At 40.5% G+C, this 72,089-nt stretch overlaps 1 protein-coding gene across 1 annotated transcript; it reads left to right on the top strand.

The window, feature by feature from the left end:
• Positions 1 to 22,098: 22,098 nt before the first annotated feature.
• On the top strand, positions 22,099 to 71,798 carry Ace2 (angiotensin converting enzyme 2). Its single transcript, XM_052744753.1, has 18 exons — positions 22,099 to 22,381; positions 33,852 to 34,010; positions 36,868 to 36,961; positions 38,209 to 38,352; positions 41,341 to 41,453; positions 42,703 to 42,808; positions 45,386 to 45,483; positions 49,732 to 49,901; positions 52,657 to 52,883; positions 55,236 to 55,380; positions 56,586 to 56,684; positions 57,999 to 58,121; positions 58,543 to 58,715; positions 60,230 to 60,288; positions 63,924 to 64,024; positions 65,885 to 66,001; positions 68,984 to 69,178; positions 70,875 to 71,798. The coding sequence occupies exons 1-18, from the start codon at positions 22,196 to 22,198 to the stop codon at positions 70,981 to 70,983; spliced, it is 2,418 nt and encodes an 805-aa protein (XP_052600713.1). The 5' UTR covers positions 22,099 to 22,195; the 3' UTR covers positions 70,984 to 71,798.
• Positions 71,799 to 72,089: the final 291 nt, after the last annotated feature.

Raw genomic sequence — 72,089 nt, 5'->3', positions numbered from 1 at the left:
CCAGCTACATTGGCATTTGTTTAGTTTTGGACCATTTCTTCTTTCCCTTTCTACTGCTCTCATCATCCCAACCTCTGATACATACCATTCCATTTTTACATTTAGTGAATAAATTGTCTTCCCAGTCACCAATCCAATATGAAGCTTCTATCCAGTAGCTGGACAAATTGTTTTGTTATTAAGTAGTCAAGCATTGCATTAGATCAAGTGCTAATGACACTTTGACTCTTTGCATCGACTTGCTTGCCAGGTACCTGGAGATGAGTCACCTATCTTGTTTCTTCATCAATTGTACCTCCTATGAGCAAGGTTTCAAAGGTCCCGGGAAGGGCAGAGCTATAGAAGCAGAGGAGCAATTTTCACATTCACGATAAGCCTTTCGGGCTTCCCTGTGGGATAATTCCAGGTGACCCAACTTGCTCTTTTAACAACAGCTAAATAAAATTTAAACCAATGAGCAGAGGACCTAGAACCTACTGGCTCAAAAGTGGCAAAAAATGACCAATGTTAATAACTTTGACATCATTTTGAGTGACTGGGACTTTCATTTAATTCCTATCACCCATTTTGTTTGCTTGCTGGATTATCATCTATGTAGCTACAGTGGGAGAATAGCAAGGCTTGTGTAAGTACCACAATTGCATAAGGGATTGATTGGACATGAACATTCTAGTAAACCAGTCCATTAAATACTGCATAGGAAACTTTGTTGAGGAATAGAGCACAATTTTGTTTCTGCAGGGTGGAAGGAGGATTGAAGGTCTTATGAAGGGTCAAAAATCATTATATTGGCAGTTTTTCTGAGTTTTGTAATTTGTTTGCAAGCATTTGAGAAGTGAAATAGATTCCTATCTGTTTCTACCACCTTTCTGACAGATCTCTCTATATTTCCAATTGGAGACTTATCTTACCCCTAAGATTTACTCATTATGAATCTCAAATGGCCAAGAAATACTTAACATCCTTAGCCATTAGGAAAATGCTAATCAAAATGGCTCTGAGATTCCAACTTACACCTGTCAGAATGGCTAAGATCAAAAACACTGATGACAGCTTATATTGGAGAGGATGTGGAGCAAGGGGAACACTTCTACACTGTTGGTGGGAGTGAAAACTTGTATAGCCAGTTTGGAAATCAGTATGGCAGTTCCCCAGAAAACTGGAAATCAATCTACCACAAGACTCAGCTATACAGCACTTGGGCATACACCCAAAGGATGTTCAATTATATCACAAGGACACTTGCTCAACTATGTTCAGAGCAGCTTTATTTGTAATAGGCAGACCTGGAAACAATCTAGATGTCACTGAACTGAAGAATGGACAAAGAAAATGTGGTACATTTACACAATGGAGTATCATTCAGCTATTAAAAACAAGGACACAAAGAAATTTGAAGGCAAATGGATGGAACTAGAAAAAATCATCCTGAGTGAGGTAACCCAGACTGAGAAAGACAAACATGTATGGACTCACTTTTAAGTGGGTATTAGCTATAAAATAAAGGATAACTATGCTACAATCCACAGACCCAGAGAGGCTAGGTAACAAAGAGGGTTCATGAAGAACACCCAGATCTCCCTGGGAAGGGGAAATAGAAGAGATTTTGTGAGTGGACTGAGGTCGGGTGGGGATGGAAACATGAGAAATCAGGTTGGGAGGGGCATGAAGGGGAGGAGTGTTGAAGTGAACTGCTGTGGTGGGGGGCATTTCGGGGTCGGGTGGAAGCTTGTCGCAGGGGAATCTCCCAGGAGTCTATGGGGAGGGCACTAGCTTAGACTCCTAGCAATAGCAGATACATAGCCTTATCTGGCCATCTCCTGTGACCAGATTGGTGCCTAACCCAACTGTCATCAGAGAGGTGTCGTCCAGCAACTGATGGAAACAGATGCAGACCCACAGCCAAATATTAGGTGGAGTTTGGGGAATCCTGCAGAAGAGGAGGAGAAAGGATTGTAGGAGCCAGAGGGGTCAAGGACACCAAAAGAAACCTCACAGAATCAACCAGTCTGGGCTCAGAGGGGCTCACAGAGATTGAACCAACAACCAGGGAATCTGCATGGGACTGACCTAGGCCCTCTGTGTATGTGTTACAGTTGTGTAGCTTGGTCCTCTTCTGGGACTCCTAACAGTGGGAACAGGGGCTGTCTTTGACTCTTTTACTGGCTCTTAGGACCCTAATCCTCATACTGGGTCACTTTGTCCAGCCTTAACACAGGGGGAGATGCTTAGTCTTACTACAACTTGATATGCCATGTTTTGTTGATACTCATGGGAGACCTGACCTTTCCTGAACAGAAATGGAGGAGGAGTGGATGGGGGGTGGGAATGGGGTAGGGGGTGAGGGGAAGGGAATGAGAGGAAAGGAGGGAGGGGAAACTGCAGCTGGGATGTAAAATAAATAAATAAATAAATTTGAAAAACATTTACTCATTGTGGATGTGAATACTAACCTGTATCATAAAAATTTTTCTTAAATAAGCACCTCCTTGTTTTGCTTTGTGGATTCAAGTTGGGCAGTTTCCATGTCACTTTTTATAAGTCATATAAAAATGTTATCCACTGGTCTTATTGTATTCACTCAGTTTTACTGTTTTGTTGTTTGTTTTGTTTTGTTTTTTCAAGACAGGATCTCACTATGTAGCTCTGACTGTCCTGGAACTCACAATGTAGACCAGGGCCACCTTTATTGTTCTTTTTAAAATTAATAATATTTATGTATTCTTGCTGGATATGGTGGTGGATGCCTTTAACCTCAGCACTTGGGAAGCAGAGGCAGGCAGATGTCTGTAAATTTGAGGCCAGCCTGGTCTATACAGTGAGTTCCAGACTAGACAGAGCAATATAGTGAGACCTTGTTTCAAAAAATTCTTTATCGTTTGAAAATTTCACACATTTATATGATGTATTTTGATCATATTCATCCAACAGTACCTTTCTCCAACTAGTGCTCCCACCTCAACACTCTGTCAACTTCACTTTTTTTATTTGTCACTAATGACCTCCTGAGTCCAATTAGTGTCGCCCATATGGACATGGGTATGTTGTCATCTACCAGTAGCCACACCCCTAAAGATGAGTGCCTCTCCCTCCCTCAGCAACCATCAAATGCTAATAACCTCTGTGCTAAGAGTGAAGCCTCAGGACCCCTCATGTTTTACTGTTTTTACTTATTTCTTTCACTCAATTAACAAAAGAGCCCTTTGGGTGGATAAGGCAAAATATGACTCATTTTGCTTAACAAATGGGAGAAATGGAGATTAATGGATTTAAGTATTCTGCCCCAAATCACATAGCACTAAAACAAGTTCATAGGTTATGTTGGGAGATTAATAGTGACTGATCGTGTGTGGGTTATATATGTAAATGCACATATGTGTGCAGGTGCTTGTGCCTCTGTGTATACATGTAGAGGCCAGGAGAGGACATAGAGTGCCCTGCTCTATCACTCTCCAATTCATTCCTTTCAGACTGGGTCTCTCCCCGGACCTGGAGCTCAACACTGTTTCAAAAGCTAGGCTGCTTGGTCAGTAAGCTCCAAGGATCCCTGTCTCTGCTTCCAGCATTGGGATTACAGGTGCACATGACTATACATGGCTTTTATGTGGATTCTGGGGATCTGAACTCAGGTCCTTACGCTTGTTCAGCAAGCACTTTATCCAGCTATCCATCTCCCAAGCCCCCAACCTTTTAATTAAAAAAAATTGCATCTCTTGGGGCTGGAGAGATGGCTCAGCAGTTAAAAGTGCTTACTCCTGCAGAGGACCTGGATTTAGTTCCCAGCACCCACATGGTAGCTCACAAATATCTGTAGTTCCAGTTCCAGCCAATATACTCAGGCATATAATTATACATGGAAAATTAAATAAATATCTAAAAATTGCATTCATTTAGTGGTGTGTGTGTGTGTGTGTGTGTGTGTGTGTGTGTGTGTGTGTGTGTGTGTGTGTGTAATGTGACACATGCAATAACCAGAGAACAGTTTCTGAAAGTAGGTTCTCTATTACCACAGCGAGGGACTCAGGAATTAAACTCAGGTCATTAGGTGTGGCAGCAACTGCCTTTATTTGCTGACCCATCTCAACAACTATCATTTTGATATTTTGAGAAAGAATTTCCTGTACTCCGAACTGGCCTTGAGCTTTCTATATATATAGATGACAAGGCTAGCCTTGAACTCCTAATTCTCCTGCTTCTGTCTCCCAAGAGCTAATGTTGCAAGCATAAGTCACCTTGTCCGGTCTTGTTTCCGTTTTGATGACTTTTATTCTACCTTTATCTTACTCCAGTTCAAAACGCTTCGTCATCAACTTCTCTTCCTGGAATAACTGGAGCGTATCATGCCAGGTGTTCACTCTAGACAGGGCAGGAACTGGGAGGGGGTGACTGGAGAATGTTTGAGGTGGTTTCCAGGATGACTGCTGGTACAAGCTGAGCACAGCACTGAGCACTGCGGGCAGCTGTACAGAGCAAAACAGAATCTTCGACAGTTGGGGTGTGTTTCACAACTGGAGAGGCTGAAAGGGTGGGTTGTTGTTTTGCTTGAGAATTTAGATAGCCTTGTGGCTAACTGCCTGCTGCAAATTCCTGTGCGATGAGCTGAGTGGACTCACGTTTTCCTTGGGCTTTTCTTGTCCGTGGTACAGAGTGTGTCTCAGAGGATCTAGAAAAGCCACATCCAGAACTGTAACTCTCCTCATCCTGGTACCAAGACCAGTTGAGAGGAAGAAACCCCCAGTGTTTCCTGTTAAAACAGAAAATTAGACCATGTCATTCCCGTTTCTCAAACATGCCTTTCTTATTTTTCCCAGGGAAGAAGCCCAAGTATCTCAGTGATGAGAAGGCCCCACAAATTCTTTTCTCAGCCCCTATAAACTCTCTACCTCCTTCTAGCACAAACATGGTCATACATGAGGTAAAAGGAGAAAATCAGTACAACAAACACATGCCTATTTACTGTCTTTACTGAACCACTCATAAGTAACCTGATAAAGGATTAAGGGGAGCCTGCCTTCTGGGAGGGCTGTGAGCCAGGGACAGTGGGGTTCACTCTTCTCATGTTATAGATATAATGGGGGTGGGCTTCATTGCCTAGGGAACTAATGTCCTTATACTAGCAATAGAAGTGGCACAGGGGGCAGGGGGAAGGCCAGAGCTGGCTGTAGTCAGGGCTTATATTAACGTATTGCTTATCTGGAACTCTGACCCTCCATGCTCCCTCACTCCAGACAGAGCTACACTCCAACCCTCTGAGCCAAGAAGCAAGCCAATGGAACCTTCCCGAGCTGCGGTTTATACAACCTCCTTCAGTAATGTGTATCACTGTTTACAACTGTCAAGCGAGTCTCCCTTAGGGCTCAACATGAGCTTGTGCAGTGTTCTCTCAGTCATTTCCTCCTGTTCCTGTCTCAAGAGATGCTTCGGGATCTGGTCAATGTCTTTTATGTGTTGACGTCAACAAGCTCCAAATCAAAAGTCCTCTGCTATTTCCATCTATTTTTAAAAATTGTAATTATTTTCTCCTTCAAAGATCCTATTCATTTTCCTGAGTCTCTAACCACCTTCCACAGAAATATAGGTTAAAGCTCATTTCTCATACTGGGTGTCACAGATGAGGCACTAACCCAAACGCGGAACATTAAAATATGGTTTGGAGCGCTCAGGAAGGTAACATTGATTGACATACACCAGTACAGCAGTAAAAGGGTCTGGCACATAGCAAGCACTCCATGGCTTTTGGATATCACCGTTCTCAGCAGCAGCAGTAGCAGATTGTGTGATTCAGCTCTTTGTCTCCCTCAGAAAATCTACTTGACTCCTTTGCCTTCTACTGACACCCCATCAGGGAAGGCCTTCTAACTGTACAGGTCGGAGCTCACCCACGTCACATTTTCTCTACATTATCTGAAAACAGTCTTCCAACAACAGACTCAGCATGTTCTGTATGCTTTCCATTATCTCATCTGCTTCAAGCACTAGTGTATAATTATTAACACCGTAACGGGGGCTTCCACACCTGGGAAACAGCTGTCTCTGCTCTCTAGCCAGGGCTTTGTCTTATCATGCATTCTTTTTTTTTTTTTTTTTTTTTTTTGGGATGCAGAGGGTTTATTTCAGCTTATAGTTCCACATTATGATCCGTCACTAAGGGAAGTCAGAGTAGGAACCCAAACAGGACAAGAACCTGGAGGCAGGACCAGAAACAGAGACCATGGAGGACCAGTGCTTCCTGACTTGCTCCTCATAGCTTGTTCAGTCTGCTTTCTTTTTTTTTTTAATTTATTTTAATTTATTTTGCAATACAATTCAGTTCTACATATCAGCCACGGATTCCCTTGTTCTCCCCCCTCCCGTCCCCCTCACCTTCCCCCCAACCCCCCCCCCCCCCCCATTCCCATCTCCTTCAGGGCAAAGCCTTCCCCACAGACTGAGGTCAACCTGGTAGACTTCAGGGACAAATAGCCAAATGAATGGAAACACATGAACTATGAACCAATGGCTGAGGGGTCCCCACTGGATCAGGCCCTCCGAATGGGTGAGACAGTTGATTGGCTTGATCTGTTTGGGAGGCATCCAGGCAGTGGGACCAGATCTTGTGCTCATTGCATGAGTTGGCTGTTTGAAACCTGGGGCCTATGCATTCTTTTCTTATTATATCGGATTCAGTTAGTATGCAGAGGCTTTAGCATGATGTTGATACTAAGGTGGAAGAGCCCCAGGACAGAGGTGAAAGTCACAGACGTGATCTTTCAAGTTGTGCCTTCTGTGTCTAAAGTTCTCAAGAACCCTAACATCAGAAGTGGGATGAAGTCTCTAGAAGCTGTTCCTCAGAATGTTCATAGAGTGGGTGGAATAAGTAAATTACTTATACTGATTCATATGAAAGACATCCTTTTTTATTTCCTTAAGACAGAACCAAGGCTGTGGCTGGAGAGATGGCTCAGTGGTTAAGAGCACTTACTGCTCTTGAAGAGGATGTGGGTTCAGTTCCCAGAACCCACCTGGCAGCTCACAACTGCCTGTAACTCCAGATCTGATACCTTTTCCTGGTTTCCTGGTTTCCATCAAGACCTTCACGCACCATGGTACACATAAATTCATCCAGGCACGCAAACACATTTTTTAAAAAGCCTTAAAAAAAAGATAGAACGTCTCCCATCCATAACGAAGACATTATCTCCAATTGACATTTGCTTGCAAAGGAAAAAATAGTTTTTTTTCCAAGTGGGTATGTTAACCACACCTGAGGGTAGACCCCAGGGCCAGTAGTGGATGGTCAACACAAAATGAACTCAATGGCATGTTTGTAGACTTTTTGTCTTGTATTAATTTATTTTGGCTTTTTTTTGTTTTACTGTTTTTTTTTCTTGTATGTCATAGTTTCTGATTTTGTGTTTTTATAGGTTTTCTTTATGTGTATCTCTATGTCTGTGTGTTTCTTGTTTTTTTTATTCTGACTTATTTGTCTGTCTTAATTGCTTGCTTGTTTGTTTTCTAAGGAGAAAGATAAAGAAACAGCATGGAGTTTTGTGGGTAGGAAGTGGGCAGGGGATCTGGGAAGAGTTGGAGGATAAAATGTGATCAAAATATATTGTATGAAAATTTTTCAATAAAAATATAAAAGACAGAACCAAATCTAGTTAGATACCTACCACACTTCATGAATCAAATAGAAATCTTGGTTAATCTCATCAAATTATTTTAGTTCCCTGAAAATGCTTCCTTTACTCTGAAAAATTTCATTAGAAGGACAGGAAGATTTGTGAGGAAGAAATAGTTCTCTTCTTCTATACTGTCATTTATGCATGTGACACCTGAACTCAGGGCCATCTTGTGTCAATAATAGAAGCTTTTTCATCAGAACCGAAGTCAACATGTGGAAGGTGGCATAGCAGAAAGATGGAAGAGAATCGAACCTTTGATAACACAGAGCCACTATACTAACTTTTGATTGAATGTATCATGGTATCTTGTTCCTATGAACTGATAGCTATTTTTACAGCTCAATTTGGTCAATTACAACTTTTCCTTTAGTTGTAGCTCTAAAGCATCCCAACTAAATAGCTTCATTAAAAAGAGCTTGGTGAGCCAGATGAGGGTCACGCCTTTAATCCCAGCACTCGTGAGACAGAGGCAGGCAGTTGTCTGTGGGTCAGCCTGGTCTATAGACTGAGTTCCAGGACAGCCAGGGCTACATAGTGAGATTCTGTCTCAAAAACAAGCAAACAAAAAGAGTTTAGCGAAGTTACTCAGGTAGCATCAGTTAGCTTTTGCTCCATAGCTAGTCATCCAAAAACTCTATGGTTTGAAACATCAGTTATAAATTTAGTTTGCAATTCTGTGGGTTGACAACTTGGTCTGAAATTAATGGAGAAGTTCTTCTGGATTGTAACTGTGGTCAGTACACAAGAATACTAGGGGCTAGCTGGTCTAGGATGGGCTTAGCTTGGTTACTTCATCTCTGCTCCAATGGTCCATTACATTCCTGGAGTTCAGCTTAGGGGACATAGAGAGAGGGAGAGGGAGAGGGAGAGGGAGAGGGAGAGGGAGAGGGAGAGGGAGAGGGAGAGGGAGAGGGAGAGGGAGAGGGAGAGGGAGAGGGAGAGGGAGAGGGAGAGGGAGAGGGAGAGGGAGAGGGAGAGGGAGAGGGAGAGGGAGAGGGAGAGGGAGAGGGAGAGGGAGAGGGAGAGGGAGGAGAGGGAGAGGGAGAGGGAGAGAGAGAGAGAGAGAGAGAGAGAGAGAGAGAGAGAGAGAGAGAGAGAGAGAGAGAGAGATTAATAGACTTCTTAAAGCCTAAACTCAGAACTGATGCATGACCACTTTTGCTGCATTCTATTGAGCAAAGTATATTTCCAAAGAGGAGAAATCAACTATATCTGGTGATGTTTGGGGAGACCTCAAAATCGTGCTGTAGAGGGCATGAGTACAAGAAGAAGTGAAGGGGGGTTTCGATGTAACACAAATACTTTGTAGTACATATTTACAAAGTCCTCTCTCTAATTAGTTGAACTTCATGATACATATATAGACCAAAATCCAGGCATCTACATTTGTTGGTTAGACTTGGGCTCTTTGGCTAACCTCTTGAAGTCTTCATTTATACTCCTACAAAATGGAAATCATGACTCCTTACTCATGGAGAGATCCATGATATTCAAAGCACAATAATCAAAGAAAAAAAGACCATCAATTTGAGGAGATGGGGGTTGTGGAGAACATGGAGGATACTAAAGGGAGGGACATTGGAGGCATTAGAGAGAGGAAAGGGAAGTGGGAAATGATGTAATATTTTTAAATTATATTTTAAAAAATCATGATTTAAAATGCTTCACATAGAATCTTTCATATAAATATTAACCAGTATTTATAACTTATAAAGACAGACCTGTGCTCTAGTTAATGCCCTAGAGTTAGTTCTCTGCTTTCCTTTCACATCTGTTAAATACAAACTAAGGAATTCGTTAGCTACTTGGCACTCACACCCCTCCACCTCTCTTTGATAGCTTGCCAGTTTGTACAGAGATTCTCCATCACTGTCAGAGGTCCTGTGACCCCAGTGGAGCTATCCAGGATGATCGGCCATCAAGGCCCAGTACCTGATGGTTACTTGGAACCTACCTTGCCTTATGACCTCTGATTTTTAATTTTTGGTGGGGCCAGATTATGTATCCTATTATCTACTTCTGTTTTTTTTTCCTCCCAGCAGCCTTCTCTTTAGAAAAGAGCTAGGGTTGAAATTCCTCACTGGTGATAGAGTTTTTCCCTCCCTCACTTTTTCTACCATTTTCTAAGAAGAAAGTTTCTTTCCTTTAAAAAATATTTTTATTTATGTGTCTGTCTGCTGTCAATATAATCACCATGTGCATGCAATGCCTGCAGAGGCCAGAAGAGGGCATTGGATCCCATGGAACTGGAGTTATAGGCAGTTGTGAACTATCATTTAGATGCTGGGAAAAGAATCTGGATTTTTAGCAAGGGCAAGTAAGGGCTCTTAAGTATCGAGCCATCTCTCCAGCACTGAGAGATGGATATTTCTTTTTGGCACCTGTACTGCCTCTACAGTGGCTTATGTTCTCAAATATCACAGATCATCCAGAAACATCTTATGAAAACAAGCCTTGACTTTTAAGTTCATACAGATTTGTGTGGAACTTGAACTTAGAGGCTTTTTGAACAAATGATCAGATAGGATTACTGAGTCAGCTCACAAAGATTACCAAGCTTTCCAATAACTTGTAACTTATTCCTGCTCCTCTGATAATTTGGGAGTGAGAGTTAGTGTTGATCTAGAGAACATCAAAAATAAATAAATAAACAAACAAACAAACAAATAAATAAATAAAATAAAGCTTTGGATAATAGCACTACCAAAACTTGTAACTTATTCCTGCTCCTCTGATAATTTGGGAGTGAGAGTTAGTGTTGATCTAGAGAACATCAAAAATAAATAAACAAACAAACAAACAAATAAATAAATAAAATAAAGCTTTGGATAATAGCACTACCAAAACCAGTGAGAATGCTTAGCCAGGAGAATTTCCTGGAGAATTATTCTAAGTTTATTCTAGAATATTTAATTTTCACAGTTGCTTAGTGGCTTAATCTTTGTAACAATTGTAGTGGCCTTGTTTGCTTTTTAACCACTGTTGAAACATCAAGAATCACTGAGATGTAAAAATGACATCCTGTTGCATAATGTCATGATCCAAATTCTAAGTCAGTATGGTACTCACTCCTTTCTTGGAAGCATAAAATTTAAAGTTATTAACGTATATAATATTTTAACAATTTCCAGAAAATGTAGACCACTGTCTTGGAAAAAATGTTGTGTAATTTCTAGGTATTAATCCTATTTTTTAACCAAATATGATTCCTGGTAAATTTGAAGACATGTTAGCATATCTTACGATGGAGAGTTTTGGATATTAAATTGAATGCTAAATCTCTTACCCAACTTACTTCCAGTTTTCATTATATATATTTATAATGACAACACATTTCCAGTACTGCAAAAGTCAAGAGATATTGGCTTAAAACATAAAAGACCCTGAGGCATCAGCAACTTCTTATATTTCCAAGTTCATGTATTTATGTGGGCGTTGAAGACTATACCTTTAACTAATGACTTTTAGACTAGTCTTCTTTGAAGTTAGGATATTATGATCCTGAAGAGTTTAAAAGTGACTTATTCACTCCCTATCTCTTTGATTTTGGGAAATGGGGTGATTCTAGGAGATCCTATAATCACCCATACTTTCCCTCACACTTCTCCCATTTGCCTGGGATGAGAAAAGCCTGCAGGTGAATAACCAGTAGCATCCTTGGGCACAGCACTAGCTTTACAGGATAATCTATATTCTAGCTTTCTTCTAGATTCTAGAAGAAAAATTCAGAGCTCTGATTAAGCTTCTTTCTCTAGCACTACAGACAAGTTCTGAAGGTTTCACTGAGAACCTTGCCCTGGTAGTGTTAGCTCTTCAGAAGTCTCATGTCCTTGAAGTTTATAATTGTTACAGCACCACTGATGTTTTTATAATTGTTACAGCACCACTGATGTGTTCTTATCTGAGACACTGTGTGTGAGAAGGACACAAATGGAGAGCATTCTATACATTGTAGTCATTTTTACATACATACTGTGTCTTCTCAACAACCATTTTCTTCTTTTTTAGGACTTTAGTACTAAACTGTGATGTCATCAAGTATCTTGACTTTATTTGGAGTTTTCCACATATTAATCACACACTTTAAATCAGCGGCTCAACCACATCAAAAAGCTGTGGTCACATAATTATGCCACAAAGTACAGAAATGCAACTTCAAAGGAGGAGTAGAATTCTAGGTCACATGTGTCAGAGAATCAAATATCTTGTGATTCATAGGGTTACCTATGCTTCTATAATTGATATCAGCTACTTATTATGAAATAAATACACCCATTCCAGTACTGAACTTGCTGCTAACTGTAGGTGGAGTTTTCTTGTCCTGGGAGCTGCTTCCAAATTACCACCCAGAGACTTATATTAATTGTAAATGATCAGCCAATAGCTCATGCTTATTACTAACTAGCTCTTACACTTTAAGTTAATCCATATTCCTTATTCTGCCACACTCTGCCACATGGCAGCACCTATATCAGTGTGGCACATTCATCTGCTCCCTCTGCATCTGGCTGATGACTCCTGACTCCACCCTTTCTCTTCCCAGCATTCTCAGTTTGGCTTTCCCACCTAACTTCCTGCCCAGCTACTGGCTGGTCAGCTTTTTATTAACCAATGAGAGTAATACATATACATAGTGTAGAAAAGGATTTTTTCACAGCAGCTAACAGGTGTGGCACCTCTCACAGCTTCAGGTCATAACTATCACATTCTTGTTCTTCTCACACAAGGTGACTTTAGGAACAAGTACATCCAACATGGCTACTAGAGCAACTTCAGTTTAGCCAGTATTCTAGCTTATTTGTGCTATAGTTAGATAGCTATCTCATCTTTTCTGGAGCTAATGGAGGATCACAACAATGATGGGGACTCCTTATTTCTTATAGAGTCAGAGTAGTTGTACATCTTTGTAGGGTACATTATGGCAACCCAATACCTATATACAGTGTGCAGTAATCAAATCGTGGTGAGAAGCACTTTTTTTGTATTCAAATTTCAATCAACTTTATGTTTGGGGAAATTCTTCCACTGTTAGTCATTTTCCTTCCTTGTTTCCTTTCTTACTTTCTTATGATTCCCTCGAGTAAGCAACTTCATGGGGTGGGGTGCACTTTGGTGGGTTAGTATTGGAAGAAAAAAAAAAGAACCTCCCTCCACTATTTCCAAGTGACGAGCACGATGACTGACATGTGAGGACTGAACAAACAGGGCCGGGCGGTGGTGGCGCACGCCTTTAATCCCAGCACTTGGGAGGCAGAGGCAGGTGAATCTTTGTGAGTTTGAGGCCAGCCTGGTCTACAGAGCGAGATCCAGGAAAGGCGCAAAGCTACACAGAGAAACCCTGTCTCGAAAAACCAAAAAGAAAAAAAAAGGTCCCCTTTCTCTGTGTTGTTTGTCCTCACTGGTCATTGTCCCACTTCCCTGTCTATCTTTACTCTATCCCTGATTTAGAGCACTTATGGAACGGAATTAAGATCAGTTTCTTTCCTTCCTTCCTTCCTTCTTTTTTTTTTTTTCCCTGCTTCTGGATTATTTCCCTTAACATAATGATCTGTCTGGGATGGGTTCATTTTTTTCTTGTTTTTGTTTAAAGAAAACACTTTAAAAATTTATTTTTATTTATGTGTCTGTGAGTGTATGTCTCATACATGTGGGTACCCTCAGGGGCCAGAAGAGGGTGTCAATCCTCTGGGGCTGGAGTTCCAAGTGGTTGTGAGTTTTCCAACAGAAGTGGGAACCAAATTTGGATCCTCTGGAATAGCAGCAAGTGTTCTTAACTGCTGAGCCATCATTCCAGCCCCCCCAGTGATGTGGACTCTTGATGGAATTCTAACATCTTGAGTTTGTAGCACTCCCAAGCTATGGAATAAATAAATTATTACCAGCTCTCTGTCTTGCTGACTGAGTTTAGAGAGTATACATACCTCCTAATGACTTGCCTAAAATACTTACTTTATAGACTATTAGACTATTTTATATTTATATTCTAGAATTCTGTTATTTTAGTGAGTGTTCCATTTTGCTATCATTATTAGAAAGATACCTTCTATCTCATCTAAGGATTCTGATAAACACAGTTGTGGGAAAATAAATGCTAGTTTATGGCTACAGATGGGACAATACTAAATAGGAATGAAGAACTAATTTAATATTAAAAAACTTAAAGTGAATGAATATATTTAATAAGTTTCTTTCAAATAGAAGTTATTAATGAAATCATCTATGAAGATTTCCATATGTTTTATGTCACTCATTGATAATCCCAGTTTCATAGTGAGCAATGAGTTTGGTATCATGGTAATTGTGACATAAAGATATTTCATCTCATACAATGTCAGAGGGTCCTCCCTCTTTTTGCTGCTCAACTCACTGATTGTAGACTGAGATATCTTGGTCAGGAGAAAGAATGACCTGTATTCAACACTTATACTTGCAAATTCTTAAACTAACAGTATGATCTTGAAAGAAGTAGTTTGATGGAGGTAGATTTTCATTTACAAAAAGTGGTAGCAATTTCTTTCTTTCTTTCTTTTTTTTTTTGTTTTGTTTTTCGAGACAGGGTTTCTCTGTGTAGCTTTGCGCCGTTCCTGGATCTCGCTCTGTAGACCAGGCTGGCCTCGAACTCACAAAGACCTGCCTGCCTCTGCCTCCTGAGTGCTGGGATTAAAGTCGTGTGCCACCACTGCCCGGTGCAATTTCTTTCTTACAGGATCATTTGATCTCTTCAGTGACTTAACACATAAAAGCCAACTAGCTCAATGTCTGGCTTAGAAACATCATGCTATTTTTTCCTTTCATGTCATCCAGCATATTAATTCAAATTGTAGCTCCAAATCTCATCTTGTATTAATAGAATTTCCACTTTTTTTTTCAGTTGCTAGCAATCTCTAACATATCCAGTGATTGGACTTTGAACATAAAATAGGCGGCACAGAGTAGGCAACTCTTACCTTCCTTCTCTTATTATTGAGGTTACATGTGGTGCCTTCATCCAATTAATATTTATTGTGTGCCTCTTATGTGACATCCACTTTTCTAAGCAGCTGAAAATAACAAGCAGTGAAGAAAACAGAAAACTCTCTGACCTCTTCAAGGTGATAGTCTGGTGGGGCAGACTATACTAAAGATAAATTAGTAGAATCAACATATGGTGGTAGATGGTGATAAGTGCTGTGGAAGACAGCTAAGGATGGGAATTGTCTAAACAGTGCTAATATATGTGTATGTGGTGATGGTGAGGATCGGTTTTAATAATGTGCTCATGAAGGTTGAATTCTATTCTTTGACTCATTAAAAGAAGAAAACCATAGCATTTAAAAAATAAAATTGAGTCATTATACCTTTCTCAGTATTTCTTCTACACCATCTTTGAAGTTAGTACAGTTGACATAATCTAGGTATATTCGTTACTTTTCTCACAGTTGTGACAAGAAACAATTTAGGGAGGAAGGGTTTCTTTTGGTTCACTGTTCTGGGGGATACAGTCCATCATGGTGGAGAAGGCAAGGCAGTGGGGGCATGAGGCAGCTGGTCACACAGCATTCACAGTCTAGAAGTGGAAAGAGACAAATGATGGCACCTAGGTCACACCCTCCTTTTATTAAGTTTGAGGTACCTGTCCACGGGATGATGTTGTTTACAATCATTGTAGGTCTTCCCTCCATAGCCAAACCTTGTGTCTCATTGTTGAGTTGACAATGAGGTTTAAAGCACCACAATGCATACTGTTTCATTGGCTTTAAGGGCTTTCATCTGATCTGTGGTCATGCCACCCTGAATTTCACACCAGATTTCATTTGATCTCAGATGCTGAGCAGGGTTAGTACCCGAATGGGAGACACCTTGGGATTAGTAGGTGCAGGACGTGGTTTCATCTTACACATTGGTAAGAGAGACTCAGGGGAGAAAGTCAGTAAGTAACTGGTCTTGACTAAGACCCACTGATGACCTAAACCCCACAAATCCCTTAGATGAATGAGGAGGAGTACAATGAGGTCTCCAGGCACAGTCTGTCAAGAAGACAACTACCACTGAACATTTCCAGTTGGAGCAGGAAGCATAACTCTTAGACTGGGATAGAAGCCAACAAAAGCGAAGGCTTTTCTAAGATATTTAGAGACAATTAGGAAGCATTGACCAATATGGAAAATTTTTTAGTCACCTTTAAACTTGAGCTGAGAGACAGGATCTGGCTCTAAAATGAGTCTTTTATTATCTTTTGAATGCCTACCAATGTTGCGGCCTTCTTTTGCAATGGGTCTAAGTCACTAACATTGATTATCTTTTATGTTAGTTGCTGTTCCTGGATATGTATACATCTTACATCAACGCAGTATCCTTGTGCTCCTGAGACAGTTCTAATGTGGCTTAAAACTAGTGAAGATAATTGCTACTCTGGTTCCCAAGCATCATCACCATGCTTATTTCACAGATGACTCCTCTGGGGAGGGTTGTTTGAGTAATTTTTTTTCTTATTTGTCTATCGTTTTGGTTTTTTGTTATTGTTGTTGTTGTTTTGAGATAGGGTTTCTCTGTGTAGCCCTGGCTGTCCTGGAACTCACTCCAGGCTGCCCTTGAACTTAGAGATTCACCTGCCTCTGCTCCCTGAGTGCTGGGATTAAAGGTGGGCACCACCATTGTCTGCCTCTTATTTGTGTATCTTATTTCTCTTAAGTCTGGACTAAGTAATAATTTTCAGTACACTGGCATCACTTGATCTTAATTGACAACTGTCTCTAGTTGGCAATTATCGGACTTAAATTCCCATTCCTGATCTTTTCTGCCCAACTTCAGATTTGTCTCCTCAGCACCTTCATTTGGGTTCCCAACTGATCTCACTGATGCCACTGAACTCTTAATCTTCCCTCCAAACCTGTTTACTAAAATTGACCTCAACCTTGACCTTTTTATTTGTTTAGTCTCTAAAGAGTGGAATGATCCTTCAATTTATGAGACTTTTTTAATACACAAAATGCATTCAGAATCTAACCATGCCTTACTAATATTGCCACAACCAAGCCCTTACCATATCTTTTTTTTTTCTTTTTGGTTTTTCGAGACAGGGCTTCTCTGTGTAACAGCCCTAGCTCTCCAGGAACTTGCTCTGTAGACCAGGCTGGCCTTGAACTCACAGAGATTCACCTGCCTCTGCCTCCTGAGTGCTGGGATTAAAGGTGTGCACCACCACCGCCCTGCTACACCTATCATATTTTACTTTGATGAATGCATTCCTTGTTGATTTCTGCATACAGTCTTGCTGTATATGGACTGTATTCTTGGAATAGCAGCCAAAATGATTTTTCTCAAATATAAATGAGATCATGTCACTTTTCTCTTTTAACTTTGTCATGGGTCCTGTTTTGTGTAGGATCAAACGTCAATTTATGGGGAAGCTCTAAATCTAGAAATTTAAGGTTGTTAAGGTCCTAGATACAAATTGATATTAATGCCCCCCCCACCCCATTCTGGTGCTAACACATTGTAGTCTGAATGTGAAAATAAATTAGTGTTATTGTGGCAAGTAAGACAGAATCACAAATTTCAGGAACTTGTAATCAGTACAATTTCCCAGGAATACACAGTATACTCTTACAAATTAGACCTCTGTTGAAAAGATTTGTCAAGTTGGTTAGTGGAGATTATCTGTAGGAGGAATGGTCTGCTATGCAACTGAATATGGAAAAAAGAAAGAGTGGGCAGAAAGCATGTTCTTTTTCTAAAGAACTTATAAACTTACTGAATGTGATCTATGCATAGACAAAAAACAATTGCACTAAGTATATCGTTCCTGGTCATGTAAACTTGAAATCTCTCTGTGTGTTTTGTATTCCTAATTACCACCCCCTCCCACTTTGTTCCTGTTAGAAACATTGCTCAATCAATTTGAAGATAAAGTGTTATAGGAAAACATCTTCTTTTCTTTAAAGTTTACAGTGTGAGGAAGTAGAAGAAGGTTTTGCTCTAGCTGTGTGGCAACCTTATTGCTGGTGACTCAGTTGGAAGTACATGAAAAGTTGAGCAGTAAGGGAAACCTGGGTTTCAAAGTCTATGTACTTTGTTCTAGCAGATTGAAGAGCCACCCGCGGGAGAACCTATGCTAAGGGAGCTTGGGGACAGAACCTCCTGATTACAGCAGATCAAAAGCGGGGAGATTTGTGGTGGGCGGGGCTACTAAGAGCTGATACTCCAAGAAGCAAGGTGAACTCAGAATGTGCGGACACAGCAGAATTCTTAGCAATAAAACTACTTGCAGTCATTTAATGTAGCGCCCTGGAGTCACGGTATAGACTAGGCAGTAAATAATACCCACGAAAGAAAAAAAAAACCAACAAAAACACACACAAATCATACAACACAAAGCAGTATCCACAAAAAATTAGAATCAGTATGGAATCTGCCCTAGAAATCTTTCCACTTTAAATAGGTTTAAAGCATAAAGCTGATGTAGTCAAAACATTATATTCCCGTTTTACGTGTGTGGGCCTGCTTATTCTCAGAGCATGCCAGACTGATGAGGACTTACTAGGTACATGAAGTTAGTAGGTGACGGAAGCTATGACTCAAGAGAGTGAAGTTATCTATCTGCTAACAGCCTGGAACCAATCCTGTCAGTTGTGGGAATTTCAGTCTGTCATGAGATCACCAGGAAGTTGTTTCCTTCATTGTGACAGGGTCTCACAAGTCCCATGGAAGAGTTTACGTTCAGAACCTGGTGCAAAGCACGTGCAACCACAAAGCCCGTGTCTGGAAAGATCAGGAGGGAGCCGTTTATGTTTATAATTTTCCCTTCTCCCTTAAGACAGCCATGTTCTTCTTTCTGTATGGGGGAAGCTTTGGACCAGGGCCTGACCATTAGGTGATCAGAGCACCTGGCTTGGTTTTCATACCTAGGCTTAAGCAGATTTTCTTTCTTTGACTTGCTTTCTTACACAAATGGACCTGCTTCTTCCACAGACAGGTTCTTCCCTCCCGTTTTAACACAGGCTGGTAAACATCAACGAATTGGGATCCTACAGTCCAAACAGACCCTGGAATCCAGCTCTCAGCCAACCACTGATGCAAGGAACGTCCCTGAAAGACTGACAGTTTGCTTAAATCTTTCAGCGCAGAAATTTCCCAGTTACCACACTGCCCCTTTCATTGTGAGTAGCTTTTATTACTACTCATGTATAAATTCATAAAATGCAACATCTCCATGAGACTACCAGCTTTTCAGTAAAGAAATTACGTACAGGGTACTAGTATATTAATGGCCTAAAGCCGTGCAACTCTACCTCCATGGTATGTTCGCTAAGTAGCAGCCAGAGAGTGTAATAACTTTTGTCATGTAACTTCTCCACCTGAAGACTTCCATTGTCCTCCTGCATGCCTCAGGCTAAAAACCGCAGGTGGAATTTTCTTTCAGGCCCCCTTGGGGTACGAACAAGGCTTTCTCCTCAGCTTCATAGCTAGTCACATAGGCCTCTGATGTTCTTGAGATCTGCCTACACCCTTTGTGCATGGCTGCTACCTCCCTCTGGAAAATTCTTCTTCCAGATGCCTTTCACACATCCTTCACATCTTTTCAGATCTCTGCCCAGATGACACTTTTTCAGAGACACTTATTTATTTATTTTTTTATTTTTTTAAAAGATCTCTCTTCCTGCTTCATCATTCTCTTTCCTTTCTCCAATTTCCCGATTAATGCAAATCATAGTATTTATCACAAATGACTCAATTGTGCCCTATACCCTAACATCATATAATACACTACCTGTGGGAATCATTACTGCCTTATGCATTAGTGCATATATATATATAATATCTAGACTACAGAGCCCATAATAGGTAGTCAATAAAATACCAGCTGATTGAAGATTCCTGTTGGTCATGACATCAGTGGACTGCCTAATCCTGTACTATGTAGTTGTTTCAGGAACATTTGGTTTTAGTCAGCGTACTTAACCTTTTGCTAAATTCTTTATTGAAATGAAAGCTATATTATGTCTTTGGGATTCTTCCTATAGGAAAAAAGAATTGTATTCTTTCATTAGTGGGGAAATAAGGGAGGCAGCATCTGACTTCTTCTTAAAAAATTCCTTAAGGACCAGATAGACATTTTCCAAGTGCTTATTGGTCACATAATAAAAATTTATTTTACAATTTTGTCAAGTGTCAAGGTCAAATTCTTCTCTCTACCTTTAATCAGACATACCCCCAACTCCAATGTTTTTCAAAGTTAGAGTAGCTTTCTTGTGTGTCTAGTCATCTCATCCTTCTTCTGGCTCTCTTTCCTTAAAGATAGTATGTTCCTCGAGGCTAATTGTTTTCCTGGGCCACATGCCCTCCATCTCTAGAGGATTCTTTCTATTTCTCAGAGTGGGCTCAGAGGCAATACTTCTAGGTAACAGAGCACCATTATCTTCTGAATGAAGAGTGAACCAAAATCTCAGCAGTTCAGTGAGTACTTGCTGTTGGCCATCATAAGCTAGCTCTTGTAAAGCATCACTATACATCACTATACACCACTTACCTTGATGCTCAGAGTTTCTTGGTCGTCTTGTCCATCTACTTTTAGCTTGGATTTTATATCTTGCTTTCTACATTCTAATTTGATTGCGTGGATCTTGTTTCATGTCTCAGTAAACTGTATTTTCCCTCCTAACTCCAAATATTTCATTCCGTAGATCATCTGAAAAGAGGTTCCTTTCAGCTTTTTTCTCATGCAATGTTCTTGTTCAGAGACTCACATGCTGCTCCCCATTGTCTTGTCTGTTTGTCTCCTTAAGCCTGTGAGAAGCCAGCAGATTTCAGATTCCTTGTGTATGGAAGACCCTTAGTGCCGTGTCTGCACCAATTTTCCCTCGTGTCATTTGCTTTGAATGTTTTTGTTATTTAAGATTGTCACCTGCTTTATCTTGATTCACATTTGATATAGTGGGACCAAAGCCACCATCTTCTCTAAGCACTTCTCCTTTGGCTGTGTATGGCTCCATTCCTGCCCAGACTATAGCATACAATTTAGCTCGGAGCCAGTGCTCTAGAGCCAGACAGCCTGGATTCATGGCCCGGTTCCACCTCTTATTAACTTCGTGAGGTTTAGCTACTTAAGCTCATTTTCACAGTCCATAAAATGGCAATGTAAATATTTGCCCACAGGTATGTTGTGATGCTTAAATAAAATGTTGTTAACACAAAGCACTTTGAACAGTTACTGCTCCCTCCTCCCCCATTCTACAATTGTCTGCCCAAGTTTGGAATAAAGTAAAGTAGTGGAATTATTTTTCAGGCTTGGTTATTACCATTTCGTATAAACCTGGAAGACTTGTTTTTCTGGGTGGAGAAATGTTTTCTCTGCGTGAAGGTTTCATAATCACAATCAAGCAGGCCTATGAGGCCTGCCATTTAAAGTGGCTCCTCTCTTTTATGTATGCCATGCTTCCACCCTGGGAATGAGGACACGGAGCCAGCTGCTGAACTTCAACAGGATAAGCAGCACATTCTCTTTGGTATTCACACTGCTATGATTCCATGCCTATGGATGCCCAGGACTTGACATGGATATGCTTTGGATTTCATAATGCGGAGTCATTTTTACTTCCTTGGGATTTCAGCTAAGTTTTAAGCAGGTAAGCCAAAGAGAAAGAGGCATATGATGAAGTCATCCATAGAACTAGAGTCTAACATGTTTCCTGAGAAACAGAAAATGACAGCTTGAAACTTGGCCAAAGCCACACTGGAAGGAGTAAACCTATATAGTGGAGAATAGTCTTAAAATTTCGTAAATGGGGAGAGAAATGAATTTTTTTAAACAAAGCTCAAAGACAAAGGTGAAGTTGCTTATTTGGAAAGGAAACTGTTAAGCAAAGGAGTGAATTTTTGTGAGCATTCTCTTGAAATTAAAGGAAAGAATGGGGTTGGGTGGTGGTGGCACATGCCTTTAATCCCAGTACTCGGGAGGCAGAGCCAGGCAAATCTCTGAGTTCGAGGCCAGCCTGGTCTACAGAGCGAGTTCCAGGACAGCCAGAGATACACAGAAAAACTCTGTCTTGAAAAACAAACAAATGAAAACAAAAACAGAGAAAGGCTGGATAACTTACTGATAGAATTGTCAGAAACAGATATAAGTTCTAATATATCTCCCGTGGTTTCTAATTCTAGCCCCTTTTCTGTTACTGTCAAATCATAGCAACCCACAGTGTATCTTTAACAGCTTTTAAGGAACATATTAACTGAATGTCCAAGTTTTGATTTGGCCATAAAATGTTAGCAGAGCTAAGGTTTTCTAGGATTAATGAATAACATGTCTTTATTTAGTTTACTTAGAAAAAATCATCCTAAAAATTCTGTTTACATATCTGTCCTCTCCAGGATTAACTTCATATTGGTTCAGCAGCTTGTTTACTGTTCTCTTCTGTTTCTTCTGCCTTTTTTTTTTGTCTTCCCTTCTCAGTGCCCAACCCAAGTTCAAAGGCTGATGAGAGAGAAAAACTCATGAAGAGATTTTACTCTAGGGAAAGTTGCTCAGTGGATGGGATCTTGGTGCACGGGGAAAGATGTCAAGCTCCTCCTGGCTCCTTCTCAGCCTTGTTGCTGTAACTACTGCTCAGTCCATCATCGAGGAACAGGCCAAGACATTTTTAGACAAGTTTAACCAGGAAGCTGAAGACCTGTCTTATCAAAGTGCACTTGCTTCTTGGAATTATAACACCAATATTACTGAGGAGAATGCCCAAAAGATGGTAAGTTCTTGAGGCTGCCTAGGGGGTATTGATTGTTTATTAAAGACTAGAATGACAGCCTATAAAACTAGATAGGTAAATCATAGAAATCTCTGAAGTGGGAGGTTGAATGATTGCTTCTGTAGCTCTGATCCTAGTATTCCAGACGACTAAGTTCAATTGACCTTGGAATTCATTTGGAAAATTGTTATGAATGAACTCTCTGCCCAGATTCCAGAGACGATTCCAGAGACGAGTAAAAAATGTTTGATAAAGTTACCATCACTATTCTGATTATACTTGGCATGCAAAGCGTTCATGGAAGTGTTGTAAGTTAGTGAGTCAATAATTTTCTTTAGCCCAGAATGCCAACAGGGCTATCTGAGGGCTACAAATGATATATTAACTGAGAAATGCAAGTGAAGCTTTACTGAAGGCAGCAGCTCAGTAATTAAGGTAACCATGGCTTAGGTGAAACTGGACTTGGGAATTCCTTCTTTCATTGTTACAGAGTGCTGAGGAATTTCCAAAGGTCACAGAAGAAAAGCTATAATTAAACCAGTCCTGAAAACTCTCAGCCTACTCTGGGAAAGCAGCAGATTTTGCTTGACAAGTACAAGGACTTAGAATTATTTTCTTCTCACGGATCCTGAAGTGCCTTTTAAGTATATTTAAGTGGTGGAAAACTGAACAACTAGTTAAGAGAAGACTTTCGCGTCTTCCCTGCCGCCCGCCCCCCAGCAATGCTTTCCTTCAGAACTGTAGCTTAGAAGCCTCAGTTCTTCAAATGCTCTGGGTGTTGTGTATTTAAATTACTGCCATTCATAGAACAGAGTGAACCTGAGAATTGCTGCCTCCTTCGAAATCCTAAGATGTTTTTTCCTATTTTTCCAAAGTTCAAGAAAATCAAGGAGTTTTTGGACAATCTAATGTTGCTAAATGAGTTGCTTTTATCTGATCTCACATTTTGGTCTTACCTACATTCTCTTTAGTGTAACTTTTTTCTCAATTTTTATTTGAGTTTTGTTGGGGGTGACCAAAGTGTACTGTAGATATTCTCAGCTGAATGGTTCATGGTGAAACATCATGCTTGAAAGCTAGCTAGCCTTGAGCTAGACTACTGACCTCCAAATCCTGGCCCCATCACTTTTTAGTTGGGTGGATTTGAGTTAGTTAATTAGACAGTCTGGGTCTTAGTTACCTTTTATGTTAAGATTTATTTTTATTATTTTAAAAGCATGCATGTGGGTGCAGGTGCCCACAGAGGTCAGAGATATTGGATACTCCAGGAGCTGAAATTATGCCACCAGGCATAGATACTGGGAACCAAATTTGCATTCTCTGCAAGGAAAGTACACACTCTTAACCACTGAGCCATCTTTCCCGCTCAAGTCTTAATTTATTCACCTGTGAAAAAAATAAATAGTACTCATATTTGCTTCATCAGGTATACAAAAACCCCAGAAGAACGCTTGATGCCGGTGGACTGTTATTAGTGTAAGAGGGAGTTAGGGTTTTTGAAGACATACATAATAGTTCTTTTGAGGGCCTACATATGCAGACTGAGATGTAGTGATATTTGCTGAAACCATCTCTGAGATTATTATGGTGTTGGGGTTTGGCTCAGTGGCACAGTGCAAAAAAGGGTGTTATCATGTTTAATTCTACAGGTTGATTAGAGAGCAAAAACTAGAAATGGAAGAGTATAAATCATCAGATGTTTTAAACTGGAGAAAATTGCGTGCCCTTTAAAGGACAAAAAGAACATTTAAATGAAAGAAAAATGAGAAGGGATGCCATATCCCCTTTGCTAGAAAGTGGTGAAGGGTGCATCAAAGCCCTCAGGTGAACTGGTGTGCTTTACCTGCAAAGGGAGGCAATTGTGGGGGAGGGAAATGGTCCAGCTGCCTATTCTCTCCTAGGTTCATGTGTTGAGATTCTCTTATATGCCAGGCAGTGGATAGGTGTTCCAGGAGTTCTAAGATGAGGTTGCTGAGATATACTGTGCTATAAGGGGCAATGAGTGTACACCAAGTGTGACCATAACATGGTAAGCATGAAGTCGGGCCAAATAGCCTTCATTCAGTTCCTCCTTTGAATCGTCCACGCTGAAGGTCTTGATTAAGTGTCTTACTGAAAATAGATCCTTTCCCCTCACATACTATATCCTGATTACAGTCCCCCCCACTCCTCTCAGTTCCCCTCCTATCCAGATCCACTCCCTTTCTGTCTCTCATTAGAAAGCAAACAGGCTTCTAAAAGATAATAATAAAATGAAATATGATAAAATAAAACAAAAGCTAATATATCAGATTAGGACGAAATGAACAGAAGGAAAAGAGCCCAAGAAAATGCACAAGAAACAGATATAGCCACAGAGACCCACTTGTTTTCACACTCAGGAATCCCACAAAAACACTAAACTGGAAGCTATAATATATATACAAAGGACCTGAGAGAGAGAGAGGGAGAGAGAGAGAGAGACAGAGAGAATATATAAAATAAAATAAAATAAAATAAAATAAAATAAAATAAAATAAAAATATAATCAAACAAACAAAACAAAACAAAAAAGGAAGAGCCCTGACACAACATTATGAGACAAGGAACGTCCAAAGATGCTGCTGAGTTTGTTTTCTGTTGGCCTTCCACTGCTGGGCATGCAGACAACCCCGAAGAGTAGTTTGTTTCCCGGTGAGACTCCCCCGGAGAAGATGAAAATTTCATTTACAAGTGGTTATCAACTGGAGATTGCTTCTGGGTTAAGGGTGGGGGCACCTGTGCATTTCTCCCTTCCGCTCTAGGACCCATCTGGTGCAGACCCGTGCAGGTCCTGTGCATGCTGCCTCAGTTTCTGTGAGTTCATATATGCGCCAATCCTGTGGATTCAGAGAGCCTTGTTTCCTTGGTGTGTCCATCCCCTCTGGCTCTTACACTCTTTCCGCCTCCTCTTCCTCAGGGTTCCCTGAGCTCTGAGGGGAGGGATTTGATGGAAACTTCCCTTTTAGAACTGAGTGTCCCAAGGTCTCTCACTCTGTGCATAATATCTGGCTGTGGGTCTCTGCATTTGTTCCCATCTAGTTGAGTGTGTTAACTTCCTTCAGACCCATTCGACTCAGATGTAAACTGAATAAAATTATGATCGCAGTATTAATAATGTAGTATATACTATAAGAGAATGCTGAATTTGGAAAGTATGCAGTGTGTGTGTTTGTGTGTAATTTGATACTGTACCTGGCATTTAGTTTGATCTTCAGCAAAAAGTATTATTCAGTGGCTTTGTATTTTGAAAAGTCCACTGTATCACTGGTATCTCAAGTGTGCAGGTTTGATTAGATTTTTTGGTGTGTGGTATGGAAGTGTAACCCAGAGCCTTGTGCATGCCAGGCAAGTACTCAGCACTAGCTACATGCTCAGCTCAGGTGGTTTTGAATAAAGAGTGCCCCGGAAAGGTCAGATTTGAAGGAAGCTAGATCCTTTCATTCCTGAGGCTCTTCTGAGATTCACAGAACAACTGCTGGGAACTAGGTTCTGGGAAAAAACCATCATGTTCCTTCCTTTGCCTGCTTCTTGGCCTTGTCAGTGGAGAATTCCGGGTCAAGAATTAAGAAATATCAACCCCTGTCTGTGTATTTGCACAGCAAGCCTTTCCTGGGCAAAGGGGAGAATGTGTTCCCATAAATTTGCACACTACAGACTTTTCTCTGTTTTATTATAGATCAACACTTGTACTTCAATATGCACTGACTTGCAGAGTTAGGAACTGTGAGTTTGCTTTAATGAGGCTATCTGATGATCTAGTTTATCTTGGGGGGTGGTTAATGGAAAATGAACTTCTTGGACAGAGAAAATAAATAGTTCAGAATTTCCCAGAGTTTAACATTTGCTTAGCAGGAACTGACGCTTTACAGAAAACCAGGAAAATACTTGAAATGACCACCGATAGCTTTGAGGTCATTAGGTTCTTCTGATCTTAGTGTGGTGCATTTATTGCTTCAGGGAGGCTTTGCAAGTTCTGAAAAATGTTCTCTCATAAAATAAATATTTATGAAATGCCCAAAGAAGGTTTTTATAAGATCACTAATGCATAAGCAAGTATTTGATAAGAGTAATCCTAACTATAACAAAAACATTTACCACCAAAAGTTGTCATATATTATGGAATTACATGAATTGGAACTGGTCTGGAAAAACCAAGTTGTGTGTAAGTTGGCTGTTACAGGGAGCTGGTGAACCATAAGAAATAGTTTCAGATCAGAAAAGGACCTAAAAGTCATTTTAGATTGTCTCCTGAAGACATTAACTAAATACATTTGCATGACCACAATGATTAACATTGTTCAAATGATTCTGAAAGTAAAAGAGACACCATTTCCCAAGCCTTTAAGAATGTAATGCTGGTGTTCAGATGTAAAGAAAAAAAAAGAAAGGAAGGAAGGAAGGGAGGGAGGGAGGGAGAGAAGAAGAGAAGGAGGGAAGATAGGAGCCTTGCCTTTCCCCCAAGAATAGTCAGAATGAGTTAAAAACGGGGTCAGAGAGGGCTGGGAGCTGCAGGAAACCTCACTGAGGAAAAGTGTGACCTGGACCAACAAAGGACAGAGTGTTGCCAATTGTATGGGCCCAATCTTTTTCTTCCTGAAAGGCAATTCAGCTGGAAGCCCAACCGAGATAAATTCAGAGTAAATAGAGGGAAGCACTGTTTACACCACAGGTGGTGAAGCTGATAAGACCTGTGAAACTTTAATCGAAAAAGTGGGAGACATTGAAAACTCGAAATAGGCTTTCACAGCATTTAAGCAAATGTGTGGCTTGCCGCTCTACCTTGGGTTAAGGAAGTATGGTCAATTGCACTGATGGACACACGTCTTCATCCTTTCCTGTAATAATGTCGAAGGTCATGTCACTTTGCAGTGCCACCCCACTGCAGGTTCTGTGAGTGTGTCCTTCATCATTTGTCTCGATTTGTGTTAAGCAGGCCTGATGACAACAGTGGCTTAATGGGCTTGAACAATGAGGCTTGTCCTTCACACCTTTGTCGTTGCCAAGAGAACCTGTTTAGACTAGCCAACTATTAAGTAGTTGCCCAAGCAGAAGCCAACTTCCAGAGTTGCATGCAAATCCAGCCAAGATCAGCAGAGGTGTCTGCCAACTCTGAGTTATTTTAAGCACATAAACAATAAACAGTTATGCTATTGAGGCTTTTTTGTTCTTTCTTAGATAGTATTATTATTGCAACAGGTAATTGATACAGAACAGGAAATTAGACTGTATGACATTTGTGTGTTCATGTCCTATCATGGTAATGTTACTGAGAGCCATCTGCTACTTTCATATTGTCTCCTGAGGTACCTTTCAGGAGTCAGGATTGCCAACCTACAGATCTGGCATAGTATGGTGTTATATAGAGAACATTGTGAGAGATGCCTGAAGATAAAAGAAGGCTGAAAACTTTATCCATATGATGCCCTAAAAGCTGCCTACCTAGAGTGAGGCCAGAACCAGAAAACAGGGATAAGGAAAAAGTTTGGCTCAAAACAGGCTTCTAAAGCTCCCCACTTTTTTCTGCTATTATGGTGTGTATAGCTAACTCCATCCATAATCTAGTCTTCTTATGGGACTTTTAAGATTATGTCATTTCTGGCCAAGAAATAAAAGCAATGATCACCCTATTCCCCAATGGATTTGGATGAAAACTGGTAAGAAAACATACATAGTTCCAAGAGAAGTCATAGGAGAATCACCAAGCTGGGTCTATAAGTGTCTTAGTTAGGGTTTCTCTTGCAGCTGTGGTAAAATATTGACCAAAAGCAACTTGGGGAGGAAAGGATTTACTTCATCACACTTGTCCAGGGAACAGTCCATCACTGAAGGAAGTCAGGGCAGAGGAACTCAGGGCAGGAACCTGGAGACAGGAACCACAGCAGAAGCCATGGAGGAATTCTGCTTACTGGCTTGCTCCTGGTGACTTCCTAAGTTTGTACACACTCCAGGACCACCTACCCAGGGATGGGAAAGCACCACCCACATTGGGGCTGGGCCCTTCCACATCAATCATTAATCCAGAAAATGCTCCACAGACTTGCCTATAGGCCAGTCTAACGGAGTCATTTACCCAGTTGATGTTCCTTCTTCCTAAATGACCCTAGTGTTTATCAAGTTAATAAAAAAAAAACCTAACCAGGACAATAATTAATTGACATAGCATGACACACATATTTTAGCTACATTCAGGTCACTATCACTTAACATATCTAGCTGAAAACTTCATCACTGTCTGGGTAACTGGAAATGTTTCCCAGGAAAGATGGATTTTCTATTTGTATCCATGCCTCTGCACTAATAGGTTAGTTCAGAAGTTAATATAAAAAAGCTTTTGTTTGAGAAACAAAAGAGGTGTGCAGGTAGTTCAGAAATTTGATGAAAATTAATTACAAACTCTTGTAATATGCTGCACAACAAATCTTTACAGGAAATGCAGACTGAGTATCCAGCAGCCAGAGTGTAATTAACTTCTCAGTAAAATGCCACTACATTTTTTGGCATTACACTTTCTTTGTAGTTTACAGTGGTTTGACTTTTGAAATAAGATTCTTTGTAAATCTTCCTTAAGGGCACAGGTGTGAGTAGGAGTGTGTGTGTGTGTGTGTGTGTGTGTGTGTGTGTGTGTGTGTGTGTGTGTGCACACGTGCGTGCATATCACCAGAGGTTAGCTGTGGGTGTCATTCCCTGGGAACTATGCACTTTATTTTTGAGACAGGGTCCTTTTGTTAGTTTTTTTGTTTGTTTGTTTGTTTTTTTCAAGACAGGGTTTCTCTGTGTAGCCCTGGTTGTCCTCGAACCCACTCTTTAGATCAGGCAGGCCTTGAACTCACAAAGATCCACCTGCCTCTGCCTCCCAAGTGTACCATTTGATTAGACTAGTTAGCCAGAAAGCCCCAGGGGTCTTCCTGGCTCTTTCTCCCTGTGCTGCAATTACAGGTGAGTGCCACTATCCCTGGCTTTTTGTTTTGTTTTGAGACAGGGTTTCTCTGTGTAGCTCTGCCTTTCCTGGAACTTGCTTTGTAGACCAGAGATCCACCTGCCTCTGCCTTCCGGGTGCTGGGATTAAAGGCATGCACCATCATCACTGCCCAGCCTACTCCTGGCTCTTTAACATGGGTTCTGGAAATTAAAGTCAGGTCCTGATGTTTGCTAAACCATCTCCTCAGCCCTTAAAACTCCATTTTATTAGTTAATTCAACTCAATCCTGACCTTCCTGCATACAAAGATCCCATGTTTTAGGGAGAAATTGGGGCCTCTTAATAACGATCTCAAAATGGGCATGCTTGGATTTTAATAACAAGGTCAGTAGCTCCGCAGCAGCATGTCTCTGGATCATTTTAATCCTAGAGAGAGCAAGAGGATTCCAGAATTTAGCAGTAAGTATAGCAACTCCTCCCTTACTCCTGTCCATGTCCCTGAAGAGGGTTTTGAAGATTGCCTTGCAACTATTTCTTGTTTTTGTTGTTGTTCTTGTTGTAATCAGAAGTTCTTTAGAGAGAGTAGGAGGCCAATGCTTATTCTCTTGGTGATCTCTAGGGCCCTTCAGCTTTTCTGTTGGGTCCTGTAGAGTCTCTTGCATACCCATTTCTGTTTCCTATTCCTGTCTTCAGGGGAACTCAGAGCCTGATAATGCTAAAAAAGCTGTTAGTCTCTATCCAAGGAAATAATGAACTTAATCCCTGTCTCTAATGGTTCCACACCATGCTTCATGACACGTATAATACCCGTATGTGAGAAGAAGTGTGGGGAAACATCACCGTGATACAAGTAAACTGGAATTCAGAAGATAAAAGTCAAAAATTAAGCTAGGCATGGTGGCACACGCCTTTAATCCCAACACTCAGGAGGCAGAAGCAGGCAAATCTCTGTGAGTTTGAGGCCAGGTTGATCTACAAAGCAAGTTTCAGGACAGCTAGGGCTATTACACAGAGAAACCCTGTCTCAAAAAAACAAAATGAGCCGGGCGGTGGTGGCGCACGCCTTTAATCCCAGCACTCGGGAGGCAGAGCCAGGCGGATCTCTGTGAGTTCGAGGCCAGTCTGGGCTACCAAGTGAGTTCCAGAAGAGGCACAAAGCTACACAGAGAAACCCTGTCTCGAAAAACCAAAAAAAAAAAAAAAAAAAAAAATGAAACAAAACAACAACAACAAAAACCAACCAAAAACAAAAAATAAAAAAAAATGTTTTAAGACTTAAAATGTCAACCCTCTCATACAAAATATAGAAAGGTTTCGGAGTTCTAGAATGGAGTGACAGGATTCATATAACTTGTGCTACCTACTCCATTGAATAGAATACATTTCTTTTTCGTTTTGCAAGCCTCTGGGTATGTTTAAAAAGTGATCAAGGCAGCTCTGTTCTCTGAGCTTGATGCAGCTTTGAGGACCACATCTGGAAATCAGACCAGCATATGGGGCCTGAGGGTAGAACTTTCCTGGAAGGTCTCTTCTTTTTTTTCTTTTCTTTTCTTTTCTTTTCTTTTCTTTTCTTTTCTTTTCTTTTCTTTTCTTTTCTCTTTCTTTCTTTCTTTCTTTCTTTCTTTCTTTCTTTCTTTCTTTCTTTCTTTCTTTCTTTCTCTCTTTCTTTCTTTTTGTCATCAGAGAACTTGCACAGGTGTAGTGTTGGGAGGTTGCTGATGGTCTAACTTCTCCTCGTTGAGCTCTAGAAAAAGAAAAAGACAGACAGCAGCGCTTTCTATCTCCAGCAACTTATCACAAGAAAAAACTGTTCTCATCTGTGTGTTCACAGTTTTTCAATGGGATAGCTGCATATTTTAGCACATTAAATACTTCACAGGCCTTAAAAGTTACGATAGTTCTTCATTGAAAGGAGGGATCAACAATCTTTTTAGTAAAGTGTTAAGCAGTGTATCTTCTTGGCTTCGCAGGTCTTATGGTTTCTTTATAAGCACCCAGCCCTGCAGTTGTGCAGAGGAAGCAGCCATAGACAGTATGGCATAAATGGATGTGTGGCTTACCAATAAAACTTTATTGAAGAAAGAACAGGTGATACCTGAGCTTGGCCCAAGGGCTATAATTTATCAGCCCTGATTAAAGGATGAAGCCCTGATTTATAATTTTGAAAAGAAGCAAATATAGGTCATAAAGACTTGCCTAGGGAATAAGAAGTTTATATAGTACTAATTCTATACAATTATATTAATAACATGGATAGCTAGATTCTTTTTCTTCACTCCAGAATATGGTGGTTTTTTAAATTCACTATCTTTTAAATTAATTTTTAAATGATAACGTATAATGTAAGAGGATTCATTGTAGCATTTTCATGCATGCATTACTCATATTCAGTCTCCACTTTCCTATTCTGTTCTCGTGCTCATCTCTGTCTTCCGTGAGAGGGCCTTCTTCTGCTTCTATGTCCTATCCTGTCTCGTCTTCTCTTTCCTCTTTTCTTTTCACCTCCCTTAACATGGATTTCCCCCCTGCTATGGTCTCCTTTCTAGTTTTCACACACACACACACACACACACACACACACACACACACACACACACACACACACACACATTTATTCTACAGTTTTTGTGAGCCAGGAGTCCAGGCATACTTCTTCTATTTCTAGGTCTCATCAGGATGCACTGGAGGTGTGGCTCCAATTTCACTGCCAAGCTAGGTGTGGCTAGGGTTAACTGAAATCTTTGCATTCTGCTGAACTGAAGCTCTTGGATAATGGCAGGATGGTAGTCAATGGTCAGCCTCAGTTTCTTGCCATGAAGTTCTTTCCATCGAATAGTTCATAACATGTTATCTTGCTGCATTACAGTCCACAAGGGAAAGGGCCTGCTAGCAAGATAAAAATGACAGTCTTACATGATGTAAATATGCACATATTGCTACTTTTGTTCCATGTGATTGCTTATAAGTCTATTCTCATTGAAGAGGATATCATACATGGGTGTGACCAATAACAGATAGGCATCCTGGAAGCCATCACAGATTGGTCTACCATAGGTTCTACGACAGAATGCTGGGTTGATTGCCAGCTCTACTACCTTGCTTAGTCTCTTGGTTAGTAGATAAAAATAGTGGCACAATGATTTTCCATCACGTGGAGTTTTTTTTATAAGCTCAAAAGGAAGCAAATTGTATTTCAAAGCATTCTACAGCCATCCAACTCCTACCTGCTTCAAGATGACTTAAGTCTCATCTCCTCTATGAACACTTCATCAAATTTGGACCCCTGTTTGACTTTGACCTTCTTATTATAGAAACTGATTGATTCATTTGTGGTGCATATGTTATTATATGCTTGTGTTTCATTGAGAAAGTGTTCCTGATACATATCCCACTCATCTGATACAATTCTAAACAACTTAATAACAAGCATTTTTTTTCTCTATACACAATGAAATAGCATTTATTAAATGCTTAGGATGTGTCGGACACTCTGGTGAGCACTTTATTATGTGTTCATTGCTATAATCCTTATGAGAATCCTTTAGTCACAATCACATTGCTAAAATTGTTTAATCATGTAAGAGAGCTGCAGATAGGTAAGATTATTCGTCCAAAATCACACAACTAGCCAGAAGTGTCTGACTCCAGAAGTGGAGCCCACATGCCACCTCTTTTGTGTGGCCCAAAGCATTATCTCGGAGAAAGCAATTGTTCCTTTTATCCTTTGGCAAGTGGAAGTGAAGTTGTGCACTGAGAGAAGACTGTGCTAAAGAAGAAGTCCATCTTGCTTACTGTCAAGCTGGGGCTGCATGGGGGGCAGGTGGGTACCAGAATCCTCACCTATCTGTTACCTTTCGTTGCTGTTAGAAAATCATCACCCTACCAAATGGCCCTGCTCCAGGAAGCCTTCCTTTGAGATCACAATTTTTTTTTTTTTTTGGTTTTTTGAGACAAGGTTTCTCTGTATAGCTTTGGAGCCTTTCCTGCCCAGGCTGGCCTTGAACTCACAGAGATCCACCTGCCTCTGCCTCCCAAGTGCTGGGATTAAAGGTGTGCGCCACCACCGCCCGGCTTTGAGATCACAATGAAAGGCCCAAATTCGTGCACTAAACCATGGCACCCAGGAGCTCTCTTTGATCTGCTTCTCATTTCTCATGCTTCCGGTGGTCACAAGGGACTGTATTCCCCTTGTGTCTGTCTACTCTGAGATCTGCAAGGTTCTGCTTTTAGACCATTCACCCCTGAATCTTTAGCCAACTTAACCCCCGTCACAGCACCAAGGCCAGAAGTTCCAGGGCCTCACAGTGTGAATTATCTGTGAGAATTTACTTCCAGTTCTTGGGACAGGACCCTTGGGAAAACTAGGCAATGGGCCAGAAAGAAAGTGGCCCAAGAGTGGCCTGATTACTTTTAACCTAAACCTTGACCCTCAGCAAAGTAAGGGACTAAGCCATGCAGGAAGTAGTAGATGTTTCACCAGATGTTCTTTGGACTATATCTTCTGTTCAACTTTATTTTATTTATTTTTCAGAATGAGGCTTCTGCCAAATGGTCTGCCTTTTATGAAGAACAGTCTAAGCTTGCCAAAAATTACTCACTACAAGAAATTCAAAATCTCATCATCAAGCGTCAACTGCAGGCCCTGCAGCAGAGTGGGTCTTCAGCACTCTCAGCAGACAAGAACAAACAGGTGTGTTTGTGAACATTTTAGTGCTGGTCTCAAGAGTTGAAATGTGTGAGAAGTAATATACATTTACAGCCCACACGGATGAGTCCTTTATCTGCAAAGATAGTAATGCCAGCTCTGTACCTAGGTAGGGTGACTATAAAATTTATGATCCAAATTAAAATCTTTTTGAGGGTGAAAGAAGACACTTGGGTTCTAATATGCACCGAAGTGAGCAGGAATATGACATTTGCACACTGTGGTCTGCACTGACTGAGGCAGTCTAGGAGTATACTAGAGCAACGCCTTTTCTTTTTTGTTTGTTCTTATTGCTAAAAGCCTTAGTTAGTTCATATCAGCCTCTTGATAAAGCCCCCAAGTCTTTTGTGTCAAAATAGCTGTAAAATGGCACATTAAAAAACATCTTATGCTGAGATGATTTCAAGAATTCTTGTATTTACCCTGTTAAAATACCATCTCTCATCCCATGCCCCCAGTCTGGGGGCCAGCAAACTTGAAAGCAAGCTGTAAAGATACATAAAATAAATATCTTAGGTTTTGCAGACCATATTGTCTGTGTCACAACAAGTCAGATCTGCCATCAGAGCAGGAAGTCAGCCATAGATAATACATAGATGAATGGATGTGGCTGCCTTCCAACAAAGCTTTATAAAAACACACAGCAGACCCCTGATATAGCCTATTGAAATATTTTTATCTAAAACATTCAACTCTTTCACATCAAAGTTTCCTTTCTCAGTTGCTTGTCCCCTGGAACTATGTATATCTTAATCTGCATTTATAAAAATAAAAGTACATGATAAGAACAGAGATAAAGCCATATGGTATTTGTTTCTACAAGTTGATATTTATTATTCTACATTCCTTGAATTTAATTATTCCACTAAGTTATTAATCTACCTTATCTTGTCTTGTCCATGTTTCTCCATCTATTTTTTTTAAACAAAGACTCCATGAGAAATCTTGCCCGTTTGAAAGTAGACAGGCTACTATAGTCTATGTGAATACTAGACATTTTCATTTTAAAAGAGCCCCAGATAATTACAATGTGTAGCCAGGGTAGGAAACCACTAAAGTGCAAGTAAGAGATTGAATTGTTTGAGAACAGAGGAGAGTTCAGGATGCATGGAGAGGAAGGAGGGGAGATTGAAATAGCAGACAGAGAAAGAGACCATGAGGGATTTTGTGCCAAGATAGATGTATTGCCTTAGACTATGGGGTCTTGTGGAAATTTTAAGCATGGGGGTTTATCTCAAGTTCTCAAGACAATGAGTCTGTAGCAGAGTAAAATAATAATACATGAGGATGGTAGGTGAAATCTAGCATGGAAATGATTTATGTGAAAGAATTAGTCCTCCCTCTCTCCTCCTTCCCTCCTTCTCTCTCATTTCTCTCTCCTTTCTTCCTGTGTTTCCAACCCACCGCAGAGCAACAAGTGGGTAAGTTCCCTGGTTTCGTACTTAGATATAAAGGGTCTATTGATTTTTACAAAAAGCTTATAGACATTTACTCCCTCCATTCCTGTATTTATCTCAGAGTGGAAATAAACCTTTTGCTGACCTACACCTACTGATGCCCTTGAGCAGCTGGCTTTCCCCAGTATTTCCACTCCCCTGTACCTCCAGGGAAAAGTTTCAATTCTTTTTTTTTAATTTTATTTTTTTTTAATCTAAGTTTCAATTCTTTATTGTGGCATAGATTGTGATCTGGATCCCACTATCTCTCCATTGTCATGGCCTCCATTCCCTTCAATGAGCACTGTCACTGGAATTCTACTCACCTCACCACTTGTTAAAAATGGCTTGCCTTTCACACTGTAGGAGCCGCCTTCTCCTTTCCTTTATCGGACCAGTTTCTACTTTTGAAACATGCAACTCTAAGGGCCCTTCCTCTATGAAGCCATTTCTAAGTCTCCATGTTACAAGTCTCCCTTATTCTCCCCTCCCCTACTCCTTAGCTAATATTGCCACATCACTTTTTGGTAACAGTGACAGTACCTGCCCCTCTCTTATATTGTGATCCATTTTGTGACTGTCTTATTATCCCATGACATGGGGGACTTTGAAGGTCAGAGACTTGTTTAGTTCAGAATTATCAGAATGTAGGACATAGTGGAGGTTTAGTAAATGCTAAAAGAAACTGAAGCACAATCTCCATGCAAATGTGAAAAATGTGCCTGGGAGTTTGGGGTGACATGTTTATTTTAGTTAATCTATATGTATTTATCACAGGTTCTCAAGATTCTGTGCTAATTAATAGCACAGGCAATTACATAAACTATTTGTTCTCTATACATAGGAACATACTTGGCAAAGAATTGCTATATTTTGAGGCATTTAAAAATCTCATGATCATGTGAGCTCATGAGGTCACAGAGACTGAAGCAGCAAACACAGGGGCAACACAGGTCTTCACTAGGTCCTCTCTGTATATATTATAGCTTTTAGCTTAGTATTTTAGTGGGACTTGTGACTATGAGAATGAGTGGGTTTCTGACTCTTGTGCTTGCTCTTGGGACTCTTTTCCTCTTGTTTGGTTGCCTTGTCAACTTTGATATAACAATTTCTCTGCTTCATTGTGTTATATTTTATTTTCCTCATGTTTGGTTGTTATCTCTTAGAAACCTGTTCTTTTCTAGTGAGAGACACAAAGGGAGAGGATGTGGAGGGGAGGAGAGGTGGAACTGGGAGGAGTGGAGGAAGGAGAAACTAGAATCAAGATACATTGTATGAGAAAATAATCTATTTTAAGTAAAAGGGAAAAAGAAAAACAATTCTATGACCAAAAGGATGTCTTTATGCTACCACCCTTTATAGTACATTTTCCATGCCTACCACTAGTTGTTATGTTTAATTTACAGTTGAACACAATTCTGAATGCTATGAGCACCATTTACAGTACTGGAAAAGTTTGTAAGCCAAAGAATCCACAAGAATGCTTATTACTGGAACCAGGTAGGTTATTTGTTTTCAGTAGTAGATATAAAAATTTTATTTTTGTTCAAATTTTATAAATGAGATAGAGTTTTCTAATGCATGATATATGTTTATGTATGTGCAAGTACACATGTATATGCAAGTGCACATGGGTGTCGAGGTCAGAGTACAGCCTCAATTGTGATTCCTCAGGAACCATTAACAGTTTTCTTTGAGACAGGGTCTCTCACGGGATGGGAACGCACCAAGTGGATATTATAGTTCATCAGGAAGTCCAAAGAAATTTTAGGTCTCTGTTTCCTCAGGGCTGGAATTACAAGTGTATACCACCATACCTGGCTTTTAATGTGAGTTTTGGAAACTGAACTCAGGCCCTCATCCCTTGAACAACAAACACTTTCTGGACTGAGTCATTTCCCCAGCCTGAGGTAGACCTTTGACAATGACACCGTGTTTTGCAGATGGACAATCTAAAGATATACCATTCCAAAGTGTTTCAGTTCACAGATTCTCCTTTCGAAAAGATTTGTTCTTATTTTCATTGTGTGTACGTGTGAATGTGTGTACGTATGTGTGTTATATGTGCATGTGTGTGTGCAGATGTGTATGCCCATGTACTTGCCGAGGTCAGAGGAAGATGTCGGGTGCCCTGCTTGGTTACTCTCTGCCTTATTCCCATGAGACAAGCTCTCCCACTGAGCCTGGAGCCAAACTGGCAGGCAGCAAGGCCCAGACATCTCTGTCTCTGTCCCTCACAGCACTGGGATTGCAGTTGCATGCCTGACCATGCCTAGCTTGCTGTGTTTGTTTTTGAGACTGTAATTTAATTACAACATTTCTTCTTTCTCTTTCTTCCCTTTAAGCCCTTCCATAGACCCTCCCCACTCTCCTTCAACACTTTGTGTTTTTGCACGGGTTCTGGGGATTTAGACTCAGGGCCTCATGTTTGTTCTCTGAGCCATAGCTACAGCCCTTCATAGACATACTTTTAACTTGAAAAAAAAAAAACGCATTGTAAATTCTATTACATTCAAGTAATTTAATTAAGTCAGTAATTAAATCACTTCAGTGCTTTTTTTTTCCCTTAGCAGATGCATTTGGATCTAATAACAAGTACAAAGATCCTAACCATGACATTTTGTTTAATGACCTGGATGTCTGCCAACCTTTTAATTCTCTAAAGTCTCTACATATGCAAATACAAATGATTTGTATTATAAATACAAGTACTTCACATTCACGTTTCTTTTCCTTTGGGACCACAGGTTTGGACGTCATAATGGCAACAAGCACAGACTACAACGAGAGGCTCTGGGCTTGGGAAGGCTGGAGGGCTGAGGTTGGCAAGCAGCTGAGGCCATTATATGAAGAGTATGTGGTCCTGAAAAATGAGATGGCAAGAGCAAATAGTAAGTTCGCTGCTTTGTCTAGGTCCTTATGCTTTCCACAGGGAGGGTGTTAGAGGATTATTTCTCATTTATCACCAAGCTTGCCCTATAATATTTACATACCCCTAAATTAACAATAATTTGCTGAAAGGTTCAGGTTACCTGTCTCAAGGAGCCAGTGGGACATTAAAAAAGGTACACTGGAACTCTATTGTTCAAAGAGCTTATGGAGGAGATTCAACTATGGGATCTCAAATGAATTATCTAGGACTTATGAATTATTAATTATTCATGGAGGAATTATTAATAATTCATGGAGGTCTAAGGCCCCAAAGGGCATCTAAGGAAATGCTGCCACTGAATGGAGATACTATTATTCAGATAGGATGAGAGACAAAGACAACATCCACTTACCAAAACCCTCATTTGGTCATAGGTCATTCTCAAAGTTCATTTGTGAATCTACAGCAGTCAGGGTACTATGTATACATATAATTTGCAGACAAACATAGGACCACTGTAATAATGTCTGAGATGAAGTGGGTGGCATCTGGAAATATAAGGTCCTCAACCAAAGCATGATTAAAAACTTAGGGATCATTTGCACATTTTAAAGATAATGGTGCAGAGCGTAGAGAACAAGGGTTTAACAATTAGTAAATTTCTGCCCCTTGCCAGCTATGTGACTTTGGACAAGTGATTTTTTTACTGCTCTAAGCACAGGTGATTGGTGGGATGTAGATTGATGCATCTATTATGGAAAATGGTCTGGTGGTTCCTTGTGGGAGGCCAGCTGGGAGACCAGCTCCCACATTTTACTCCAGGGTACTCTTGAGGAATGAAGGATAAGAGATTTAGATAGAAGGATAGAGGGTAGAGAAACAGTAACACAGGATAGCCTCGGGAGGGCCTGGATCCTTATCCACCACTCTTCCTGTCTCTTCTAAAGAGCTATTTACAGAAATGCCAAGGGGTGGGGCAAAAGACCTTCGCCTAGCACAGCCAAGTGTAGACTCTTCCAATCACCTAGAAACCATGCACATGGTCAAGCAATCCTCTAATACAGCCCCGCTGGATAAAGCAAGCTCAGATCTCACTAGGAAACCTTTGTGGGCCTCCACAGTTCCTAGAGAACTTTCAGATAGAACTAATGATCTGCTAATCCTTTTTCTGGGCATGTCCTCAGATACCTACATTCATCACAACATTATTAACAATAGCCACAATGGGGAAGCAAATCAGGTGTCCATTAACAGACAAATGGATAAATAAACCATAGAATGTGTGTGTGTGTGTGTGTGTGTGTGTGTGTGTGTGTATAAAATAAAAGCTATACAATATATAATAGAATGTTATTTAGCCATTAAAAATGTTACCATTGGCCACAATATGGATGGGCCTGGATGGCAGTATGCTAAGTGAGATAAGTACAACAGGAAGAAAAATACTTAATCTGACTTAAATATAGAATCTTTAAGTTAAAGGACCAACTAACTAAATAGAAAAATAATATAATTGTCCCTGGGCCGTGGTGGCGCATGCCTTTAATCCTAGCCCTCGGGAGGCAGAGGCAGGTGGATGTCTGTGAGTTCGAGGCCAGCCTGATCTACAGAGCAAGTTCCAGGACAGCCAAGATTACACAGATAAACCCTGTCTTGCAAAAGCAAGCAAACAAACAAACAAAAAATAATAAAATTATCATTGCTAGAGTGATGGGAGGAAATGGGAATATATAGGCCAAAGGATTCTAAGTATAGTATAGCATAAACTATAGTTTATAGATAGTATAAACAACAGCATGGAGAAACAACTGAATAGGACCACTCAATGGGTAGAAAGAAAGGTTTATTGGGGATCAAGCTGCCAAGGCCATCTCTAGGCTTGTGAGCAGAGAGAAGAGCAAAGTGGTGGAAAAGAGATCTTATAAGACTGTCAGCAGTGTGGGGATCTGAGCTGATACAGACTGTGGAGACCGACTGGGAAGCAGGGGCACTTGCCCAAGGTGGATGACATTTGGGGGAAGGCTAAGAGGGGGTTCCTGGAAGATTAAGAGTGGTCCCCGACAAACAGGAACTCCTTTAGGAGATCTGCTTCTCTGGTAAACAGAAACTGCCCTTAGGCTTGTTTACCTGGTAACAGTCCTGTTTACCTGGCTAAATCCTTCTGTTTAGGACAATGTCACCAGCACTGCCATTTTGAGGGGGGAAAGAGAGCTTTAGAACTAACAGTTAGGACAAGCAAGACTAAAGACCACCTGTACAATATAAGGACTACAGTGAAAAATAGCCTATGGTATTCAGGACTTTTCCTAAATGAACACATTATCTTTGCTCTTGTCAAGGCAAAAAATGGGTAACTATGTGAGATGTTAATTTGTGTCCCTATAATAAGCATTTTACTACATATGTATCGTAACATCATGTTGTATGACCTGAAAAATACACACTAAATTTTATTTCCAAAAAGCCAGAGGTTATACAGGTCTGTGCAGACAACCACGGCTGCCATGAGTTCATGAGTTCAAAGCCCTGTCATGTACAGAAGTCATGATTTCACTTGGGTTCTCCTTGACCTCTGGCTCATAGAATGTACTTCTGCCCATTCTTCTGAAGTGGCTTCTGAGCCTTGGATCTGGGATAAGTTAGGGAAAGGAGTAGGGGGTGGATATGATAAAATACATCATGTGAAATTTTCAAGGAATTAATAGAATATATTTAAAAAGCACAGGTTGTAAGTCAGCACAATGGGCTTTAGAATGGTCACAATATTGAATGGTTTCTGTGTTTATTAAACCAGACAATCTATTTAAACTCCTGAGGAACAACTGCTTGACTTAATTAGCAAGTCTTGTCTTTCATTTGTATTCTTTTGAGTTGACATGTAGAAGGGCAACAAAAATGTGATAATCCTTAATATATTTTTTAGACTCCCATCAAGACTAATCTATGTAAACTGCATTTCCCTGTTTTTATTTCTTTAATACTCCCCTCTTTCTCTTTAAAAAAACAGATTATAAAGATTATGGAGATTACTGGCGAGGGGATTATGAAGCAGAGGGAGCAGAAGGCTACAACTATAACCGCAACCAGTTGATTGAAGATGTGGAACGAATCTTCCAAGAGGTAACAAGAACTGCAGGGCAATAAACAAGCAGGGACCACAACAGCCAATAGCCAAAAGCTATTGTTTTTAGTTTTGTTTTATTTTGTTTTTTGAGACAAGGTCTCTCTATATATCCCTAGCTGTCCCAAAACTCACTGGGTAGCCCTGGCTCTCCTTGAACTCACTATGTAGATCAGGCTGGTCTCGAACTTACAGAGATCCACCTGCTTCTGCCTCCCAAATGCTAGGATGAAAGGCATGTGCCACCATGCCGAATGAGGGCTATTGTTTTTAACATGCCAATTGGCCATTCCCAGCTCTTACAGAATTATAGCATATTAGAGTTTGTAAAGATTTCTTTTTTGAGACAGGGTTTCACACATCCCAGGCTGGCCTCTAACTTTCAGTGAAGCTTAGCATGACCTTGAACTCCTGATCCCTTCTGCCTTCACCTCCTGAGTTGGAATTACAGCTGTGCAACACCATGTCCAATTTATGCAGGGCTGGGGATTGAACTCAGACCTTTGGTGCATTCTAGTCAAGCACTGAACTAACTGAACTACATCCTCAGCCCTTGGAGAATATTTTTAGGAAAACTGGGCAGCTCTACAAACGATCAGAGCTACAGTGCTTTCCTCTCCTTTACTCACTGACCAGTAACTACCAATGGAAAGGCTGTAAGAAGGAAAGGTCTTTGTGATGTGAGCTTCCCGCAGTCAGTCTAGTCTTCCTCTTTTGTTAGCAGAAAGACCAGAGACTTTCCTTCCTTGGAACTCTTGGGGCTATTAATTCCTCAGTCTTTGACTAAGGAAGTTTTTTCTTCTCTTTTTTCCTTCCTTCCTTCCTTCCTTCCTTCCTTCCTTCCTTCCTTCCTTCCTCCCTCCCTCCCTCCCTCCCTCCCTCCCTCCTCTCTCTCTCTCTCTCTCTCTCTCTCTCTCTCTCTCTCTCTCTCTCTCTCTCTCTCTCTCTCTCTCTCTCTCAAGAGTCCTAGGACAAAAGAAGTCAGTAGCATCTTAAAAGCATCTTAAAATGACTTTTTTGGCATCAGCTTTCCTCTGGGGCCTTGCAATCCTCCAAGTGCTCATGTTGATTTATTCAGCGGGGCTAGTCAGAGTCAATATCTGTGAAGAAGGAATGCTCTCAAACTCTCCAGAATATTTGAGAAGAGAAGAAACTGTCCTGTACGAAGAAGCTCTTATTTCTAGAGTTGGGCATTGGAAACTGAAGTTGGGTAGTTTTGGTCTTAAACTTTCTTCCTGGGCTTTGCAGATTAAACCGTTATACGAACATCTTCATGCCTATGTGAGAACGAAGTTGATGGATACTTACCCTTCCTACATCAATCCTACTGGATGCCTCCCTGCTCATTTGCTTGGTAAGGAACTACAGGGGTTCTTTGTGCTCTTTATCCTTTTAATTATTTCCATGACTAAAGCTGTCTTTTGGAGGGAGGCTCAATCTAAAGCCTTTGAGGATGTTTGTAAAGAACATTACTGTCATTACAGAAACATTTTTTAAAAGCAGAATTCCAGCAGAGAGTCCATTTAAAACCATTCTCTAGCTAATCTATTCTGTTTAAGACGAATCTAGTCTCTAAAGTCGATTCTCCTAGTCGGTTGACTAAGCGTGGGATTTCAGTATTGTGTGGTCAGAGGGAGACAGCTCCGTGGGCTGAAGACGGCAGGAGAGAGATGTGTCCAGATGAAGATACTGCCTAAGGGAAAGCTTCACGAGTTCCTTCGAGACTGGGCCAATAAATCTTGCTGAAAGTACTCTATTTGGAATCACATATGTGTAATTAATGAACGAGATCGGCCATCCTCTTGTACCCCAGCTGCCAAGACCAAGTAAAATAGAAATACCTGAAAATTTCCTGCCATGCATACTTAATATTCTCCATAGATAGGAGAGAATGTGAATAAACGAACTTTGGGAATCTTTAACTTTAACACAACATAGAAATCTTCTCTATGATGTCCCTGGCAGGTGTTAGTCAGTAATTTAGTGTTTGCTTAAACCCGTCTGGTGTGGTGAGCTCTTTCTTCCTACCAAGGTAGGTTCATTCTTCCTTCCAAGTGGATGTTGCTTGGTACCAACTACATGAAAGTTTTGTTTTATAGCGATCCAAACCAGCACTTCTCTAGTGCCTTCTGTTCATTACTCTATTTCCATGCATAACATGACTCAAAATGTGCCAATTCTTACCTTACAAGATGACCTTCTAGACATATGTGAACAACTATCATATAAAACATACTACTACCTGGCACACAAGTCTATCTTCACCACAGTTTACTGATGATTATGGCTATTATCATGTATGTACTGTTTTCCTTTCTTCAAGTTCAATATATTACACAGATATTTAACCATTCCTTAAGATCCCAGTACTCTAGTTCTTTCCATTTGGTAGTACTTTATCTGTCACCCTCTTCAGTTGCCGTACTCAGAAATGAACAACTATTCCAGACGAGGTTTAACTAACACGGAGGTGAAAATAGTACCATGCATGGCTTTCCTCTAGAGCAGTGGTTCTCAACCTTCTTAACGCTGTGAACCTTTAATACAGCTCCTCATGTTGTGGTGACCCGCAGCCATAAAAATTATTTTCATTGTTACCTCATAACAGTAATTTTGCTATTGTTATGAATCATAATGTGAATATCTGATATGCGACCCTAAAGGGGTCTAGACACTATTATTTTTATCAGCAGCTGAAGGTCTTACCTGTTTTAGAAGTCATATCAGGCTGCTTCTTGGGCCATTTTTGGTCTTTTACTATGTACTGGATTTCATTTTTGTGGTAAGTACTTATACATTTAAGTATAGGAGTTCACTTTTATCTCTACTCAATTCAATCTTTAAAAAAAAAAAATCCACCAGGACTGGCAAGATGGCATGGCAGGTAAAAGTGTTTGCCATGCAAACCTGTTGATGTGGGTTTGATCTGCGGAACCCGTGATAGAAGGAGAGGATCAACTGCTGAAATTGTCCTCTGACAATTGTCCACAGGTGGGCTGTGGTATATGCATGTCCATGCCCATGCACATCACACACAAGCACACACACACACACACACACACACACACACACACACACACACACTAATAATTATTATTTGTTAATAAACGAGTTCACTGGAGTACTCTTCATGTAATTGTGTTGCCCCATATTTTTAGTGCCAGGGTTCTGGTCTCTTGCTATTACAGTGCATCTTTTTCTGGATCCATCTTCTTTTTTATGATCTCTGGCCTTGAATTCAACTTCACACTGTTGGAGATGCTCAGTTACCTAGTTAAGTGTGCTATTATGGTATTAAAAGTAAAACTTAGGTATCAGTTTTAGTTAATAGAACCTTTTGAATCATGATCTTACCTGATCCTTTTTTGGATGTGTACTAGGCATTACTAACAGTTTCATAAGCAGTATTTTGTTGAGTACATGGTGGCTTTTTATAAACCTAATGTGTAGTAGCTATGGTGTTCCATATGTTTTATTTTGTTCTGCTTTTTTTGAGAAAAGATCTCGCCATGTAGTCCTGACTAGACTGGAACGTGCCGTGCAACCCAGGCTGACCTTGAACTTGAGATCCTCCTCTCTTAGACTCCCAAGTCCTGAGCTTACTGGCTTGCACCACCATGTCCAGTTTTAATTGTGTCTTCCAGTAATAATTCATAATAGGAGAAGCAGTGAGGATCCCCTAACACGCTTTGCCTAACCACATAATCTCTTGTATACTTCGTATGTTACAGGTGATAAAGAAAATGTTGCAAAGTTAATATAAGAGAAGGACCAAAAGGAGAAACAGGAGTAGTGAAAAGGGAATGCAGAATCTAGACTGTTTAGAAATACTGAGTGGCTGCCTTGCCCAGCCAACCTCATGCACTGTGAAAGATTGGATCTGTATTTCTGTTGCTCTTGTCAAATATTAATGTATTCTTTTTGTAAACAGGTGACATGTGGGGTAGATTTTGGACAAATCTGTACCCCTTAACAGTTCCCTTTGGACAGAAACCAAACATAGATGTTACTGATGCAATGTTGAAGCAGGTAGGAAAAAGAAGTCTTAAAACATGAAGTTTCAAGGGCATTTTTCATTTCTGCATCTTTCTGTTCTGATCTTGTATGTGAAATCATGTTGATAAAGATCCAAGCTAAGTTAAATTTATTTCCTATGTATTTTTGTGAAAAAGTAGTTTATAATGTGAATGATCTCAAGTACCTTCAATAACAGAACCTCTATTTATCTTGTTGAGAGGCAATCAAAATTAAGATGACCTTTTTTTTTTCTTTAAGCAATAAGATATGGATTTATTAGCTGGTTGGCATCACACTTTTCAAAGTTAATTGTTGCTAAGTAATCAGTCTGTAATCTCTATGAATACTAATGAACAGGAACATCTTATTTTGGATATTAAAAGTCATCGCTGTTGAAATATTACAATAATCCTTTAAACCACCCCCTTTCTACCATCTTGGCATAATTATTTAAATTGTGTTCTCTTCCATCAATGACATTATATTAGAATTTTAGATGGATTTTTTAATTTAATTAAGTTCTACATTTCTTATTAGAATGAATGAACACATTTCCATTTGCCTCTAAAATGGCCTCAGATGGTCACACAATAATTAACTATGTACACTTGCTGAATATTTGCTTGAAAATCCCTTTACAACTGTAAGTAGTAATGCAATGATGACCTTCACATATGTAACATACTCCTGGGGAGAGTTCATGGTAGAATAAAACCCCAAAGCTTCAAGCCCTCAACTTGTGCAGCTGTTCTAGATCCATTCTGTCATTGAGTCACAGCAGATGGTCATTATGATATCAACATTTCTCCTTTCCCAAGAGGCTTCATGTGTATTGTATAGTGGTGAGCATAGCTGCCTTCTAAACTGACTACACAGTTGCTGCTTTTCCAATGTTAACTCTCAAGTGTCAGAAGAGCCACCATGAGAGCTCCATGCTGTAAGAGACACAACAGAGGGGTTGGGGATTTAGCTCAGTGGTAGAGCGCTTGCCTAGCAAGCTCAAGGCCCTGGGTTCGGTCCTCAGCTCTGAAAAAAAAAAAAGAGACACAACATATTTAGAGGAACGATTAACCTGATGGCACAAAGATAGTTGGAGGCAACTCCTTACTCAATTCAAAACTGCTAAAGTTTCCTGTCCACCTCTGTTTTTTTTATTCACTTGCCATTCAAGAAATATTGACTATGCTTACCAGTCTGTGCTGTTTTGTTCATTCAGCTTCAGAATATTGTATTTAAAAACAGTCTTGAAATGTATATGCCATAGCAAGCTCCTGCCCCTAAGAACCAAAACAAACTTGAACACAAAGAGCAAAGCAAGAGGCATTACAGTCTCTGACTTCAAAACATGGTACAAAGCAGAATCATTGAAAACAGACAGCTGGGCGGTGGTGGTGCCCATTTTTAATCCCAGCACTCAGGAGGCAGAACCAGGCAGATCTCTGTGAGTTCGAGGCCAGCCTGGGCTACCAAGTGAGTTCCAGGAAAGGCGTAAAGCTACACAGAGAAACTCTGTCTCAAAAAACCAAAAAAAAAAAATATATATATATATATACATATACATATACATATATATATATATATATATATATATATATATATATGGACCACTAGAACAGAATAGAAAGTCTAGAAGCAAACTCACACATTTGTACCCAACCAATATTTAACAAAGGTGCTAAGAACATACATTAGAGCAAGGACAGTCTATTCAATAATTATTCAATTCTGTGAAAATTAGATGTCCACATGGAGAAGAACCATATAGGAACTTTGTCTCTTACCAGTTCCAAAAATCAACCCAAATGGGTGAAAGAGCTAGTTGTAAGACTTGAGACTATGAAACAGGGGAAATGATTACAGACATTGGAATAGGTAAAGAAGTTTTGAGCAAGACCCCCAAAGCACAGGAATCAAAAGCTAATGTAGACAAACACGAAAGTAAAAAGCTTCTGCACAGCAAAGGAAACAAGAGAAAACAATATTTAGAACACAAGAAAGAATTTAAAACATGTACATGCGATGAGAGTTAATGTCTAGAATGTACAAGAAACACAATAGCAAAACTCCATATAACCTGACTAAGGCATGAGCATTGTTCCTCAATAGATATTTCTTGACAGAAGGTATATAAATAGTTAATTGTTCTATAAAAATGCTCAATGCCATTAACAATCATGAAAATGAAATCCAAAACCAAAATGTAAGATGACTTTCCTCCAGTAAAAATGGCTATTTAAAAAAGAAAAAAACCAAAATGAAACGAACAACAACAAAAAACCAAAACACAAAAAACAACCTACTGAGTGCTGGTGAGGATGTGAAGTAAAGAGAACCCTTCCACACTGACTTGGAAATGTAACATGATACAATCATCAGAAGAAACAGACAGCCACTTCAAAATACAACTGCCATATAATCCAGCCACTTCATTCCTGAGTATATATCCAAAGGAAAAGAAATGAGTATGTTAAATTGCCAACAATACTCCTGTGTTTATTATAATGCTATTCATTATGCTCAAGAAAAGGAAACAAACTCAATGTCTGTATGGAGATGAATAGATTAAAGAAAATATGATACCTGCACACAGTGGAATGCTTTTCAGCCATAAAAGAATGAATTCCTGTCATTTATGAGAGCACGGATGGAACTGGAGGTTGTTATGTTAAGTGAAATAAGCCAGATGTACAAAGACAAGTACATATGATCTCACTCATATGTGGGAGTGCTGAAGTTGATCTCATGGAAGTTGAGAAGGTGAAGGGAGGTCACCAGATACTGAAACATGTAGGGAGGGGAAGGAGGGGAAGGAGTGAGACTAAGTTATCATCAGTTAACAGTAATAATTTAGATGTGCTATTGCACAGTACAGTGACTGTAGATAATGATGACATACTGAATAGTTTTGATGAGCCTGAAGAAATAAATTGAATATTTTCTCCATAAATAAATGGTAAATGGGAAAACAAATATGTCTATTCTAATTTGAATATTAGACAACACACACACACATATAATGAAAACACACATTATACCCATGTGTTACATTTCTGTTCTTGTGTATCAGTAAACTATGAATTCAAATTAAAAGATTGACATACTAATTAGTACCAATTTTTTGACATTAAGCCTTTAAGAGTCAGTAATATTAATAATGAGTATGATAATAATATACAATCATATTCTATTTCTTATTGCTAGGGTTGACATAGAGAAACACTAAACATGACTGATATTCAAGATCAGAATAAGTTTTCTGTTACTAAAAATGATTCATGGCACCATGCATTAAATAATCATCCTTTGTTTGCCTGGTGTGGGCTTCATTGTCTCAGCAGACTTGGTTGTCTCCTGAGGCATTGGTGTGAAAGAATTTGTCAGGTGGTACATGCCTATGGCTGTCTCTGTAGAGTTTCAAAACATTTTGGGCATTCAGACGCTCAGATACTCATTGGCTTCTAGGCCACATCTGGCTTTTTGGTTCCAAATGCCTATGCCTTCATGTCTACTATATTGTTCATTTCTTTCACTGAGCCTAACATGTTTTGACCCCTAAAGGAGTTCAATCAATGACTGTTGCCTTGAGTTAAATAGTCTTTAGCAAATGGATCGTTATTTTTTGTTTGTATTGGAATATAAAGAAAAATGATCAGGAATGTAGCTTGAAGGTAGACTATTTGTCTAACATATATGTAAAGCCCTTGGATTGTTTCACAGCACTAGGGGAGGGGAGAGTCCACAAACCAAAACCCAAGAATAAGGACAAAACAAAAGAAAACAAAAAAGCACCTCACAGATAATTCAATTTGTTAATAGTTTCCTGTATCTTTTTCTTCATTAAGGTTGATACCAACTAAATGATTTCTTTTATTTTTTCACTTATTTCATTCTGCTTTATAACGTCCATACAATTTCTTTGTATATAGTTTTGTGGCTGCACAATTTCCATTCTACAAAAGTCTCATTGCTTGCTCATTCTGATGACTCTTTCCTCTTTGCTTATACAAAATCATACTGCTTACTCATTCTGATGACTCTTTCCTCTTTGCTTATACAAAATCATACTCAATGTAACTCTTTGACACAAGTTTTGATCATTTCCTAGGTGAATTCCCTAGAGGCAGCACTGTGGAGGCCGATGATAAACATCCAAAAGCCCAGCTGTCTGTTGCAAAAGTTATGCCAACATACATGTCCTATAGGAAGAATTTCTATTATAGTACAGGAATTCAATATTGTTCTTCTTTTTTTCTTCCTCAGGGCTGGGATGCAGAAAGGATATTTAAAGAGGCAGAGAAGTTCTTTGTTTCTGTTGGCCTTCCTCATATGACTCAAGGATTCTGGGAAAACTCCATGCTGGTTGATCCAGGAGATGACCGGAAAGTGGTCTGCCACCCCACAGCTTGGGACCTGGGGAAAGGAGACTTCAGGTAATTGGGCTGATTCTTGTAGTGCAGATACTAAATGGGAAACAATAAAGACAGGATTCCATATGCTTCTTTGAGCATGTGATTTAAGGATCTGCAAACTAAAGCTGGGAGTCCACAAGAGTACATTTGTCTCACCTGGGAAAATAAGAAGGTTCACAGGTCCCGAATGGCACTTTTAAGACCATACCTTACCTGAAAATTTGCATGTTCATTAGCGTATCACGGTCACAGGGTTGGTGGCACCCATGTTAGGAAAGATTTGGTGCTGAGAACTATGACAGATGAACATATGACTCACACATTGATCTTCCCCTCTGTCCCTCACTCTTGTGAGACAGGACGAGTGAATAACAAGCTGCAATAAAAGGGAGAAAATGGTACATGCTGTAAGAGAGACACAGGGAATACTTTGCTAGGAATTGGGATTGGAGAATGGCAACTCCTGGACTAGGAGTTCGGGTCAGACAGGGACTCTGTGGGTGGCTTAGGAATGGAGCTTGAAGTGCAAGAAGAGGTTGGATCGACACCTGGGAGGACAGCAGGTTGGAAGAACAGAGGGATCAGGTGCAGAGAGGCAGGACCTGGTGTTGATGCTGAAAGTCAGCAAGTTTAGACTAGAACAGAAAACTGTTCAGGATAGTCTGGGAGTCTGTGATGGGGCAGAATGAGCATAGGCTGTGGAATCCAAGGTGCGTCACTTCATGATCAGGCAACCTTGAGCCAAGTAATCTTGGCTTTCAGTTTCCTTATCTATGAAACAGAACACTAAGGCCCAGGTTGCAAGTTTGTGTCTTGGCTCCATTCCCTGGCTTGAACTGGCAATTTATATAAGGAGAGACCTCTCAGGAAAAGTCAAGTGATGGAACAGGTTCAGATAGGCAAAGCAGATAAGGATGCAATCTGTGATGGAGACCTGGGTCCAGCCTGATCTCATGAATCATTCTGAAGTCTGATTTGAATCAGAATTGGTCACACCTTGAGGCAAGGGGCTGGCCTTTATATCTACCCTGTGTTAGTCAGCTATGAGTTGTAGATTGCTCTGAAGTATTAAGAAAGACTCTCTTCGAGGCACATCCCACTTGGTCAAAGAAGTGAAATCAGTTTTTGATAGATATCACTCAGGCATCTGAGGGATAGTAGATCTACTTGAGGAATGAGGTCTGGTCCCACCAACACCCATTAGAGTAGAGGCCAGTAGTCTTTTCCTATGAAAATAGTAAGGAGTGGGCTTTGAAAACCTCTGTTGCAGCTAGGTGTGATGGCATACACTTTTAAGCCTTAATCCCAGCACTCAGGAGGCAGAGGCAAAAGGATCTCTGTGAGTTCGAGGCCAGTCTAGTCTACAGAGTGAGTTCCAAGACAGCCAGAACTGTTACACAGAGAAACCCTGTCTCGACACCCCCCGCCCCAAAGAAAACCCCTGTTGCAATAGACAACTTGTTGTATTTTTAAAATGGTGGGAAGGAGTCACACCGTACAACAGGACCCACATGACAGGTTTATTGAGGGGAAGGGAGAGAAGGGGCAAAGAAGGGGGTAGAGACTGGTCCCTGAGGACGAAAGCACCTTTTATAAGGAAATGTAGCGAATGCGCACAGGGGGCGCCCTTAGTGGCTGCAGCTGAGGATACATCCCGTCAGGACCCTAAGGGCAGGCCAGTACAGATGCCTGAATGCTAACACAACTCTGTAATTGTAGCATGAAAACAGCCATAGATAATCCATAAACAAATGAGTGGGGATATGTGCCAATTAAGCTTTATAAAAACAGGCATCGGGCTGTAGGGGATCAGTCCAAATCCTCCAGTGAGGCTAAAAAATAAGAGTATATTCATAAGTTCCCTAGTTAAAAATATAGATAGTAAATATATAATAGCAATTATAACTGTTGAAAAAAAGAATCGAGATAAATAAGTTAGGAAAGCAAGTTGTGGTCATATTAGGGTGGATATAGCAGGTTGATCTTATTCTGAACAGTGGGGAGTCCCTAACGAGTATTTACCAGTATACAAGGGTCACACAAACAGATTGTTAAGAAAATCCATTTGAAAATCTTTTAAAATATAACATCCACTCCTATCTGAATGAGCATATGCATGTCAAATGGAGAAGGACCACTGCATATTTGCCAAATGCAGTTCTGTTCTCACTGGGTCACAGCACAGACAACATTTACCTGTTGTCTTTAAACATCATTTCTCATTGCCTTCTGTGTGGCGATGGTCTTCCAGACTTCTCTGATGTCTCTAATAGCACTTTCTCTCTGCACCTTGAGTCTATGCTTTCCGAAATCTTAGGTACTCGGACCTCCTACAGCTTTGTCTTTGGTCCTCTTTCTTGCTACCCTGCTCCTGCTTCTTGGGCCATCATGTCTACCTTCATGATTTACATTGTAATGATACGCAGGTCTAAATGTCTAGCCCCTTCTCAGTCCTAGCTATACATGGTGCTTCTAGAAGACTGTGCCTGTATTCACTTATTGTTGTGCACTAGGCCACTTTCATCAATCACTTACACACTACTCACTTCAGAATTATGTAGCAGAGAGCTCTGCTTATCACCCTTTCTATTAGTGTATAAGCATGAGAATAGGATTTAGGATACCCCTCACTTTATATTGAGTAACTGGTTCATAAGGGGCAAATAGTAAAAATTCAATGATGACTAAATCTTCATGTCGCCCAGCCCCCACAAAACTCCGCTACAGTGATTAAAGGAAACTAAGATTCATTTTAATCTTGCCCATTTTTATGCAGAATTAAGATGTGTACAAAGGTCACAATGGACAACTTCCTGACAGCACACCATGAGATGGGACACATCCAATACGACATGGCTTATGCCACACAACCTTTCCTGCTAAGAAATGGAGCCAATGAAGGGTTCCATGAAGCTGTTGGGGAAATCATGTCACTTTCTGCAGCTACACCCGAGCATCTGAAATCCATTGGTCTTCTGCCGTCCGATTTTCATGAAGATAGTGGTACATTCTCCTTTGGCTTGTTTTGGGGGTAATCTGATATGAGGAGAGGTATTTATTATCACCGATGGGAAAATACTTGTTTTGCTTTATGCCACCTAGGTGAAAAAAAATGTATATGGGGCTTGCTACTGTTAAAAAGTTTGTTTTTAGTATGCCAACTTGTGGTTTTATATATTTAAACAAGGAGTTAAGTGAGATAACTGAATGAATGATCTTGGGACTCTAAGAATGATCTAATAAGCCAGGCAGTCACATGCCTTTAATCCCAGGACTTGGGAGGCAGAGGCAGGCGATCTCTGTGAGTTCGAGGCCAGCCTGGTCTGCACAGTGAGTTCCAGGACAGCCACAACTACAGAGAGAAAACCTGTCTCAAAAAATAAAAAGATCTAATAGAAGCTTGTGGACTTTTTGAAGATGCTGAAATGGTCTGAAGAACTTAAATGTTTTGTCCAAGGTCATGAAGCTAATCAGTATCTAGCTTTTAAACACTTGGCTGTCATTTTAGGTTAAAAACAACTCCCAAGAATGTTAGAGTGGGAAAAGGTTATTCTGAAATAGTCATTATAAACCCACATACAGTAGTTTATAGTTCATTAGTGGTGCTTTTTAATGAAGAAAGTAACATGGGAAAGGCAGTTTATGGTAAACATACCTGCTTCCTAATTTCAAAATATGATTAATTCATGCTAATCAACAGACCATGATTTGTTTCATGTTTTTTTTACATTTGCCTTGAGAATAGGCAAAGATGATGAAATCAGTATGTTTCTTTTTGTTGTTGTTGTTTTTGTTTTTGTTTTGTTTTGAGACAGGGTTTCTCTGTGCAGTTTTGGTGGCTGTCCTGGATCTCGCTCTGTAGACTAGGCTGGCCTCGAACTCACAGAGATCCACCTGCCTCTGCCTCCCGAGTGCTGGGATTAAAGGCGTGCGCCTGGCCAGTATGTTTCTTATGATGTCACACAATGAAAGCACTAGCTTGAAAAAATTCCTCCTTTCCTCGGCTCTGGCCTTGATTTATGAATGATGTTAAACAAATAGATTCCTTCATCTTTTCCTCCTTTCCTTCAGCTTGACCTTGTTTTCTTTTTGGGGTGTGTGTATACTTTGTTGTTTGGAGACAAGGTCTTACTCTGTAGCCAGGGATGTCCTGAAACTCACAACAGCCCTTCTACCTCAGCTTCTCAAGTTCATGGATTGTAGGCATGAGTCACTGTGCCCTGCCTCTTTATTTTTCTAAACAAATTGGTTGAGCACCTACCATGTGTGAGGCATTTTTTCCCCCTAAACATATAGTGATGCACAGAGTAGATAATACCTCTGCACTTACATTTGAGCAATCTTCTGTGGTGTGCTGGAGGCCAGCCGTACTTCCTCTTTAGGCTAATGAACTCACATAACTTATAAAAGCATTTAATATTCTTGCTAAGGAAGAAATCAGTCCATTTAAAGTACATTGTACTTTTGATTATCCAGTGGAAGATACCCTCTAGAGATGTTCATTTAAATTTTTTGGCTTAAATTTATTTTTAGCTAATATATAAACACATAACTGTTGTACATGCTAATGGAGTAACATGATGTTAAGATACATGTATATATCATGTGATGTTTACACTACAGCAAACATACCTATCTCGACAAACATCATTAACTGATAGTGAAACTTTGGAGAATCTTTTTTTCTGGCTTCATTTTCTTTCTTTTTCAGTGCTGGAAATGGAACTGAGGGCCTCACACATGTTAGGCAAACACTCTACCACTCATAGACCTCTTTCTGAAATGCACAAGACATTATTGTCCTTCATATAGCCAACCTGTTGTGCAAAAGAAGAACGTTTTTTGAAAAACCTCCCCATCCTAGTTTCCAAGGATTCACCACATCTGTTTAATGTTTGCTTATTTACTAAGGACTCACAGAGAGCATTACAGAGCAGACACTAGACTGCTGTACACAGTCTTCAGTGAGACATTAACAGTCACCGCCTACATGAAGCTCTCAAGAATAAACACTATGACTGGGAAAATAGATGAAATTGCCCTACTCAACTCCGATAAGGGGATATTTAAGGAAGGCAATTAAAAGTAGTAAAAAAGTAAGGATTAGTGAACTTGTGGATTGTTACTTACTTGTTCTATTCCAAGGCTTTATTCTATTTTCTATTTTAGATCCATCACCTAAGAAGAAAAATAGATACACATTATTAATGTCCACTGCCAATATTTCTCAGCTATTCATCCTGTAGTAAGGTTATCTTGAGGAGGAATAGTATCTCGAGATTAGGAAAGTTCTCTTACAAAATTTCTGCTTTCATTTCCCACCTTAATATTTGGCCTTTTCCGTTTGACTTTCAGAAACAGAAATAAACTTCCTCCTCAAGCAAGCACTGACAATTGTTGGGACGCTCCCATTTACTTACATGTTAGAGAAGTGGAGGTGGATGGTGTTTACGGGTGAAATCCCCAAAGAACAATGGATGCAAAAGTGGTGGGAGATGAAGTAAGTCAATGAATTTGCAATCAACGAAGTGTTTCCTCATGGGCTAGTTATAGAGCAGGACAGCCAGAACTGTATAGAGAAACCATGTCTTGAGAAACCAAAAAGAAAAAAAAAAAGGAAAAGATGTAATTCATCAGGGGAGTTTCTAATGTTTGTGTACAAGTGAAGCTGTCCACAAAGAACCGTAGTTGCCTACAAAATTACAGTAATAAATGACAAAACTATGTTCCTTTTAAACAATGTCTAAAAATAAAGCCTATATGGCTTGTCTACCTTTTTTCCCTACTGGGCTAACTTTTGAATCCCTGCTAATTTATTTTAAACCAACCTGGAGTCAGACCTTCAAAGTAATCCATCCATGAATTGACTGCTCATGTGGTCATTAGTCAATCAGAAATGAAATCTCTCCTTAGCGTTCTGCGCAGTATTTCTCACAAGAACTACAAAGATAGCTGAGACCTAGCCTCATTCTCTCACTGCTCGTGTCTCGGTGGTACCGAGTTTGCAGGTGAAAAACCACAGCACAGAGAGAGAAATGGCAAAGGATTAAAGAAAACAACAGATAATGCATGAAAACAGGAGGCTTCAGAGGTGGAGAAAAGGGAATAGTGAGAAAGAGCAGGATATGACAAGAAGGGATTGAAGATGATCAAATTATATTACATACATGTAGGAGATGTCACGAGAACCGTTATTTTATATAACTAATAAATGCCAGTAAAAGGCAAGAGAACAAAGCATTACTGAAAGAAGACACAGAAGCTAAGGGAGCTTAAGGGGTTGACTGCATTGCAAAGTGGATGCCAAGTTTCATGGAAGAGGACCCATTGGAATTAGCTTGAAGAAAAAGGCTTCAGTTTTACAAAGTTCTGACAGGAGAACAGAAGGTGCGGTGTCTGAGAGGAATTGATAGGGTTTTCACGGCACACTTACAGCCATACAATGGACTTTGTGGACCTTTTTTAACTTAATGTTTTAAGGAGATAGCTATTTTCCAATGATGCGTTTTGGTTGAATGAAGGTAATATAAGGCAAACACACAAGAGGCTTTGCTTTCTGGTTTTTACAATTTTTTTTTAATTTCAACTGACAACCAGTTCCGATATAAATACTATTGCCAGGTGAAAGTGCTCTAGCTGAGCTCGGAGTTCCCATCTCATGATGCTCTACTCCCAGCAAATGTGTGCTTCCCTTTTCTTTCCAAGGCGAGAGATCGTTGGTGTGGTGGAGCCTCTGCCTCATGACGAAACATACTGTGACCCTGCTGCTCTGTTCCACGTTTCTAATGATTACTCGTTCATCCGGTAAATGACAGTTTTCTCCTCTCTGTTTATCATCTGGAGTTTAAGGGATAGCTGTGGCTAATAACAAAAGCATAAATGGGGCTCAATGAAGTGTTAATTACAAACCTTTTCTATCTACCTCCTACCAGAAGCTTAGTGTAGGTGATCAGTTTCAATTCAATTTAATGCAACGTTTTATTGTTTTAAATTGGCTTATATGAGATCTTTTCCCATAGTTGAGGATTGTCCTACTTTTCTTTGTATTTCTGGGATAAACACTATACCAAAGCAACTTGGGGAGGAAAGGGTTGATTTGGCTTTACTCTAATCATGACCCATCATGGAAGGAAGTCAAGGCAGGAACTCAAGCAGGGCAGGAACCTGGAGGCAGGAACTGAAGCAGAGACCATGGAGAACATTGCTTATTGGCTTGCTCTTCATGGCTGGCTTAGCTCGACTTCTTGTATCTCACAGGACCACCTGCCCATGGGTGGTATCTCCTCCAATAGGCTGGGCCCTCCCACATCAATCATTAATCCAAAAAAATCCAAAAAATGTTCCTTAGAGCTTTTTTTGGCTAGAGACCAATCTGATGGAAGCATTTTGTTTTGTTTTGTTTTGTTTTGTTTTTTCGAGACAGGGTTTCTCTGTGTAGCTTTGCACCTTTTCCTGGAACTCACTTGGTAGCCCAGGCTGGCCTCGAACTCACAGAGATCCGCCTGGCTCTGCCTCCCGAGCGCTGGGATTAAAGGCGTGCGCCACCACCGCCCGGTGGCATTTTTTTTCAATTGAAGTTCCTTCTTTTTAAAAAACTAACCAAAAAATACCTTTAGTTCATCTTCTTATCACCAGTAGAGTTTACTATGCATCAAAAAAGTATTTTATTATTGTTGTTGTTTATTTTGTCTTTGTTTTAGACAGAGACTTAACTACATGTCCCAGGCTGGCCTTCAACTTCATAATCCTCCTTCCTGAATGCTGGGATGCAGGCGTGTGTTGGCCTCACTTTCTGTATTTGTAAAAATGTGAATTTTACTTTCCTGGCATAAGAACCAGCTTGACACCATTTTATAGGAAAGGGCTAAAACTCTGTGACAGCATTTCAAATGTGACTAACCTGTGACAGAGAGGCAACGCTGCTCTATCATCAAATATATGCAATACAAATAGCATGTGGTGCATCAGAAGAGTTTGTGTTGGACCTCTGCTACAGAAAGACTTTTAGAGAATACCTCTGGGATTACTTGGGACAGAAATTTAAATATACACCCACTTCTGTGACTCTACCACAGCAATAAAACATGCTTTTTGTTTGTTTCTTTGTCACTTGTACAGATATTACACAAGGACCATTTATCAATTCCAGTTTCAAGAAGCCCTTTGTCAAGCAGCTAAACATGACGGCCCACTGCACAAATGTGACATCTCAAATTCCACTGAAGCTGGGCAGAAGTTGCTGTAAGAAATGCCTCAAAATGTTGAATGTTTCTTAGCATCCCATACTATTAATTTCCCTACCTGTGATTTAATTTAATTTATTTGCCTCCTCCAACCTCTATCCCTCAAAAAAGAAAAATTGGGACTTCAGAATTTCTCCAACCACCCAACCATGTTTAATTTGGAATGAGACAGGAATCTAGATCATGAGATACCAGGATAGGCTATCTCTTGTCTCTATGTGATAACCACAGGGCTCTCTTTTGAACAATTGGAAGGAAAGAGAGCTTGAGCCTTGAATCCATCTGATAATATGTCTTATTTTTCTATCCATCTAAAGAAAATTTAACCAGTTCCAAGAAAAGAAGTATAGACTATAGATGCCAAGGTATGCCCATCTGGAATGCTCAAAATGACCCGCATTCTGCCTTTTTTCATGTAGCAATATGCTGCGTCTTGGAAACTCAGAACCCTGGACCCTAGCATTGGAAAATGTGGTAGGAGCAAGAAATATGGATGTAAGACCACTGCTCAATTACTTTGAGCCATTGTTTGCCTGGCTGAAAGAACAGAACAAGAATTCTCTTGTGGGGTGGAACACTGACTGGAGTCCATGTGAGTTCACTGACTGCACATGCATTGTGCATTGTCCCTTGTTTGCTTCTCTTAGTGTCTTTAACTGTAGCCTTGCAGGGGCTGTGACACAGCTGAATAGGTTCCCTCTTCTTCAGACTGTGTCACAAACTCTGTTAAGTGTTCTTACTAGTCTCACGGTCATAATAAGAACATAGCACTCTCCTACTGCCCTTGAACGTTGTTCTTTGTCCTACTCTGCTTCCTGTTGCTGTGATAAGGACCGGGACCAAAAGCAAGTTGGAGAGGAAAGGGTTTATTTCAGCTTCCAGCTTATAGTCCATCATCAGAAACTCAAGGTAGTAATCTGGAGGCTGGAACTTAAGAGAGGCCATGGAGGAATGCTGCTTACTAGCTTGCTCTCCATGGTTTGCTCAGCTTGATTTTTTCCTACGACCGCCTGCCCAGGGGTGGCATTGCCCACAATGTGCTGAGACTTCACACATCAATTGTTACTCACAAAAATGCCCCACAGGCCAACCAGATGAAGACATCTTTTTAATTAAGGTTCACCTTCCCAGATAACTCTAGCTGTGCCAAGTTGACAAAACCAACCAACCAACCTAACCAGGACACTCTTCGGAGGCAAACGCTCATCTGTGTCACAGTTAGACCCTGTGTTGATGCTAGTCACTTTCCTATCTCTGTAGCTTTGTTTATACTGGTGTCTTACTATCGGTCAGTTGTAGAACCCCTCTCCTACACACTCGCCCATTGGCATTTTTTCACTGACTCAGGAAAGGTTTAATATGATTTTTAGTAAAGCAGTTATCAATATTTATGTCTGGCCACCTGCACAGCCAAATAACATACTATGCTGTATTCTTTAAGTGGCTTGTTTGTATCAGAGTTTCTCACACAGAACTCACCCCAGTTTTGGGCATGCCTAATCTACCATCAAACAGAGTATTTATTTATTACCAACTAGTCCAATGTATCTATTCTTTTCAGCCTCCGCATCCCTCCCTAGAAACTTCCACTTGGAGTCTTACATACTCCTATCTTAATATGGACCATAATCGTCCTTCAGAACCATCTCTGGGTTGAATTCTTCTGGGTTGAATCTCTCTTTTCCCGGGTTCCACATCTTCTTTCTAGGTTTCTATCTTGTTCTGTTGGAGAACAAGTTCTAACTGGCTAAGTAAGTGATGATGGTGTGCAGAATCATGCCACCCCCAAAGTGGCTTTAACCACAACCTCAATACCATTTCCATTCTCTTCCCACCTCTGCTGTATTGGAATCCCAGAATTTCTCTTGGATTTTCTTTCTTTTGGGCCTGAAATCCCTTCTGTGCACATACACATCAAGCAGTGACTTATGGTTCTCTCAGAAAGCAGTTACCAGTTTCTCATTTCTCATTCTGCAAAAGCTATGTCTGTACCTTAAAAAAATTCTACTGCTCTGCCACCTTAGTGCAATCTTGGGAAGGGGAAAAAAATAAATGTGTGGTCAGTCTGTTATCTAAACCAGCTGTCTGAAATTTCTCTTTACTCAGATGCCGACCAGAGCATTAAAGTGAGGATAAGCTTAAAATCAGCTCTTGGAAAAAATGCAGTGAGTATTCTGAACGGTGATTCCATTTCTCTTTAAAACATTCTCTTCCCTTGAAACCCCATTTCAGTGTGGTCTGAATGAAGAGAGGCCACATAGTTCTCTTAAAATTATAAGCCCCAGGTCTGGCCTCCAGCTGACTTCCTCCCTCCCTCCCTCCCTTCCTTCTTTCCTTCCTTTTTTTCCTTCCTTCCTCCCTCCATCCCTCCCTCCCTCCCCCTTTCCTTCCTTTCTTCCTTCCTTGCTTCTTTTCCTTTGTAGTCTATCCCTTATTGGATAGACAATGTCTGCTTTTCACTTGTTACCTTGAATGCATTAGGACTCTTTCCACTATGACTTGTATTCAAGGATGAGGTCATGAGTATATGTTGAGGGCTTGTTTCTTTCCTTTCCTTTCCTTTCCTTTCCTTTCCTTTCCTTTCCTTTCCTTTCCTTTCCTTTCCTTTCCTTTCCTTTCCTTTCCTTTCCTTTCCTTTCCTTTCCTTTCCTTTCCTTTCCTTTCCTTTCCTCTTCCTTCCTTCCTTCCTTCCTTCCTTCCTTTCTTTCTTTCTTTCTTTCTTTCTTTCTTTCTTTCTTTCTTTCTTTCTTTCTTTCTTTCTTTATTTTTGAGACAGGGTTTCTCTGTCACTTTGGAGCCTGTTCTGGAACTCACTCTGTAGACCAGGCTAGTCTCAAACTCACAGAGATCCACCTGTCCCTGCCTCCTGAGTGCTGAGATTAAAGGCATGCGACACCACTGCCCGGAGTGAGGGCTTGTTTCTTTTCTTAGGTTTTTTTTTGCTTGGTTTTGTTTTCTTTATCATTTATATTCTAGTTTTATTAAAAGTGTGGTTGTTTCATGTGCGGAAAAAAATTAATTCAAATCTGGAAGCTTGGCAAAAGTGTAGCATCTCGAGCCCTAGCCCTGGACCTGCTTAATCAGAACCCACATTTTTGTAAGCCCTCTATTTGGTTTACATATATAGTAATGACTGGGAAACTCCAATTCTCAAACTTGGCTCATTGGAACTGTGTGGGAAGTCTTCAAAATATGAGTTCATGGGCTCCACCTCCAGAGACACTGGTTTAATTGCTTTAGAGTGTGACACCAAGACTTGGGCATTAAGAGTTTTCTTTTGTTTGAGACTGGATCTCACAGTGCGGTTACATCTGGCCTGGAACTCACTATATAGACAAGGCTGGCCTTGAACTCCCAGAGAGCCTCCGGAGTGCTGAGATTAAAGGCACACACCATCACACCCAACCTCATTAAGAGTTTAAATCTGGAGCTGGGGTGATGGTTTCACGGTTAAGAGCACTTAGGGCTTTTGCGGAAGACGCAGATTTGTTTCCCTGCACCCACATTGAGGCTCACAACTGTGTGTAACTCCAGTTCTTGTGCCCTATTTTGATCTCCACAGGCACCAGGCACACACATGGTACAGGCAAAAACACCCTCATACACGTAAAATAAATACATTTTCAAATTATTTATTTATTTATTTATTTATTTATTTTGTTTTTTCGAGACAGGGTTTCTCTGTGTAGCTTTGCGCCTTTCCTGGAACTCACTTGGTAGCCCAGGCTGGCCTCAAACTCACAGAGATCCGCCTGGCTCTGCCTCCTGAGTGCTGGGAATAAAGGTGAGCGCCACCACCGCCCGGCATAAATACATTTTTAAAATGTAAAGAATTTTTAAATCTCCAGGCAGTTCTAAGTGTAGCCACGTTGAGAACCATTGACTGAGAGATGCACTTTAGGGTCAGAAAACATGTTATAGAAACTCTTATTATCGATACCTTTAGTTATTGCTCTCCTCGCTCCTGCACACCCATCTCACTTGATCCAGCCCTGGGAAGCACAAGTCTAAAACCAGATGATTTTGTTAGTATGCAGTTCTTGTAGCAAATGAGATTCATTGTGAGATTTCCACACATCTACAGCCCTTTATTTACTGCCCTTTCCACCTCACCTGCACTCTTCCCCTTCCTCTTTCCAAACAGTCTCCTTCAGTAACAGCTTTGATTAGGAAAGAGGAGAGGACATGTTGTCTCACCAGCTTGGGTGTGTCCTGGAAACCTGAAGGCTTTGCAGGTTTAGAAATCAACCTGGGACAATCAGATAAAACAGTCCAATGTGCCACAGAATATTATTGTGTCATTGTATAGATCCGAAGATTCAGTTTCTGCCTCCCCATTTCCTGAGAAGTTAAATATTTGCCAAGACATGAAAAATAACTTTGCTAAAACTTTCGTGAACACGACACCAAAATATGAATTACACAAGCATTAAAAATGAAAACATAAGAAAGCAATCCTTTTCCCCTTTTATTGAAAATAGTTCTTTTCTCATACAACATATTCTGATCCAGTTTCCGCTCCTTCTGCTCCTCTCAGTCCCTCCTCTCCTCCTCTCCCCTTTCTGTCTCTCATAGAAAAGAGCAGGCTATTATAGAAACACGAGTCCGTTGCTTCTCAACTCTGCGTTCCCATTCCTTTTTCTTAATGTACATTGCGGGTCCAAGAGAGTATTTACCTTCATCATACTTTCATTAGCTCCTCACTGGCCTTATAAATGGAAATTACTCCTGGCAGATCAGGAAACTTCTCCGTTCTCTTGTCTGGGCATTTGAGGCCGTGTTCTCTTTCCATGCAAATTTGACAGTGTGACATTCTGAAGCCGATCGCTGAGCGAGATGTACTTTTGGTACCCATGTGCAGTAGAGCTAGAATATCTGCCCAGCTCAAGTCATTTCATGGTGGACATCCGCTGGAGCTACGGCCTCATTTTAAGAATTTATCTTTTAGATGTTTTAAACTATGGAAGTACTAGCCAGAAAATTACTAGGTACAACATTAATATACCATTATTACTATTAAAAATAAATCCCATCCTTCACATATCTGGACACAACCAAACTTAAGTGAAAACAATTCCTTTTGTGAGCTTTTGTGTTGCTTTTTTCTAACAGGGAAAGGGGAAATTAAATTCCTGTGTCATTTCTTGATCTCTACTGCCAGCTACTGGAGGAAACAGTGCATGCAAACACCTCTACAAAGCTGTGCAAACACACAAACTATTTTTTATTTCTGAGATTCCCACATAGCCCAAGCTGGCCTTGAAGTTGCTATGTAGCCAAGGTTTGCCTTGCAGTCCTAATTATCTTGCCTCTATGCCCCTAATGCTGGCATTACAGTGTGCACTACCGTGCATGGTTCAAGTAGCTGTGAACTTAGTATCAAAACAGTAAAAGTTAGATTCAGTTGCCCACAACATACAGATAGTCCACACAAACCCCACAGCTTTGGGCTGTTTCCCACCTATAAACCTATACTCAGGGTTCTTATTTCAATTAATATCAAACCAAAGTGAGAGGACTGGTGGATGCCATGGTTCCTGAAGCAGGGATGGTTTCCTAACCAGTAGCATTAGCACCTGGGGTGGGGAGTAGATATGCAAACTCTTGGGTCTCATCCTAAACAGTCTAAGGAGAAACTTTTTAGGTAGAGTCACTAGTCGGTTTTAAGCATCCCACCTCCAAATGCTGATGCATGTTCACATAGAGGGCACAGAATGGGTGGCCAGAGTCCTTGGAATAGTGATGAGGACTCTCTGGTTTCCCCACCCCGCTGAGTGGTGTCTTTCTTCTCAATTTGCAGTATGAATGGAATGACAACGAAATGTACCTCTTCCGGTCATCTGTTGCATATGCCATGAGAGTGTATTTTGCAAAGAACAAAACCCAGATAGTTCCTTTTGGGTGAGTTGACTTGCTAGGCTCTATAGATAAAAATCTCCCTACTCTAAGAGTCTGAGAGATGTGCTTAAACTTTAAGTGAAATCAAAAAGAATATCTAAGTAGACCTTATTTTCTATATTTGTTAAATTCTTTTTTGTGTGGGTTTCTCTATGTAACAGTCCTGGATGTCCTGGCATCTGCTTTGTAGACCAGGCTGACCTTGAACTCACAGAGATCTGCCTGCCTCTGCCTCCCAAGTGCTGGGATTAAAGGTGTGTGCCACCACCACCCGGCACCTACATTTGTTAAATTCTTTGACAATTTTATGTATGTGTTTTGTAGTTCTCTCATCTGACTCCCTCTGAATCCTTTCTCCTTCCTCCTGTTCTTGTATCTCTGTTTCTATTGCTGTTTTGCGTATTTGGGACCCACTGATCTTAACTAGAATTGCTTGTGCAAGCATAGTCCAAAAATTTATTTGGCATCTGGAATTTGGGTCACTTTCTTTTAGGATGCTTGTGGTTTAACTTGGAGATGATATGAACATTGTTATTATTAAACCTCTCTCCTTCTCTCTCTCTCTCTCTCTCTCTCTCTCTCTCTCTCTCTCTCTCTCTCTCTCTCTCTCCAATCTCACCCCACCCTTAGAAGTAAAAAGAGGGGAAATAAAAGACATTTCTGCCTTACATGTGCTTCTATCAGGAGAGAGATCTAAGGAGAGAGAGACTTGTAAATGTGTGCTATGGAGGAAAACACAATGGGACAGGAGGAGGAAAGAGGCTGGGGAATGTTCAGCTTTAGTGAGTTGATTAGACAGGACATCACTAACCTTAAGAAACAGGAAGAGAAGCAGAAAAGGCAACAGCACAAACAATGGGAGAAAGTGTTCAGCTAGGGAACAACAGGACAAAGTCTGGTGAAGTAATATCCATTGCCTGTCAAAGGAACAGCACGAAGGCCATTGTGATGGGGAAGCATCTTCTAGAGGGCAATTAGGCGATGTGGTCCAGGCAGTGTTTGGGCAGGGTAGGTGGGTAAAAGTGAGCAAAGAAAGTTCATTTGGGCCTCAAGGTCATTCCATGGCCTTTGGCTTTTATTTTGAGAAGGTCAAGTTGTCATTCAAGGATACAGATAGCCACATGATCTGCCTTAGTTTTTACTAGGACCACTCTGGGAGCTTTGAGGGCATGGCCTTGTCACATTGTGTAGTGATCCCTAGTTTTTACTTTCATTCAGTGATGCCATCCAACACCTTTTTGGGTGGGGCCAGGCTATAGGATGTTAACATGCTTTATCTATCTGTGACACTGAGATATCACTGTCTACCATGCTGCTTTTCACACTTCTAGGTCACCAACAATTCATTCTTGATTCTCTTGATGCTTTCGATTGACATTTAAAAGAATTGAACAGATGTGGGTTTTATGTGGTCGTAGGAAAAAACAGTATCAAAAGTTGGTATTACAACTTTTTGTTTGGTTGGTTTGGTTTTGGGGACAGGATCTCTCTATGTAGCTCTGGCTGTCCTGGATCTCGCTCTGTAGACCAGACTGGCCTCCAACTCACAGAGATTCATCTGTCTCTGCCTACCAAATGCTGGGATAAAAGGCATGTGCCACCATGCCAGGGGGCGGGGCAGTGTTTTGCAACTTTTATGCAGTTCATTTCTTGTGCTTTGGGAAGTGTGAAGTTTTTTGGTTTTTGGTGTTTGGGTTTTTTTTTGACTGTATCTTCCCCCAATTTACCCTGCCCTATATCTCCTCATCCAGGATCCTTGCTCTCATCTCCTTTCCACCAGCAGGGGGCGGACTTCCTTTCTTTACTGTGTTCTCTCATTAGGAAAAAAGAAAATAAAAACGTTTCTTTTCTTTTTTGTCACAGGGTGGAAGATATACATGTGAGTGACTTGAAACCAAGAGTCTCCTTCAACTTCTTTGTCACTTCACCCCAAAATGTGTCTGACATCATTCCTAGAAAGGACGTTGAAGACGCCATCAGGTGATGTTTAATTTCAAACAAACCATATCAAGGTGAAGGGGTTAGCTAATGCAACAATACATTTAGTGTACTCTTTGTGTGCTGGACATCATTCTAAGGCATTTACATGTTTTACCTCGTCTCAAAACTTGGATGGTTATTATTGTTTGTGTGTGTGTAGTGTATGCATAGGTTTGTGTATGGGTGCATACACATGACACGGGTACACACGTAGAAGCCAGAGGTTGACGCTAGGTGTCTTCTCTGAGACCTGTTACCACTTTGTGTTTTGAGACAGGTTGTCTCACTAAAGCTGATGTTAATCAGCTCAGCTAGGCAGGCAAGTGAGCTTCAGGGATCTGCCAATCTCCCCCAACTCCCAATACTGCACTGGACAGGTACTGAGTGCTACCATACCCAGCTGTTTTACGTGGGTGCTAGGGATTAAAACTCGGGTCCTCACGATTGCGCGGCAGGCATTTTGCTGGCTGAACCATCTCTTTGGCTGCACAAACTTGGATTTTAGTTCTATTATAATCCAATAGCAAGAGACTTGTTTTGATTGGGGACTGCCCCGGGTGCAGGTCCTTAGACAACGATTTAGGCATAAGCAGTTTATTTGGGAGGCAGTCCAAGAAGCGCCTATGGAAACTGTGGGCAGGAGACAGAGAGGAGAGGAACGGGGACATTTCAAGATATCCAACAAGTTCCTATTGTCAGAAACTAGAGCTTAGTCCTGCCAGGCAGCTCTGGGAAATGGTAGAATGTGCACCAGAATTGTCTCACCGGAAGGCTGAGGGAGCTGGGATATTTGCCGCTTCTCACTAGTCATTGTCTGAGAACCGATTCCGGGTGACGTTCTTCCCCTAGCCTCTCTAGCTTGACAATGGTCTCAGGCAAAGGGAAGTCATTTCTGGCTAAAGGAAGCTTGGCTAGCATATTTGGAAAGTGCAGAAGGGAAGTGGGCACACTCTGCCACCATTTGTTACAGGGACATTATGAAAGATTTATTGAACTGCTCCAAGCAGGAAATGGGGCAGGCAAACATCGAGTTCTTTCACATTGAGAGAGGAATTTACTGTGGAGCAGTGATTATCCATAAGGAATGACTTGTCCAGTTTTCCTCAGCTGCTTTAAAGAAGAGAGCAGGAGTGGAAGATGGATGGTTTTCTTTGCCATTAAAAATAATAATAACAAAAATGCTGGGTGTGGTGGTATACACCTTCAATCCCAGAACTTGGGAGGCAGAGGCAGGCAGATACCTGTGATTTCGAGGACAGCCTGCTCTACAGAGTGAGTTCTAGGACAGCCGGGGCTCTGTTACATAGAGAAAACTTGTCTCAAAAAACCCCAAACCAATCCCCACCCTAAAAGGCTTAATAAACTTCCTATACCTGGCATCTCACTAGGTGGCGCTCGTAAGCCACACCAGGAATCCTATTTCCTTTTGAGAACAGATCTCAGACCTGCTGGATAGGGTGTGCCTAGAAAATCTGGCCTGGTTGGGGTGTGTGACTGAATCATGCCCAGAGATTCGTTCTCCTCCTCCCAAAAGGCAAGTATCCTCCTTAGACAAAATGCCTACTGAGATTGTTGTGAATGTGCTGGCTTTTCCTGGATTCCCAGCTATGAGCTACGGGCACTTTCTTTTCTAGAAATGACTCTTCCAGAATGTCTTAAGAAATTCTTGAGGTTGCCGGGGGTTATGGCTAATTCTCAGCTGGCTGCTTGTCTTCTCTGATGGAATTTGACCTTCTTGCCTCAGCTACACCCATAGATAGGAGGCTGTGATGCCAGACATTTGAGTCTACAAACCAGAATGTTCCCCCATTGCACTGTTTTGGTTTTAAATATGCTTCATCTTTTTGACTCCATCAGCTTCAGCTGCTTCTTTCAGTGCTGGAGACATACAGAGGTCTCTCCCCATGTTACTCCTCGGGGCTGCTTCCAAATGTCAGTCCCTTTTGTTTGGAACACTCCCACAGAGATTTGGGTAGAGGACAGGGTTCATTCATAAAAGAGGGACATTCAGTTATGCTTTTCTGTTGTTTGCTGTAAAATCATTTTAGATGCACTCTGAGAGCTGAGAGATTCTTGCCAAATATGCTAAGTTGACCTTTAAAATGCAGTACTTACACATGAGCAAATACTAGCCATTTGTTCATTTCTAAAATTCTTGGTTATAATGAAACTTATTATTATTATTATCATCATTATTATTATTATCATTATTGATTTTTCAACACAGGGGTTCTCTGTGTAGCCCAGGCTGTCCTGGAACTCACTCTGTAGCCCAGGCTGGCCTCAAACTCAGAGATCTTCCTGCCTCTGCCTCTTGAGTGCTGGGATTAAAGGCGTGCACCACCACGGCCTGGAGAAACCTATTAACTTGTACGTTCATTTTATTCTGTTAACATTTGTGTGTGTGTGTATGCCTGCATGTTTCTATGTTTACCACATGTGTGCAGTGCCCATGATGGCAAGAAGAAGGCATCGGAGCCCTTGTGGCAGGAGTTAGAGGTACTTGTGAGCTGCCCAGTGTAGATGCTAAGAACTAAACCCAGGTCCTCTGGAAGAGCAATGCAAGCTCTCCAGCCCCCTCATTTCTAAATTTCCAACTCAAATTTCAAATGAGGTTGTCGATAGACCAACAGTTCAGGTTACCAAGTATGAAAGATACGTGACTGTCAAAAGTTCGTATTTTTCCATTGGCCCTATCTTCTTCGATTTTATTGTTATTTGAGGTGTATATTTTGCGTGGTTTCTTTCTTTGTCTCGCTATGGTCCCCTGGCTATCCTGGATCTTGCTCTGCAGAGCTGTTTGTGACATCCTCCCCACTTTGCCTCTAGAGCACTGCCACCATACAAATTCTAGTTGTACGTTCTCAAGACAAGCCTTACTCAATCCTTTTGGGACCCAGGAAAGAGATAAAGAGGAAATAACTGCAGCAATTTTATTTGGTCTAAGCATCCCCTTCTTACTATATTTTGCTTTTCAAATAGGTCTTCTAGGGGCCGTATCAATGATGTTTTCGGCCTGGATGATAACAGCCTGGAGTTTCTGGGGATTTACCCAACACTTGCACCACCTTACCAGCCTCCTGTCACCATATGGCTGATTATTTTTGGTGTCGTGATGGGAATTGTAGTGGTTGGCATTGTTATTCTAATCTTCACTGGGATCAAAGGTCGAAAGAAGTAAGTACCTTTTACAAGATATATCTGTCTTTTAGGAAACATAAATTGGAAAATTTGCAACAAATAGCACAATATATACATAAGCCAATTACTTATTTGGACAATTATCTACCTACCTGTTCTGATGTATCCCTTAGAAACTTGGCAGATGTTGTGAGTACTTTTCCTTCCTAGCAAGCTCATATACTAGATGTATAGCCTGGTTTATTGGCATGTTGTAGTAAACTGCATCCTTTCCACTGTGTCACATCTGGATTGCAAACTCAGTAAAGGATTATCCTCACCCATGAGTCTTGCTTCGTCCACAGAGGATGGACTGAAGTGGGGTTTGAACTGTGATGCCACCTCAGAATGAGCCCTAAGATATGTTTTAAACTACTACTCTTTAGTTACTTTCCTCTTTGGGTAGATCATACTCCTTATCATTTTAGTTCATGGCAAGGCACCCTCTAATTTGTTCTAGAGTTGTGAGTTGATTGAGAGTTTGAATCACCAGAGGCCTGATTCCTAGTTTTGTTTTATGATTAGACTTTTGCCTCTGACTTGAGAGAGAATTGACCTTTGTTGGGCTTGTAAAATAAGCTAGTATTTTGTATCACCTGAAAAAATTTTATGCATGGTTTGAGCTGTTTAAAACACCCTCAGTTGAATCTTTACATGGATGAGTCTATTTTTATTTAATTTTCTTTAATATAGAGATTTTTCAATTCTACCAAACAACTTCATTTGAAAAATTGAGGCTGTGGAAATAGGTGAAATCACTTGCCACACAATTATGGAGACCTGAGATTGAATCCACATAGCCCATATGAAAGTCAGGTGCAGTAATGAAGTAATCTGTAATCCCAACACTTTTACAGGGTAGGGGAGGCAGAGGTAGGAGAATCCCTAGAAGTTGGAGGGCCAGTTAGCCTGGTATGCACTGCAGAGAAACAACAAAGGACCGCATCTCAATCATGATGGGTGTTGAGAATCAACTCTGGAGGTTATTGTCTGTCCTCCACACATGCACTATACCATACACAAATCCACACTTACACACACAAACATGTACACATGTACACACATGCACACAAAACACTTTCTAGGTAGTACATTCACATGGTTAAAATTTTCAAAATACAAAGGAGTCGTAGAGTTCCTTTGTCATTCTTTGCTTCTGAGAATCCTTTCAACCAAAGTTATCAGTTTTTAGTATATGTGAAGTATGTACTACATATTTTTATTTCCCACCTAGTATGTTCTATAGATAATTTCCAGATTTTTTTATTTCCCACTCAATATGTTTTAGAGATATTTCCAGATTGGCTTACAAAGCACTTTCTTTTTCCCTAATAATGTAGTTTTCCATTTTGTAGTAATGGACTCTTCCATGGTTACCAAATATTTGTGTCTATAAAAAAATGCAGGCAATTTCCTGTTCATGCTAATGTCGCTGTAAGACAAATTCCTGCAGGTGAAAGGCTGGCCTCAAAATCAACATGAACTTCTGATTTTAATCAATACTTCTGAACTGTCCTCATAGAGGCAGAATTCATGTACACACATAACACCGGTTTATGAAAAGTTTCCTTTACTCCAACTCAGCATCCTTAGCACCGGGTGCCATCAGGCTCTTTGATATTCATGCATTTGGTCAGTGTAAATGTCTTTCTAACTTCATCTTATTAAGGTGACTTTGTTTTCTACTTAACAGGAAAAATGAAACAAAAAGAGAAGAAAATCCCTATGACTCTATGGACATTGGGAAAGGAGAAAGTAATGCAGGATTCCAAAACAACGATGACGTTCAGACTTCATTTTAGAGTCATTTTACTATATGTAATTGCTAGCAGCATAGTACACAAAACATGAGATTATATACATGGCATTAGATATTAAAACTATGGTCTGTTCAGGGAAAGTTGTCCAAAGAGCATCTGACTTGAGTGGGCAACTTCACTGACATTGCTTTCAGTATTTAGTTCTGCCTTAGGACTTGACATCTGTTCTGTTTATTACTAGAGATGTTTATATTAGAGTAAAAGAGGAAAATGTGTCTTTGGCCTCGCGGTCTGTCCAGGGATAATGTAAATGGAGACACTGTCGGGTAACTGGAGTTGGAAGATGAAATGATGTATCTTGGGAGCAAGTGTTGGATTTGGTATGGCATCTGTGATGTGAACTGCCGAGGTTGAGAATGGTGCACACTGTTCACTTTAATCCAAGTGTGACAGATGGTAGGTGTCATGCTCTATGGCTTTGCATTAACTTCAAGTACTGTAGTAATTTGTTCACAGTAATACTTGAAATGGATTGTCCTTTCTTTGGTGGTACAGCTTCAAAGGAGAAAGAAGCCAGACATCAAGTAGAGAACACGACCTTTTCTCTTTCAAACTGCTTGGTCACCATCTCCCTAACAATATACAACTAGCACAGGGAACTCCATGAGCCCCGAGCATGCCTGATAGAAACTTGCTTCCATTATTCTGTAACTGTGGAGTAAAGGAAAACTCCAGCTGAATGTTCACCCTGTGAAGTGAGTGCCCAGTCTCTAAAATCTTTTGTATTTTCTCATAGGGTCTAAGCAATGATGAGCACAAAACAGACCTCAATAAATACTTACTAGATTTGTACACTCCTCTGCTCTTATGTGTGCTTGTGTCTGTTATTTCTGGCTTTCATTCTATGGACAAAGTTGTCATCTTGGACCAAGAAATTATAAAGTTCAAAAGATTTGTGCTCAGATTGTATACATTATCAGGTTAGGAACCAAAAACCTACTTTTTTAATATAACAATACTATATACCTCAAGATTGATTAAAACTAAATTAAATAAGTTAGCATACCCAACACACTATATGGAGACCAGCGTAATGTTAGAGTGACTTTGTACTTAATAAATTGGATGTGATCATGGTAATGGTGGGC

Source organism: Peromyscus californicus, unplaced genomic scaffold (genome assembly GCF_007827085.1).
Source record: "Peromyscus californicus insignis strain IS unplaced genomic scaffold, ASM782708v3 Scaffold_10__1_contigs__length_136768540, whole genome shotgun sequence".
Lineage (NCBI taxonomy): Eukaryota > Metazoa > Chordata > Mammalia > Rodentia > Cricetidae > Peromyscus > Peromyscus californicus.
Note: the sequence above shows the minus strand (reverse complement) of the source record. Positions and strands in the feature narration are given on the sequence as shown.

Coding starts and splice junctions, on each gene's coding strand:
- Ace2 (XM_052744753.1), top strand. CDS start 22,196: ATGTCAAGCTCCTCCTGGCTCCTTCTCAGCCTTGTTGCTGTAACTACT. Junction 60,289..63,923: donor CAGCTCTTGGAAAAAATGCA/GTGAGTATTCTG, acceptor CTCAATTTGCAG/TATGAATGGAATGACAACGA. Junction 64,025..65,884: donor ACCCAGATAGTTCCTTTTGG/GTGAGTTGACTT, acceptor TTTTTGTCACAG/GGTGGAAGATATACATGTGA.